Source organism: Tribolium castaneum, chromosome 10, assembly GCF_031307605.1.
Source record: "Tribolium castaneum strain GA2 chromosome 10, icTriCast1.1, whole genome shotgun sequence".
NCBI classification, from domain to species: domain Eukaryota; kingdom Metazoa; phylum Arthropoda; class Insecta; order Coleoptera; family Tenebrionidae; genus Tribolium; species Tribolium castaneum.
In genome coordinates, this window is record NC_087403.1 from 8,595,026 (window position 1) to 8,645,558 (window position 50,533).

Genomic DNA, 50,533 nt, shown 5'->3' on the forward strand with positions numbered 1-50,533 from the left:
TTATTACTATTCAATCTTGTCCCTCATAAATTATACTGAAATTTCCGATGAATAATATCAAAGTGGCTTTTAATGAAATTCTATTGATTTTTTTCAAAGTCAAATTTTTGCAGAATAATTTTATTTCGCATTTTCCATCCATTGGTGTAAAAAACAGCCAATGTGATTTTTTGGTCAAATGGTTTTTTTCTTTTTTATTGGATAAATAAATTAATAGAAAAAAGTTTTTTACCTAGCGAGATTGGATATTAGTGCAGTGGAAAATATTTATTTCATATTTTTTTCCTCTCTTCTAACAGAGGATCTGGTATTATCAAATATACCAGGTCGGTTAAAATAGGACAAAGTTGCGCATTTTTCTGCTGAATAATTATGTAAAAAAAATGGATGTGTCATTTTTCGTTTTTAAATTAATTGAGAAAAATAAAAAAATTTTAATTTTTGTTTTTATTTCTTTAAGCGAAAACCAAAAGAACCAAACGTTTTTAAGTAGGACATTCTTAAAGCACATTTTTACAAGAAATCTAAATTTGTCATTGCTGTTTCCAAAGCGTTCTTGATGTCAGAGTTACAACACTTAACTTTAGTTTTCCTTATGTAAGCCATATTTGTTTTATAAATTTTTAAAGTGTTTTTATTCTCGACTACGATATATCACATGATATGACCAAATCTTAAATGGTGACCAAAATGGAAAAAAGCTTTTTTGCGAAGAGTGCTTTGGAAAAAACGTCAAAAATTTTGTTTTTAAACAAACTAGATTTTAAAGGTTTAATCGATTTTGGATCTGAAAAATCAGAATAAAAATAAGAATAAGAATAACAAGAATAAGCTAGAATTTTATTCTTTGCAAAACAAAACAAGAAAAAGTTATAAAAATTCTGCTCGCATATTTAATACAACTGTCAAGATTTAGTTTGTTAAACAACATTTATGACGTTTCTAAAGCATTCTTTGCAAAAACGCTTTTTTCTTACTTTAAATCAGCATGTAAGATTTGATCATATAATGTAATACATCATTATAATCAGGAACAAAAAACTTTTTAAAAATACAACTATCAAATATAGTGTCCAGAAGAACAACCGAAGTTGAGTGTTGTAACATCAAAAGTGCCTTGGAAAAAGCAATGACAGATGTAGGTTTTTTCTAAAAAAGTGCCTGAAGAATGTCCTACTTAAAAACATCTAGTTCTTTTGGTTTTTACTTAAAAAAATAAAAACAAAAATTACGATTTTTTTTTAATGAAAACCCCAACTTTTTGTTAAATTTTTGAAATTGAGACTAAATTGTCGATATAACGCACCTATTTTTTTATGTTAATCTGTCATTATGTATGAAAAAAGAGCCGTGCATTAATTACCCCACAGAAAAATTTACAACTTCAGAACAATTCAAGATAATTTAACAAACTTTTTTCCAGTCGATTCCTTAAGCCTTTGCGTATCTTCTACAATAAAAGCGAACTCGGAGGGGATACGCCATCGCCTACTACGATTTTCTGAAAATGACGAACTACTTTTTCAAATGCAACACCCTATACATATTTTATGGCAAAATTGCATGGCATTTTTATGAGCTTTTCGTCGTAATAGGGTTTACTTTGTAAAATTTGTAAGGTTTTTGCAAAAAATATTGATGTTTTTTTCGGAAAATTTCAATAGTAGGGCGTTGTTGAAAAATTTAGCACTCCCATACCATTCTGAAAAGAATATCTTTTACAAATTGTGAATTGTAACAGAAATTGTAATACAAGTAATCCCAAAGGAAACAATTTTAGTAGTTTTTATAAAAACAAGAAAGTAAGACTGATAGGAAGCAATGTAAACCTTTTCAGAAAAGGCTATTATTTACAAAAAATAAATACTTAAATAGGTCACTATCATGTTTCCCACAAAGTAAACAGTACTTCTTCACACAGTGATCTGGGAAAACCTAATGAATAAATCGATGTTGACTTTAGAAAAAAAAAAAAAACAAAAAATTGTTGAAAATGTTTATTTTTATAAAAGATTACACAACAGTTTGGTGTTTAATAAAATATAATATGAATACAAGAAATATGGGGAATGCATTTAAGTTTAGCGTAATTGCACTAATAGGCGTGTATTGGCTTTGCCAACTTCATGTATTGCACTTTAGGCCTGGAAAAATATCCGCGCACTGCTGAAGCTATAATAAAGCAGCCGAAATTCCTGAAACAAAAACAGTTAGAGATATTCAAAAAAAAAAAAATGAGCTACCCGTTGGAAGGCATTAATTCGTTTCTCAGAAAGTTGCAAGGTCTGTTGCAATTTATCGTCTTGCTTGCTCGCAACGGCTTTCTGTTCCTCGATCTTCTTTTTATCAAGTTCAAACTTGGCTTGAACTGAGTTGAACCAGTGTAGCGAATTTAACTGGCTTTCTTGCCCCAAAAGTTCAATAATGTAAGCAAGCCCGATAACAAACCCATCGTCAGTAAATGCGGCGTCATTTTTATTTTTCTTATTTAATCGTTCTTTGCAAGTCAACGAATGCTCAACGAAATTTATTGTCAGTGGTGGCACGATTATGTAAAAATTTTTCAAATGTATGTTGCTCGGGTTTCTGAAGACCGGTATAAAAACCTTAACAAGAAGTTTAAAATACTCTGTTGCTTCTTCAAAATTTTCAACTAGTGCCTTTAGATCGCTCATCAAACAGTTTGCGGCTTGTTTCGTCAATTCGGACGCGGCCTCCTGGCTTATAAGCTCGTTTAATTGGTCGATTTCTTTTAAATTTGGGATAAAACAAGTGCTGTCGGCAAGAAAACGACGTCCACCTGAGCGGATTAACCGGACGTAACCCATGGCATTGCCAATTTGTGTGATCAGTTTCCGGAACAAGTCCAAGTAACTTAAACCGTTCTGGTTCAATCCTAAATTTCTGATCCCGATATTGAACTTATCTGCCCGCTCATACGGATACATCTGGCTCAGATCTAGCTTATGTTCCGAAAAAAACCTCATGTCTTTCAGCAAGCGGGACTTTATATGCTCATCAAACATAAATTGCGAAAAAATATAGAACTTTTTTTGCAAAAACTGGTAGGTAAAATTGACCGTCGTGTTCATTATACCTAAAGGAACATTATTGATGTTTGAAGTGTTTAGCCAATTCTTTACCTATTCCGTGAGTTCGGATGGAGTTGGCAACATGCGAAATGTTAATGGTGTTTAAATGTTTATTATTGCTTGATTCCTCAACGAATACTTGATTGTTTAAGTTGTACAAATATTTTCCGACAAAAACATTTATATTCCTCATTATTTCTAAAACATCTAAACCTTGTTCAAGTGTTTGCATTGGAAGATTGTCCTCGACTGTTTCCAACCCGTATTGAAGACGTGCTAGTCTAAAAATGTGTAATAAATTGAATTATTATGAAATTACTTTGAAAAACCAATTACAAAGAAAAAACTTAAAATACATCTCAGCACGAAACTTTATCATCTTGCTATACAACAAAGCGTTTACGGTCTTGTAGTGCAGAAAAATTATAAGTAACGGTTTAAGAACGTTATTTTACTCCGAAGTATTTTGGTACAAAATTTAAGTCACTTGAATGATAAAATGTAATTGTTGCAATAAATAAGTATATCATAACCAAGTCAATAAAAACATCACTTCATAGTTTTGACAGTGTTATCAATATCATTTCACTTTAGTTTCGATCAAAATTTAAATGTCTTTTGTTTGATCACTTCACTTTGTGTTTTGTGTATACAGGGTGCTGCATTTTGGATGTCCGGAAACGGAATCTCCGAAACTAAGAGCTTAACGGGTGTTATCAACGGTTTTTTAAATCATTTGTTAAGTTGTAATAACTACTAATAATATAAAGTTGTATTTTTTCAATAGGAATCATAGTTGGCTATGACATTTTTAAAAAGCTTATTTGTCTGAACTGAAAACAATGTAAATACATACACTCGGTTCACTTTCATAAAAACTATTGTGGTAGAAATTGGGTACTCTTGGCATTAACTTTTATATGAGTTGTCATGGTGACAGGTTAGTGAATTTCACCACAATGGTTTTTATGAAAGTGAACCGAATGTATAAGTGATATTTTTATATAATTTTGACAAAAATTTATATTTAAAATATTTAAAAATTTGAAAAAATTATTTCACAAAGAAGAAATTTTGTGAACGGTTATTAACGTAAAAAATTGTGAAATTATCAAAATAAGCTATGTTAAAGTTATTTTCATTTGAACAAATATGCGATCGTCGCAGATTTTAATTACATAAAAAATGTGCAAAAAATTGAAAACGAAGTGCCACAACCATTTGATGACACTTTTTTATGATTTAGTGAAGTGCAATGGAGGTGACGTTGATAATGTTATGTATTTTTTTACCACAAGATTGGATTTAATTTTTGGTGTTTGGAATGACATTTTTTTGTAAAATAAAATTTTATTGACAGGCGGTCACACAATTAATAAGACTTTTTTTCCGATATTCTATGTTTAATTAAATTTGATCAAATAATAATTTATTAATTGCTAGTTTTTAATTAATTAGAGTTTAAAAAATCATCACATCATAAATACTTGTTGGGTTAATACATTTTTCATAGTTTTAATTAAAAATCCAAAATGTTATGTTTTTTTAAATTTAAAACAATGTATCACACAAACAGATATATTAAATCAGAAAAAAATTACCTTTTTAAAAATATCACAGCCGCCTAGGATTTCTATTTAAAAAAATAAAACTTTATGTTATTACAGCTAAACGAATAGTTAAAAAAATCGCTGATAACATTATTAAATTACTCTGGAAAAAAAGCCTGTATAATGTCTTGTTTCAAATTTGTATCTTTTATAATAAGAAAGATATGAATTTTTTAAGATTTCGCTAAAAAGTCAACTTTTGTTTATAAGTCGAAAACAAAAGACGATAGCGGGATGCGATTTTGACCAAAATTTTTTTCTCAAAAAACAAACTCAAGAATGTATCTCTAAACCTCTTAGTTTCGGAGATCCCCTTTTCGGACTTCCAAAATGCAGCACCCTGTACAGGGTGCCGAAACTAAGAGCTTTAGAAAAAAACGAGTGACAACACATTCTCGAGTTTAATGAAATTATTTTGGTCAAAACTGCATCCCGCTATCGTCTTTTGTTTTCGACTTGCTAACAAAAGTTCACATTTTAGCGAAATAGTAAAACATTCATATCTCTCTTATTGTAAAAAGTACACATTTCCAACAAAGACGTTATAAGAGACTATTTACGCAGAATTTAATAATGTTGTCAATGTTTTAGACAATTTGTTTAGCTGCAAAACATAAAGTTGCATTTTTTAAATGAAAATCATAGGCGGCTGTGACATTTTGGAAAGCTTATTTTTTTTTATTTGACATTTATATTTGTGTAACACGTACATTATTTTTAGATATTTAAAAAAACATACTTTGCTTTTTCTTTCTAGTGGGCCCTAAAAACATTTAATGATGTTTTAAACATTAATTAATCCAAAAACAGCATAACTTAACTTTATGTGGTTAATAAATAATACTACAATTTAATTGCTATTCGTGCCATTTCGCAACCTCCTTTCAATATTAAATTAACTTTTATGCGATTAATAAAAATTATGTGTTTTTAGATTTAAAATGGCAAGTGTCGTCATAGTTTTTGACATTTGTTAATATTTTTGTTAAAATTTTCATTTGAAGGGATTTATTTAAAATATCAGAGCTCTTGAACCCTGTGCGATAAGTGAATATTTGTTTGCACTCGATAACCGAATGTTCAAAGAGCCTTCTCGAATTTTCAATAAAAATTTACATAAAAAATAGACATACTCATACGTCAAAAACTATGCCAGATAAGTACTAACAACGAGAGTACCATCGGTGCACATAAAAAACTGGTACATCCAAAATTTGCTCATTGTGTATCAAACTTTTGAATTGTCATTGAAGATAAAAACTGTCAGCAATCTAACGATAGTCTGTGGAGCTCTTTGAAGCTAAATAGCTGTTAGATCAACTGTATTAACTGTGTTTAATCTTTGTAAATGTAGAGAACAATTAAGAACTGAACTTTAACTTAATGTTAAATTTTTATAACCTTATTCTCAAAAAGCCAAATTTACCCGATATAAATTTGTGATTTTTTGATTTATACAATTGTCATGCTTGTACCAGTTTTTTATGTCCCCTTATTGTACATTTTAGTCAGTTTTCAAAAGGTGAATTCACAAATGCAATAAAAATGTTACTGTTTAGTTGTAAGTTGGCGCTATTTTCTCATAGTCACCAAAATTAACCATTTTGAAAATAGCTTAGTTAAACTCAGAATGGTCGACTTGGATCGTATATACAATTTTAAAGCTCTAGCTATATTAAAAGTTAAAAAATTTCTAATGTAGACCCTAAAAGAATCACCCTGTTTTTTTGTTTACTTTTTGTGTTTAGATTTTGTATTAAATGTTTTCATACTAATTACTTAAAACAAAACCATAAAAAAACAAATGACCTTTCTGCACTAAGGCAAGAACAAAAAGAAAAAGCCTCTTATGATTAATTTTTCTAATAAAACTTTCAATATTTTTTACTATTTTATTTTACCCTCTTCTTTTTTTGTTATTTTGTATATTTTTTTATACTAAGCAGAATGAAAAAAATACGCACTGTCTATAACACTAGTCAAAATTGTTAGTTGTCATTTAAAAAAATTAAAAATGACGTCACAACTCAAAATGTAACCTTTAAAAAAATAAAATCGCCCTGTTCAAAAATTTTTTGAAAATAAAATAAAAATTAATAATAATTCATAATAAAGATATAAATTTTGTGCGTTACGTTTGTTGTCTGTATATTTTTCAGATCAAAAAAATATGTCTTTCCAAAATGTCATAGCCAATGACATTTATACTTGTTATTTAAAAAATACAACCTTATGTTATTAGTTTATTACAGGTAAAGAAATAAACGAATTATGAATGAATGACAACATTATTAAATCCTCTGTAAAAAAGTATGTTTGTTATATAGATGTAAGTGTTTTTAAGATTCCTGTAAGATGTCAACTTTTGTTTGTAAGCTGAATAAAACATGATAACAAGATGTGCTTTTGATCAAAATAATTTTCTCAAAAAACGGACTAGTTTTTCCATAAACTTCTACGTGTCGGACATCCAAAGCACAAACATTAAAATATTTTTTTAAATAATAATCGAAGCAGCAGTTCTCCGACAAAAAACGTACAATTTTTATTTTGAATAGCGCATTATATCACACATAACCGTAAACGCCCTGTATAACTATTACCTTCTCATCTCGCCGTAGGTTTTCCAATCATGCAAGACCACCGTTGTTAAATTATAAAACATCGTACTCAAATAATGTTCAGTTTCTTTTTTAATACTTATGTAATACTTGTCCATCCTCGCTGGATTAAATTTGGCGAAGTTTAATGGTAGGGTGTTTTTGAATGGATCTGAGGGGGGCAGTTGTAAATGTAGATGCGTTTGAAGGCGTAAATTAGTTTCAACAATTTGATTTAAAGGTCCAAACAGGTTTTGTTTAAGACAAGTGTCAGTCGATCCGGATATTTTATCTCCGGCAATAAGAGCACAATCACTTAAAGCACTGAGTATTAACTGAAAAAATGGGTTAGTTGTGTTAAGAAAAGTGTTTCTACTTACATAATGTCTAGATAAGTCAGCTTTGGTTTCAATTAGTTTTGAAAAATACACAGGCAACATATAGATTTGGTGCCAATATAAAAACGAGCAATCACATAGTCGATTTAATATAGAATGTACACAACAAATTAACTCTAAACGGTTTATCACAGACCTTATCTCAGTTAAATGATCGCAGGATAATCCACTGGCTGACAAAGACAATTTTGCTATTAAAATTCGTTGGTTTGTGTTAGGTCCTAACAAAAAAAAATTAAAACCGACACACTACGGGCCCAACCATACCCTTTAGATTTTGCTCGCAAACATTTAAAGCGGATAGAACATCTAACTGTTGTTCCTTGTACGATTTTTCTTGAGTTAAACTCTTCTACAATAAAAAATCAACCAAACAATTTCGCAAAAAACCCACTTACACGTATATTGCGCAACAATGTCAAGGCTTTGTGCGACAAATGTTGCAAAATGAGCGAAATTATATAAACAAGCGGTTGCAATTTCTTATGGAAAATAAATTGGAAACACTTCAAAATTTCAACGAGGCGACAGAGCGACAAAAGCACGGATTTGGCCATCGGCCGGTCTTTGTCGGCATGTAAATTTGTAATCCATTTGACCACTTCGCTGATTTTTTTAATTAGCTTTATCCCGTCTATTAATAAATTGGACGTTTCGTGTAGATGTTTGACATCAAAACTGGTTAAATTTCTTTGGGTGATTCTATCTATCTCAATCATCCAATGGCAAGCCTGGAAATTGGGCTAAGTTCGCGCATGCGTCCGGCGTGACTTACCTGGAGCGACAGGAGATGCGTTTCCTTCGGTAAATTCTGACTTCGCAAGGCAATTTTTGCAAGTCTGATATTATCAAACGTTTTTTCATCAAGAAATTTGCTTAAAGACGGAACATGTTTTAACAAAAATTGTTCAGGGTACCACAAAACATTCCCACAGAGGGTGCAAGCAGAGGCCTTTTTATTGACTTCAATCAGTCTCTTAACTAGTTTTTTATCAGTCGAACCAAACAAGCAATGTTCCAGAACAACAAGACAATTCACTTGCAACCAAACTTGGGTAAAAAATATATTTTCTTCGTCCCGTTCTAGTTCGGTTAGTAACTGATTAATGTAGGCCGAAATCTCATTCGAAAGACTGCTGTTTTTCATAACGAGGATCACTTTTTCATCAAGACATTTTTCTAACGCAGTCTGAAATCGATTTGTTTTTAAATTATTATATTTCAATAAAATAAAAAAACCTTAAATATATTTCCCGTCAAAAGTGTATTATCAATGCTTGCCAAATTTTTATCAAGCGACCTAACTTGTTCTCGAGTGAGCTGAAACTTCCCTGGATTGTGTAAAATACCCTTAACAGACCTCCAGTATAACAACCAATGATCCTTTAGTAACGTTTGATTTGAAAATAAGCTGTCAAAAGTCAACAAACAAACCAACAACTCGGCCAAGCAATCTAACAACTCCTGTAACAATTATGTATATATGTGTTACAACTTTTTATTAGGAAAAATTACAGGAAAGCATGTTCCTGATCGAATCGTATTATATTCCTTTCCCAGAATGGCACATAGTTGTTGGAATAATAAAGCAATAACGTGGTAACAACGTTCAATAAAACAACTAACTTTTTGCAGAACTTCAACAACTGACGAAATTGATTTCAGGTCTTCCTTTGTACTATTTTTCCCTGTAAATTTGACCAGTTAGATTTTAAAACTCGCAACAAAACAGTATTTTTCCATACAAATCTTCGATACATGATATCCCAGCGAGTAAGTAAAGTCCATTGTTTACCTTTAAATGTTAGAAAAGTTATAATAATCTTTTTCCTTAAGCCATGGATATTAACCCCTGCCTCACCTAAAATTATTTTCAAATATACAATATAAACTTACATTTTTTAAATGGACCACTCTTTTCTTTTCATTTTTGGATGTAGCTTTTGATCGAAACTATTATATGGCGATTTTGCTTACTTTTTTATACAGGGTTATTCGTATTTATGAGCCAATAAATAAACCTCAAAAAGGACCTATAAAATGATGCCAATTGAGATTATAACTCGTGTCCTATCGAAACTTATAAGAATTTTACAGTCCTGGGAATTAGGAGTATGGAAAGACGTTTTTGCACCATAACTTTGGAACAATTTGACCAAATATTACAAAACATGGTAGATTTACTAAAGAGAACATGCCTTTTAATTTGGTAATAACAAAAAATTATTCGCAATTGATTACTTTATCGATTTAAGCAATAAAAAAGTAGTGTTAAGAGGGCAAAAAATTAAAAAACAAAAAACAAAAAATGTAACCCAGAAATGCTGCAAAACACCCTGTACTAATTTAAATCAATCAAGCTTAATTAATGAGTCTATTAGACCTTGCTCAACACGTACCTAGTAATAATGTCATCAAAAAAGCACTATTTCCATTTTTTAGTAATTTTTAAGATGTAAAACTGATTTTTTTTTGGTTTTTATTTTTTTAACAGTAATCCCTGAACTGATTTGAGAAGGACTTTATGGAGATGTAATAAGCTAAAAAGGTATCATAATAAACACAAAAAAATAATAGCATGCTATTAAAAAAATATTATAACGTCATACTTTTTTGAAACAATCTGTATAGTCAAAAATATTTTCCGAAAATGTGTCCTAGAGTATAAATATCATCTACAAAATATTAAAACATCACCTTATAAGTATAATAACCGAGCTACAGAAGATGGGAGCTGGCCTAAACTACCCCGTATTTTAATTTTTTTAATAAAATGTATGCATTGTTAAAAAAATAACATTTCAAAAAAAGTAGGACTTTCACCACTTTAAACAAGAATGTTCAATTTTTAAGGACATAATTTTTTTAGCTCACGAAATCAAGAAAACAAAAAAATTAAGAGGTTTGTTAAAAGATGAATAACTTAAATTTTTTAAATAAAACACCCTATTTTTTATTTTTACTCTATATGTGTACCTAAAAACAATAACAGTTAAGTGCCTCTTGCTGTTTACTCAAAAGATATTTAACTTGTAAGCATTAAAAAAATCATTAAAAATTATTAAAGTACCATTGTTTCAGTAGTCGAAAAGTGAAATTTTCAGCTAATAATAACTTTGATGCCATTATTCGTCATTCCTTGCAGTAAAAAAATAATTACAATTTTAATATTTATGATAGATTTTTAAATGCCTGCATAAAACTCTAACAAATGATCCGTGGTGGAGTTGCTATGGTTATGGTAACCATATGGTAAACCATGGTTATGCTTTACTATGGTAACGGCAATGCTCATGAATCTTTTCCATTATTAACTTAGGGTATTCGAAACTTTATGTTTTTAGATAGATTTCATAATCCTTGAGAAGCAAAAACAAAAAATAGGGTGTTCCCCTATTCACGTTATTTAAATATTAACAAACATCATAATTTTTCTACGTTTCTAATTGAAATGCGTTAATCAATTGGTACCGATTTAAGTTTGAACATTCTTCTTTAATGTAGTCAAAGTCCAACTGTTCTAAGAATCTTACGTTTTTGAGCAATACATTTTTAAAAAGTGCGTGTTTTTTTTAAATATTTCAAAAACTAAGCAAAATTGACCAATAAAAGTTAAGTCTACACTCTAAATCATTGGTTCTAAAATCTACATCCAAAAATGCAAAAAAATGTAGGATGTTCAATTGAAAAAACATAAGTTTGCACTGTAGCTAATTTCGGAATCATCCTGTATATTTGAAAATTCTTTCAGGTAAGGCAGGGGGTTAGTATTTATGGCTTAGGGAAAAATATTACTTTTCTAACATTGTTTAAAGGTGAATAATAGTATCTGTTTAACAAAATGGTTCCCCTCCACATTATACGAATGATTTCCTATTTATTGCCCTAAAGAAGCCCCAAAAACGTCAGTTATAAATTATATAACCAAAATAAGCTTGTCTGTCTTCAATAATTAATTACACCACAGCGAATAGTGGATTTTACCTACCCACTGGGACAACCTGTATATAGGGGATAAATTAAATGTAGTAGAACCTCTATAACCCGAACTAATTGTTGCCAAAAGTTCGCCCGAATAACGATTTTTTGCTGTTTTCTTCCTAAGAGTGTTTCTACCTTTCCTTAATAAATTAATATTAATTTAACTTTTTAATAATAAACAAGTGGTAAATTAACTATAACATGATGCGCAATGCATAAAACGTGGTCGTTTTAGAAATAAAAGGATTATTAAATAACAAAACACTGCGCAATAATTTTTAAGTCGTATCTCAATTACTTTGAGAAATACATATATTATTTAATTTTTCCCACCCTGTTCATATCTCGGATTGAATTTTTGTGACAAGATTTGATCAGTTTATATAATCGTACCTTCCCCATAGAAAACAAAAACGGGATAGTACGTCCTGGCTTCCTCCACTAGTAAATTAATTTCTTCACAAACAGCAGCTAAACTGGCCAAAATTCGACTCAAAAGCTTATTATCTGAGTGTACTAAATGCAACAGAGACACATTTTCAGTTCTAGAGCTCTAAAATCACAAATATTTAAAAAAGCCCCTCTTTTTGCACCGATTGAACCTGAAGTAAAATTGGCTCTAATCGCACGTTGAATCTATTTGGAAGCTTCTCTTTAAAATGATTTAAATCAGCACTGTACTTATCTAAAAAATTGCCGTACTGAAGCAGCTGTACTTCACCAATTAATCCTAAAATATGGTTTTATAAAATTTTGCAGAAAGTTAGGTTATGTTACTCACTATTGGTTTCAGCATTTAATTTCTTCTCAGCTACATCTCGGGGTTCAAGCATTTTATTGACGTTTTAAGCGTACACAGTTTCTATTACAGTAATTATAACATTGTTTTAAAACGTTTAAAAAGAAAACAATTTTAATAACACAACTACCAACTTAAAGCACATTTTGACAGGTTGACGACAACAGGAACAGAGGTTGGAACCACTTTTGAAACATCCCTAGGACGCCAAGCATGCGCACTAACACCAACCCACCAAAATAAAAATAATATTTAACAAACGGATCTTCTACTTTTTTGTTTCAGTTTTACTTTATTATAATTGTGTACCGTTTGCTAAATAAAACTTTATTTACTGCACGACAACCAGACAGCTTTGCCCGTTATTTCATTTAATAATACAATTATTACAATTTTACTTACCTGCTTAAGAATATGAAATTCTTTATTTTGAACATTTTGAAAATCAATGCGACCAGCAATATGGACTATTACGTTAGCTTTAATTATGTAATAAGAAGTAAAGGGGTCCGGAAAAGTACTACTTTACGTACTATTTTGGGCATAGTTTCAGTAACATTTAACAGAGAAGCGTTAGGTGTAATTGTAGTGCAACAGAATATGAAAAATGGAGTTAATAAATGAAAAGCAACTAATGGTAACGTTATATTGGTAAATTGTACAATTATTACGAGAATATAATATGTAAACAGTTAGTTATAGTATTAAGAATATATATAATATATTAATTTATAGTCGGGAAGGCCATTTTCTAAGCATCAGTTAATAATATTAAATTGACACGTCTTTATAAATTCAACAATAAAAAATACATTGTGCAACGACGCTTAAAATAAAAATTAACCACACAATCACATAAATGCACAAAAATTAAAGCATGCCTGGAGAATCCTCTTCTTTGTTTCTCGACTTTTCAAAGAACATAGCATCCTAAAAAGAGACAAAATAACATGTGACCAAATTTTCAATATTCTTAGATTTACAATTAAAAAGCAGGCTCCTAGCATAACAGCTTTCATTCTTACGTCCAAGTCCATTGGAAACGTTATCCCAAAATAATCAGTATCGGTAAACATTTCTCTGATAAGACCCGACCACTGTTTGGAAATTTTTCCCACTTGTGTGTTACCATCAGCAGACATTATCTTAAATTCAACGTCTCCACAAATACTGAACGTACAAAACGGTCCTTCTATTCGGAGAACCGTTTCGCCACTTGGATTTTTAATCGCGAAACTTGGGCAAAAGATGCTCCATTCCTGCTCCACACTTCCTACAACTGTGCCAGGAGGCGCTGAAACTTCTATGCTCTGGAATGAATGAATGAAATGCAAGAAATTCGCGCGGAAATCGACTGTACTTGGAGGCAGCACGGGAAACAACAAGAATCACACGCTAAAGGACGGTGCAAATGAATCACTTCGTTTTTGTAATTGTCTAAAATGTTCATGTCGAACGGCCGAATTGGACCGCAACAGTTTCGAGTTAAACAATCGGAGTCTTCGACGGCGTAATATACTTTTTGGCCTAAGCTGTTTTTCACAGTAAATTTATTTTTGGTTTCGAATCCAGTGAGAGCTGAAACGGGTTTGGGTAATGCATAGTCACTCAAAATGAAAATGACGCGTCCATGCACCAACAACCTGTCTTCAATTTTTTTTGTTGGTTAGAACAAACGACAAATAAAAAAGAAAGTAAAAAAATACAAATTTAACTAATCAATTATTTGCCACGTAACAAACAATTCTTATTTTATTTCTTTAGAATACCATTTCGAATTAATGAACAAAACTAAAGATTAATTAAATTATTCGACGATTTTTTGGCTTATTACTTATTAATAAAACGCAAAAATTCACAAATGAACAAAAAATGGGTTCAACAACTTAAAAAAGTAGAAATAACTTCTTTTTAGACTAAATTATTGACAAAATTTCGCTTAAAGACAAGCGAAATCGAGTGGAACCGGCACAGTAACATTAACTTTGTTTGATTTTTGTGATTGTGAGGCGTGTTTTGACAAGATCTTCAAAATAAATAAGTTTTAGGTTCAAAAACAAACACAACTGATTGATAATATAAATTTCTATTAGCTTGTTAATTTTTATCAATAATAAAAATTTGTTTCTTCTTGTTTAATTTCGTCTTATTTTAGTAGATTTTAGATGTTTTTAAGCCAAAAAATTAATTAAAAACAGACGAAAAAAGTTAACTTCAATTCAATAAAATATGAAATAAATTTGCAAACAAATTTAATTTTTGACTTAAAGAATCGAAATGTCGGCACGAACTTGTAAATTGTTTTGTCATTATTTCTAACCAATAATTCCCAACGAAAAACCTCAATAATTTCAAAGGATGTTTACGATCTTACGTCCAGGGATCGGCGCGTTTATGGGCGCGTCATTTTCATATATAGTGACTGTACCTTCCAATAATTCGACTTTTTGGTGGACTAGCAATTGGTCAATCATAGTAAGGTATTCCAATCCGGGAGGGCAGTTGACTTGTCCTTGCGGCATATTCATCCAGCCACCTGTTGACACACAAACATGTTTGTTTCAATATTCTGTATTTACCAAATATAAAAAATTCCTTCACTCGCCGCTACGTTGCTGGTAGCAAAATTTTTGCGCTTACCGTAATAATTATCCATTTTGTTAAAAAAATCGTAAGTAGAACGGTAAGATAGTGTTCACATAAGGGACTGATAAAGTAGGTGCTTATGTCAATGTACTTGCATAATTTTGTCAACAAACGAAAAATCCTAGATAAGGCGAGCGTAATTTTATAATTACGTGTAATTTTGCAAACAGTAAGGTAGGTGTACTTGCCTTTGTTCACTTTCTGAGAGAAATTTATGGTAACCCTTGCTTTTTGGGGACCGTTTAATCCGAAATAGTTTGCCAAATTTACGAACCAAAATTCGAGGAATTGACTTAAATTTGAATTGTGTTCTTAGTTCAGACATGGTTAGAACTGACCCATTATTTTCCCTATCAATTCTGAAGACAAACAAACACTTTTTATCAAGCACAGATCATTCACTTCATATTTATTTCCATGACTTATTAATAGTTAATAGGAACATAATCGTGATTATTCAGAAAAGAGTCACACACAACGTATTTCAGTGTAATAATTGTTTTCTTCTTTCAAATAGTTATCTTATCATTTTAATCGCTAAACAATACAGGCTGATTCTTTTAGGGCCTACGTTAGAAACTTTTAGCTTCGAATTTTTGTAAACAATTTAAATCAACCATTCTAAGTTCAACTAAATTACATTCAAATTTAATTATGAGTTATGACTTAAATAATTGATTAATTCATTTTAATTGTAAGAAATCGTAGAAAAAACCTTATCGCGCACCTAAAAAAATCGCGATTTGTAATTAAATAAAAATTCATCACATTTTACATGCTTGAATGGACATTCGAAAGGTATCTTCCCTAATCTTTTAGTAATTTTTCACTTACACAGACAAGAATTATAAGAACAGAAAAGAATACAAAAAAAATTAAAAGTTCCTAAATAATAGCGACTACGCAAATAGTAAAAAAAGACAAAATAAAAAAAATTATACTGAAAAAAAAATTGGCAAAACCTTAACAAAGCTTCCGACTGAAAATAAAGCCAAAGATAATTGTGAAGAAATTATAGGAAAAAAAGTTAAAGAGAAAATAGCTGAACTAGTAATTCTTTTTAAGCTGACGAATTAATTGAAAAAATTTCGAAGATAATTTCAATTCTAAAACTGAAATTACTTTAGTAAGGAAATTATTAATTACTGAAGATAAACCTAGAAGAAAATTAAGAGAAATAAGAGTGGAAGAAAACAAACATAAATCAAAATTAAAAAAAGAATGTAAAAAATAAGACAATATGGAGGGGATTGACGAAAAATGTTTTACTGCAAAAAAATATACCAAAGAACACAAAATAAGAAATGCGAATACTCACAAAAAAAAATGCAAAAATGTGAGTATAGAAAAAATCGCATAACTTGAAACAACAGAGGAAAGTCTAATAACTGAAGAATTTAAAAATCGAAAAGTCAAGTCTTACAGAAAAAATATACTCAGCAGACTCACCTTGCATACTAAAAACCAAACGGCGTACTTCGTAAAAATTTCAAAAAATTAGCAGTCAACTTTTTTGACCCATGATCGCACGAAATGACTTAAATAAAATAAAACAGTTTTTATCAAACTTCGCAAAACATGAAATATTTGTAAATTATGTATTCTGTGCGATTATTTGAATTGATTTGATCATTTGAATTTATAAAATTAGGCGGTTTTTATTCTTTGTAATTGATAAAACTAGTGCATACTGGAGGAAAAATGTATTCTAATTAAATATTACATTCGAAACTTTAATACTTAACTCTTCAACAAAATAAATTATCACACCCAGCGTTTTCATCCAAGTTAAAAACCTAATAAAACCTGCTACAATTATTATTATAAATTCAAATAATCATATGGTATTTAGTTGAAGTAGATCCTATTTGTTACAAAAAATTGTACTACAACTTGCTTTAAAAGATCTAAAGACGGTCTAAAGACAAGCCCTAAAAATTTTTGAACTATATATTGTAGATTTATAACAAGAAGATAAGAAAATAAAGTAACACAATTCTAATTAATGTAAGAAGAATATTTGATTAAACTTTTCTTCAGGACAGCAAAGTAATCGAATACAAATCGATCAACATAGAAAAATATTGTCAAAATACATTTATTTAGTGAAATTTACTTTCTTAAACAATTGGACTTCGCTCTTCGACGGCGACAAAAAAATTCTTTTGACATGTTTTTTTACCAAATAAATGATTACATAATTATATATACACACTTTTATCTCAAAAAATGTACAATAAAAATGCACATACTATCGCAAAGTGGTTATTGCAATAATGATGGGACTTGGACCACTTGTAAAAAAATTTAGTAGATAACAGATGAGAGATATGTTGAGATAATTACATAGATAATAAATTTATTTGGAAAAAATATATAGCGAACTGACTTCAAAAACATATAAATTTTACAAAAATGTAATAAAAAAAATTGAATATACCTGGTGCACCTCCAGGACCTGGCCCCATCGGTTGATTGATCACTGGTGGAGGCCCATAGTGTCCTGGGGGCGGGTATTGCCCTGGGGGTGGGTACTGCCCTGGGGGGTACCCCTGAGGCGGCGGTCCGTACCCCGGAGGGGGGCCATAGCCGGGCGGCGGCGGCGTTCCATAGCCCTGACCCGGGGGCATCGGTGGATACTGACCTAAAGTGTTTGTAGTATCACCACTTAACCCCCAAAAACTTACCATTGTAGGGTGTAGGGTAAGGCCCAGGGTGCTGTCCACCAGGTGGAGGGTACGACATCTCTAAAAACTATCAAAAAAATGTTATCTATTTTTATCTTTCGACTTTTCAAATTATACAGAGTGTTACGTCATTGAATTATTTCGGAAAATTAGCACACTGGATTATACGTACTTTTTTGTTTACTGAAAAGCTGTCAAAATTATGAGTCACTCTGTTAGCCTCGGGGTCATGCTGAGTTATTTGTTTTTGGGGCTAATTAAGACAGTCGGATAGTTAAACACACTAATTGGTACGTAATACTTAAAATTGTTTACTGATGGGTGCAAATAGGACGCAAGAATTTCTGAAATTTGTGGTCGGAAATTGCCCCCAGATGGCGCTGTAAACCCGGGAAGTATGAGTATTTTGGGATGTTTTATTTTTATTGCGTTAATTGAGACGACAATAATTGCAAACTTGTAGTCTTTTTGATTGATAATTTGGTTTTATGGCGTTGTAAAGTTTTATGTTGTTTGTAGTAAAATGTGAGCTGGGGCTTTGGTTGACTTTATGACGGTATTTACACCAAACAGTCTAATGCGAGGTTGTCTGGTAACGCCTAACCAATAGGCCCATAGCGCGCGCACTACGTCACCCAGAATGCTTGTTTAAATCGGAATATTAAGTGCAATAAGTATATTGTTTTTATTTAAACGCTTTATTTTTATGATCGAAATTGCCACCAGACAAACGTTTAGTTATTATTTTATTTTAAATTTTAGAACTACATAATTTGTTCTATGTGTATTTTTTTGCATTTTGTTGACCCGTTTGCTGTCGACAAACAGCATTTAAATAAATTATGTTTTACTGTGCCACATCACACAAAAATCCACGTTTGAATTTACCACTAGATCTAAGGCTTTAATATTTTTTTAACTCGAAAAACACTACAAATATCATAACTGATCAAGTTGAACAGTCAAATAGTAAAATTTCAAAGGGTAATATGTAATTACAAAACAAATTTCTCTCAGTTTGCACTAGTTTATCAATCGCAGACAAAAAAAACTTATTCTAATTATAAATTTAATTATTACATGGTACTCGATGTATGTAACTTTAAAAAAAAATGTCTTACAATAAATGTTAATTAATTAAAAATATTGGAATATTAGTTGATCAAAATTTTCTGATTTCTAGTGTTTTCTTCCAAAACAAACAATATTTAAATGCTTAAATTTTGGAACTAGTGACTTTTTTACGATTTTTTGTGTAAAATATAAAAATTAAGGAGAGAAGAAATATTTTTTGTAGCATTTTTACAATTTATCTTGTAACTAATTAATTACAGTATAAGCTCAATTATATAAACTAAATAAAACCATAAGGTAAGGTGTAGGCGCAATTAATACAAAAAACAGTAAGTAGTAAATAATGAATTACACAATAAAGAATTAGTATTAATTAGTAGATTTTTAGTTTTTAGTTTAACTTTTTTTAAGAAATTACGAAGGGTAGATCTATGATTGTTCTCAGAATTAAAAGGAGGTGATTAAGACTGGAATTGTTTTATTTTTTTTACTCCAAATTAATATTTTGTCGTACGCTAAAATAGTTTCAGTTTCAGTGTCTTGGTTTTATCATTTGAATTAATGTAATTTTCCTCATATGTACTTTCTCTTTCGTTTCTTTTATTTTTGTGTTTATTTAATATTTCAGACTTCACGGTTATCATTTTTTCACATAAGCTTACTAATTTTGTTGCATAATGTTATTCGCAATCCTTATATTTCTTCTTTAAAACACTCAGCGGAAGATCACTTTACAAAATTTTTTTCTTAAACTCGAGAAAACTGTAATAACAGGATTGACACTAATCACAAAATTTGTTCTCTACAGTCAACACAAATAATGTAATCGCATTCAAAACTTCTGAAGCGAATAAGTCGTCAAAAAAATTACAAGAACGCAAATCAACACATTGAGCATAAATAAGTTTAACGAGAAGTTGTTCACTATAAAATAATGTGTGTATTTTTTTGGGTAGTTCACAATTCACATAGTGTGATATTTACTTAATTGAGCTTCTACTGTAATTTATAATTAGTAATTACTAATTACTCATACAGAGAGTTGGGCAAAAACATGGAATCAAGCGTTTTTTGTCTAAATTCTATACCTCATAAAAAACTAATTAGTACATCGTCAACTACTTTAAAAATAGTATCATTATTCAAGATTTTTTTTCAAAATTTCTCAAATGATACCCTACTAAGGCGATTCTAATTGAGTTTTAATAAATTAACATTGTTTTTGGATCAGTTTTTTAAAATAAATTATTAAAATTGCGTTCCAAGCTCATAACGAAATTTTTTCTAACTTGGACGAAGTGGTTGTATCAATGGATGTTTTTATTTGTAACAAATTTGACAAATCAAATCACTTAAATAAAAACATTCATGGATACAACCACTTCGGCCAAGTTGGAAATATATTTCTAGCGCGCTCGGAACGCAACTTATTTAATAATTGATAATAATTTATTAAAAAAAAACACTAGTCTAAAAACAATATTATTGTATTAGAAGTCAATTTTAGAGCATAATCTTTTACCAAAGAAATTGCTGTATTAGAGTCGTGCCATTTTTTTTGAATAACTCGACAACTAGAAGGAATTTCAAAAAAATGTATTCTTCAAAAATGTTCACATTTTTAAAGTACTTGATAATGTACTAATTAGTTTTTTTTAATAATGTACATAGTTTAAGCACAAAACGCTTAGTTCCATACTTCTGCCTAATACACGACACTGTATAAGAAACTGTAGATTTTTTTAAAATTCGCATGCAAAGCACAGGCAGCTGCCCAACCCTGTATGTAACAAAACCCAATAAAAAAGAGAAATTTGGTGTTTTATCATTACTTTTATTTAAAATAACTATTTTATACGCAAGTTAAAATCTGACTGTTGTCCAGCATTCTAGGTGACGTCACGCTGGCAGCGCTCTGTATTACCGATATTGTCGGCAACTAACCTACCACGTATAGGGTGTAGTGGGTAAAGTATTCACACAGTGTCCTGTTTGTGGTGTTTTAGGTGGTGGCAGATGACGCCAGTTGTCGGAAATGTGGGGTAGAAGTGGTGGACATGCGCGCGTGATGTCTCTGAGGTTGTGTTCAGTGTCGCCCCTCTCTGTGGAGTCCTACCTCCGAGTCATTCCTCGTGGCTTTACGTCTATTAGAGAAACGCAGCGAGATGAACAGTTCGCTAAGATGGCGTAGTGTGTTTGCCTGCATTTTGAAATGGATTGCTCTAATCTGATAAAGGTGATACTCGTAACTTTAACCAACCCCCTTGTGATTGTGTGGTGTGGGCGAAAAGTGTGTTAAATCCGAAATCGTGACACAATGCGTGAGTTCAAAGTTGTGGTTCTCGGATCGGGTGGGGTTGGGAAAAGTGCATTGACGGTTCAGTTTGTTTCCGGATGTTTCATGGAAAAATACGATCCGACGATTGAGGATTTCTACCGGAAGGAAATCGAAGTCGACAACTCCCCTTGTGTTTTGGAAATACTGGATACAGCAGGGACGGAGCAATTCGCCAGCATGCGCGACCTTTACATCAAAAACGGGCAAGGGTTTGTGGTGGTGTACAGTCTGACCAACCACCAGACGTTCCAGGACATCAGGTCCATGAAAGAACTGATAACGAGGGTGAAGGGCACCGAGAGGGTGCCCATTCTCCTCGTGGCCAACAAAGTCGATCTGGACCACCAGCGCGAGGTGCAAACCAGCGAGGGCAACAGTTTAGCCCAACAGTGGGGCTGTCCTTTTATCGAGGCGAGCGCCAAGAACAAGACCAACGTTAACGAAGTGTTCGCTGAAATAGTTCGCGAAATGAACTTTAGCCCCGAAAAGGAAAAGAAAAGTTACTGTTGTTGTACAGTGCTCTAATAGCGGCCTCATTTCTCTAAATTTATGGGAACAATGTGTGAACTCTAATAATTACATATAGCACTGTGGACAATTATCTACATTTATAAATAATGCTCATCTCTAGTATACTTAACGTCATGGATGAATATTGGCTTAGAAAATGCACAATATATTTTTATACATTGAACAAAATCAACGTAAACGATGCATAACTATTTTATTTACAAGTTTTTTAAACCGAATCATATCTACCATAAGATCTACATTTGATAGTGCCTGAAACTAGAAACACATGCGAATGTCTTAATGGTTGATGTTATTGATCGGCCTAATCAAATGATTGCTGGGCCTTTATCATGCATACTTATCTCATCTTTGATGGTACTGTAATAATCATGAGCTCATATTGTACATAATTTAATCTAATATTGTTTTATCAAAAGATCTGTGTTTGTAACATAAACTTTTTCAATCAAAAGTGATGCGTGCTTGCAGATGGATGCCTGTAGACTAAGTAATAATGTTGCGATAATGAGTGCGATCTGAGAGCCAAATACGATTTGTGATATATACGTATAATAAAAAAAAGATTTAAGTGGACACCTTGTTTTATTTCAAACACCATCCAACTGTGTCGGCACGTGCTCGTGGACTATTCAGTGCAACATTTACTCAAGAAACTGTGTAGGCAGTGTTTGGCATGCCAGTTTAATAACTTGCTAACCCAAAACCAAAACACCTGTTTGCTATATTTACCCGAACTTCAACACCCTAATCAATGGTAAAATAAGCAATCAAACCGTTTTATTCATTCACTTTCAAACTGTTCAATAGTTTGGTCCCTTTCAGCTTAATTAAAAACCGCCATGGACGAAAATAGGCAGTGTGTTTGATCTGGGTAAGTATGAATCACGAAAACTAGGCTTAAATTTTATTACATTATTTCGGCTGCTTCGGGAAATTGGTAGTTGGGACCTGAAGTAATCCACAATTACTGAATTACTCAATGAATTTTACACACATTCATGCGTGACCAGTTTACCATATTTAACTATAAATTAAAATTATCTAACGTATGTCTCATTGATAATTCCCAATACTTTCGTTCTCTCAATTAATTTTACAAATATAGTATTCTAGGAAATAACATTTTTATGTAACACTGTAAAGTTTCTAGTTCCGTTCATTGGTTTTATCACTGTAACAAAATACTTTGATGTTGATAACAGTGACATTGTGGGTACTTATAATTTATATAACACACTTGTTTTATTATGAAACATTAATATCATTATCGAGACAACAAAGCAATAAGAGCCATGCGATCTCACAACAAACAGAAAATATTCTTACGTTTCATTTTAAGATTTTCATTAATTTTGCATCTTGTTTGTACAACACTTTAGAGAGTTAAGTGTTTGATTAAATATTCAGAATCATCCGCAATGACTCAATCTTTCGAGTGAATGAATTCACAAGAAATTCGCGAAATTTCTCTTCTCATAAAAACTGAGGATTCTGATAAACTTCAATATGAAGAAAGAAAAGCCCTGTGCTAATTCTGGAAATGAGTTTCCGGTATCGTGTAAATGCCAGTAATAAACGTCCACAATTTTAGATTCCATCTAGACCAGCTCAATTTTTTCCATTGAAAAGTTGGAAATCAAACCGTAGCAGATGTCGTGCCACATGCGAATTTGCATCTTCAGATACTTTCTCATTATTTTTTACCGACAGTTTCTAATTTATGAATCAAAGTAGATCAAATAAGAGGAATTGTTTATGCGTTAGATTTAAATGATCTATTTTTATGCTACTGACACGGAAGTTGTGTGGTTTTGTGGTCCTCGGAATCAGTATCTGTTTAAGATTTTTTTCCTTTATTGTGGGACCGGAACTATTACCGTCAAGAAGCAGCAAACGCTCGCTTTATCGAACATTCCATAAAATTCATTCAAACTGCGTGTGGATATTTGTTTCAAAACTCACTCACACAAAACTACAAAATAATAATGACCTGACTTGACTGTTAATTTTGTTTACCCCTGTAGTCTGAAAGAATTGACTCGTGGGTTCAATTCATTACGCCCCTACATTACTGTCATGTTTTACTCAACGTAGAGTTATTTATTTGAAGAGAAACAATATCGATATTGTAACAATGAAGAAAAACAACTTTGTTTTTTACCCAAAACTATAGCATGGTGTGGTTTTACTTAAATTTTGAACGAACAAAAGTCGTTAATTATTTTGTAAAACCGAGAATCAGGAAAAAATCGCTTGGGTTTGAACTGGCGACCCTGAGACATTTATCCCGTTGAGAATTTGCACAACTATGGGCAATGATTCTCCAATGACATCATAATGAAATTAATTAGAAAGTGTGTGGGGTTGACTTGTTCTTAATTGACATACAGGTGTCCCGTTTTACGACTTTCGCTTAGAAATTCACAAATTGGAGAAGCATTAGTACGGTTATGGCTCCATCAGGTAGCATTTTCATTTGCAGTAAGTTTTTGTGAATCGAGTTGTAAAAATGCTTTATTTCACACACTTGGGAAGTATCATCGTGAAAGTTGATCGAGTAGAATCCATTTGTTAATTTAAATGTGAGATTTAAGAACTGTACAAGGCCATCAATTTCGCCTTTAAATGATATTGTACACGTCGTTCAAATGGCTGTATTGATCCAGTGTTTGAAATCGTTTGATTTATTGTTGTACCGAAATCTTACACGAAATAACTAAAAGTGAAAGCTTATATGAATCCAGTGATTCGTTTTTCAGCAGAAACAATAACTGGATGATGTAAACAAGTAAAAAGAATTTCTAAATGAATTACCTATTATTTGATTTTTCTTTGATCTACGCAAAACAGATTAAAAAGACGAAGCGCTAACGTTGTTGACTGCTAAAACTCGTTCGATATTGATAATTCAGTTATTTTCCAAGATAATTACATTACTTGACTTAGTAATACAATTACGGCTGTATTGGGAGGAGTGCTGCGAAACCATTATTATAATGCTTCTGAGCAATATTACAGATTGATTTACAATTTTTATGGTGGCTGGAATGATAAATTACAGACCATTGTCTGTCATACAGACTGATTCACGAAATTCTTCGAAAAACGCCAATTTATTTCATGGTTATAAATTATTGCCTTAAGCCCGTTGAAAACTTTCTATAAAATGCATTTGTCCGACAAAATCCTGTATTCTTCGGATAACATTAGTGTGAGTCACGTGTTTTATTTCTTGTTTTATCCTCCAGAAGAGCGTAATAAATAATTTTTACTGTCCACGCAATAAATTCTCTCTTGAAACCGTCAAACATTTTCGTTATTATAAGAATTAAAATTTTCAAAAACTAGAATTGTACTCGCCACTCGACACTATTGCTGCATGTGTTTTGTGTTACTTAACTTCGTTAATAACGGGAAAATTGTTTTATAAATGGGTCAATGATCAATGCGCGTCTTCAGTTCTTTCTATTTAAAATGATCTAATATTAGACCATTGTAAAGACATATTGGCAAAAGTGCAGACGATTTTTATAGCAATGACGAATCGGAATATGGGCTGTGTTTATTTTCTGGTATGACATAAAATACACCGACAAATTATGTTTCGATTTCAGACTTTTTTATCTCGAATCTGTGATAAGAAACAATAAATTATTTATGTTTTACAATATCATTAAAAAATCGAGCTTTACAATGGAGCATTATTTGGCGGCAAGTCTCGAGTCGATATTAATTTCGTTTTATCAAAACTGGAACATTTTTAATTAATTATTAATGACGCTAATCTTTTTCATTGCCCGGAAGCAGGAACCATAAATTTGTGGGTAATTGAGGGGAATATGTATAAATAACTCCAATCAATACACTCGTTTCATTTAGAAAATATTTCGTTTTTGTTGGAATATGAATCACAATAATTAAGGAATAATGTTGAGCTTTTGAAGCAGAAAGGAAAATGGGTGTTTGCACAGCGACTACACTCAATTAATTTTAGTCGCCTTATATATATCCATAATGAACCGATTTTTCCCCTAATGATATTATAATGTGAGCATTTTCCATTTGTTTTTACATAGTGTGCAATTTAAATGAAAATGCGCTTGGCGTTACGGAGAGTTGAACACGCATAACTGTTTTTAGATTCGTGAATGTTGTTTAGTAGGGTAAGGTCGGCTAACTTCCGTTTGCTATTGAGCAAATTCAACACCTTTTATCCCCATAATTAGCCAAATCAAACCGAAGTTTCGGGAGACATCTTATTAGAGAAGGTTCAAGCAAATGCAGTAATTGTGATACAGCTACATATTTAAATTATAAACTACCGTTTTGTTTTAGAGTGCTTTCAAATCTCACAATAGATTTGCGAAAACCGCTACTCTTCATTTTCTAGCAATTTGTTATGGCCTTTGGGCAATAATTACCGTAGGTAAATTCGAAGACATAATATTACGTGATTCAGCGATTATTTTATTGTCTTCTATTTATATCACTATATCACATTTAACCTAGAAGTTGGAAACGGTTAAAAATAAATCATTTTTTTCGCAAGCCAAATATTTACTTTTCAGTGCTAGAAACTTGATAATTGCAGACACAAATTACATGGAACAACAGTTTGTCACTCATTGTCTTTATAATTTTGCCAAGGAAACGATGGAGTAACATTGCGTTAAAGCAACTATTTGATTTTCACCAAACTTTTTCAATGCATAGCTCAACTGAAATATTATTTTTCAGTTGTAATAATAATAATATTTGACAAAACTTAGCAAACACAAGCATGCTTTCTCTACTAAATGTTGAAAATTATTAATATGGGCGATGATTCATTTATTGAGTTGGTTTGGCTCATAGATGGAGATACTTGAACTGGTATCAAATGAAACAAAATTGTATTTAAGCGCAGGTGCTTGTAACGTATTCGATTATTATTAATGGGACTTAATAATTCGCTTTCTCCTTTTGTCTGAACGACTGGAAACGAGTAACAAATGATGCTATAAATTAAACGTAACGTCATCAAATAAATGATTATATGGTAATATGACAGATGTGTCCCACATTTTTCGTACGTAAAAGAATGCCACTGTTGTGGGTAAAATTCGAGTTTACAACCTTGTGAAGGTTGCTGGTAGTGGGACAACCCACTGATTTGCATTGGTAATTTCGAATTTACCTATTACCGAGCTATTACCCCATCGAGACACTTTTTGGAAACGCCTAGGTGATGACAAAAATGTTTGCGGAATGAGTCATGCAAATGCAAATGATGGGTTTGATATTTGATAATGATAACTGATTCGGTATTTTCATAACAGTATTTAAAAAGTAATTCGCTTGAAATTCTTATACAAAATACATGGTGATTGTTTTAGGGCCGAAATTAGAATTTTTTTAACTTTTAATGTAGCTACTGCTTTGAAATTTTGTGCACAACCCAAATCGACTATTCTGAGCCCAACTCAATTATTGCCAAAACGACTGAACTTCCGGGTATGCGAGAAATTGGCGCCACACATTTTTATTGCATTGATGAATTCGCCTTCTCAAACTGAGTAAAATTTGGTGCTTATCTGTCACAATTTTTGAGATATTAATTTTTTTTGACAAAATTTTTATTTCCAAACACTACATTTTCCAGCCAGAAACCTATTACTTTGCAAAATCAGGTCGAAATTTTTGAGAGAATAACACATTTTTTTAAGTTAAAACAAAACTTTTTCGGTTACTTTCATTAACACTGAAAAATCACAAAATTTTATTTCGAGCGATTTAGTGCAAGAGCATGCGTGATTTATTTTACTCGATTTTTTTGAGCAAAATTTCTTCAAAAAACTTTAACGCTTGGTCTAAAAAGGTGTTATTTTGATATTGTTCTCAGTTTTTTTGGGAGAATCAGTGAAAACTCACTAAATTTAGAGGAATAAAACTTTTTTTTTTCCAAATGATTTCATGCGGTTTACAACTAGTAATGAAATTATCTCAAAAGATTTAGTAAAAAATAAAAGTAATTTCACGAAGTTAGACCGCTAATTTTAAAAATTCTGCGTTTTTTGAACACGTTTTTGAAATTAAAACTAAAATTTTTTAATGTTGCTCAAAGAACGCGAAAACTAGATATTATAACCAGCGGTTCATTTATTGTACAGGAACAGGCTACAAGAATATATTTTATTCAAAAGTAATGTAATTTCTGCCTTTCTTGAGCATTTAAGCACGCTTTAGAGCTAAAAATCATATTAAAGAAATTTTACCTAAAATTCGATAAAAAATCACCGAATTGGGTTGCTGTTATCTTATTTTTTTAGGTCACGACTGATTTATTTTGCAAGAACTCGTTAAAAGACACCTAAAAATCACAAAATAATTGGAAACTGATGTCAGCTTTTTTCGATTTAGCTGAAATTTTTAAAACGGAATCCGTCAAAATGGGGTTATGAAATTCAGACCAAAAATAACAATTTACGCAAAAAAGCGTTTGATTGGTCTCAAATGATGCCTGAAAATCCAAGATCAAAAGGTGAGAAAGAATGGAAAATAAAAAACAAAAAAAGGAAAAAACATATTTAGAAATGCAGATGTGTCAAAGGTCACACTGCTAATATCTGCAGTTCCACAAAAAATGTAGTTTCATGTTGGCAGACTGGATGCTAAAACAACTAAATCGAATTTGGAAGACTATTTCTCATTTACATTTGGTGAAAAATCATTTGAAATTGAAGCTTTACCGAAGAAAATCGAAAGTTAAGAGTAAAAAATTTTACAATTGTCCTTCGTTATCGAGTTATTGATAAAAATATCAAAAATATTGTGAGTTTAATTACGGCACTACCATTAAAAACGCCAAAATTAAAACAAATGATAACTTTATAAAAACCTCTAAAACACTTCTGGTGCCGTGTGGACTGTAATAAATTCAAAACGTCGTCGGAAAATAAACTGTGATATGAGTGACTGTGCTGCAAATGATTTTAATGTATATTTTACTAATGTTGCTAAAAATGTGATAGATAATGTTCCAAAATCTGACTGTGATCCCATTGTATTTATGGGTTATAATAATTCTGTTAAAGTCCCGTATTTTGGTTTTAGTGAGGTTTCGTGTATTCAAGTGAGAAATGCCATTAATGATCTAAAAAATAGTACGAGTAAAGATTGGTATGGTTTCGATAGTGATATTGTGATCAGTAAAGGGTGTTATTTTGTCTCCTCTTAATAAATTAATTAATTACTGTATAAGAACATCCACTTTTCCTAAATGTCTTAAAAATTCTTTAACATGATATTATAAATGATATTAACAATTTTCGACCCATTTCGTTAACACCAATACTTTCAAAAATACCAGAAAAAGTCTTAGTCCACCAATTGACACGGCACTTTGAAGAGAATTTATTGTGTCCACATGAGTGTGGTTTTCAGAATACAGAGAAGCGCAACTGATGCAATAACGGACTTTACGAACGAGATTAACCATTGTTTTCAAAATTTAAAGTTTGCAAAACCCACATTTCTTGATTTAAGTAAGGCATTTGACTGTGATTCTCATACCATATTAGTTCGCAAGATGTTCGTCTATTATAATATTCTTCCAAATAGTTGCAAATTATTATCTTCATATTTAAGTAATCGACAACAAAGTGTCAACTTCAAAAATACTGTGTCTGAGAATCTCTCTGTTGAGTGTGGTCTCCCTGAAGGATCTGTTTTTGGTCCTTTACTTTTCTTAATATACGTTAAGGGCTTTCCATGTTGTTTAAAGGATATCAAAGTGACATTATTTGCCGATGAGACGTCACTACACAACCACAGCTACAGAAAACAGTGATCAATCTTCAAATCAACATTCTTCTTACCGGCATCGATTGTTCTCATTACAGAGACGAATAATTAGAATTATAAATGGTTTAGATGTTTAGAATATCGAGCAGACTGTAGATCTATTTTTCCTACTCAAAAAATCTTGACTTCACCATCATTATATACCTATAGACCACTGTCTGATTTATGTGAAAAACTTTTCGATGCCATTCTGAAAACCATGCTAATAGTTGACAATGGAACAAAACTGGACCAAGACACTATTGCACTAAATTTTATAATATGTTGCCAACTAGTTTTTGTAATTTACTTTTATGTATTTTTAAAAGAAAGTTGAAAGAGTTTTTAATTGTGAATTGTATCTATGACTTTGATGAACATTTTCGCTGTAATTTTAGTGACTTGTAAGTTTTTAGTTTGTACGTTTCTTATTTTATTGACTTTTGTTATGACGCACTGTTTTTGGACACCAATAAAACTATTTCTATTTCTATTTGGAAATTTTGTCAAAATAAGCTGAAAAACCACAACATTTGATTGAAAATTATGTTTTTGGGCTAATATTTTCTAGTTTCGAAATCCCGCTTAAACGAATGGAAAAATCGCTAAGTTAAGTCAAAAATAACACGTTTTTTGCCTATGTTGAGTGTTTAGCACGTTTATCACCCAGAAACGGAAATATTTCCTCAAAATCACAAAAATAAAATAAAGCTGATGTCACTTAGCCGGTTTGTTTTTAAGCAAAAAAAAATGAGAAAAAAGTTTTTATTCAAAAGATGCACTAAAATGCCAAAAATAATGTTTTTCTACTAGAGGAGAATATTTTTGCTTACAAATTATGATTTTAAAATTTATAAAAGCTTTGGGAACAGTGCTCAGTTTAAGAAAGTAATTCTGTTATGCCGTATTGTTATGACTTGTGTTATGACCGTTCCCAAAGCTTTTATAAATTTTAAAATACTAATTTGTAAATAAAAATATTCTCCTCTGATAAAAAAAACATTACTTTTTAGTGCATCTTTTGAATAAAAGATTTTTTTAAATTTTTTTATTTAGTGCTTTTTAGTCTTTGCTTATTCTAAACGTCTTTTTCTTTGAGATTTAGTTTCGCCGTATTATTGTAACACAATTATTTTGCTGATATGTGTAAGAACATCCTAACCTCTGTTCTGTGTCTATACTCTATTGTCCAAGATAAATGAATTTAAAAAAATAGCGACATTTGTTTGTAACAAAACGTAATGAAAATGGAAAATGATTAGGTATTAATTTATTTCCCAATGACCAACATATATATCGTTACTGTTGGTACAAGTTACGGTATGTACACATCGAAAACCCATTTTGTAAACATAACCTAAAACTTCAAAACCTTATTTAAACACTTTAAGGGATATTTAACTACATTGTATTGCATTGTCACGCAGATTAAGTAAGTATACAAAATTTTAAATCATTGGGACAACTGGAACCCTTTTAAATTTGGCTCCGAAAATATGAAAACAGACATACAACAGAGTGAGTTAAATAAAAGCTTTTAAAAATGACTAAACTTTGTCGAAAAATAAGTTATTGCTAATTTTTTCAAGCTGGTAAACCGTTTCTAAGTTTCTATCTAAATAAACCGAGTTGAAAAATCACATAATTGGGTCAAAACTCGAAAATAACAATTATCAGTGTTTGCGTTTTATTAGGATTTTTAACCAAACCCAAAAAAAAAACAAAAATTCGTCGAATAATTTAGTTAATACTCAACTTGGCTTATTTTGCAATAACTTGTTAAAAGACCCCCAAAAAGCATGAAATATGTGGAAACTGATGTTAGCTTTTCTCGATTTAGCTAACGAGCAAAATTTTGTCAAAATAAGCCGAGAAACCACAACATTTGGTTGAAAATCGCGTTGTTAAGCTACTACTTTAAGTTTGGAAATGTCACTAAAACGAACCGAAAAATCAATAAATTACGTCGGAAACTGCATAATTTCAGCCAAAAATGGAAATATTTTTTATTTTTGAGAGAAAATTTCGCTAACAGTAAGCTGCAAAATGACAAAAATTTGGTCGAAAAAAGTTATTTCTTCTTTTTCAAACTGTTAAATACGATTCTGAGTTTCTTTATTTATTACCTAGCATTTACAATATTTTACTTAGAAAATCTCTATTATTTACCTAGCCGGTTTTTGGTGTCCTAGAAGAATCACCCTGTCTGTACTTTTTTAATGACTTAAGTAAAGGGCTAATTGACACTAAACAAATTCGGAGGGAAATTAGCTCCCCTAAACACTCGATATTTGAGAGGATGTGTAAAGTAAACATTTTTTAAATCAGACAGAGTGAGTGACTCATTGGACAAATAGGACACCGTTTGGGTTTGGAGGTTTATCGTTAAAAATTGATAGAGGTGTATAGAATCAGATTTGAGGGTCTCCGTTATAACGTCTCACACTCGTTTCCGTCTTATGAAAGTTTAATTAGTCGTGACGTCACCAGTCTATGTTTAATTATTAACGGCACACTTGGAAATTTATAAAATAATTACAATGTTACCGGTAATCTTTGTCGAAGCTACAAAAACGCTATTGATTCAAACTGAACTTCCAAATTGTGTTTCATTCATTTTTTAAACTAAAGTGTAATATCGAATGATGAAACCGCTGTGGTTGCAAATAATTATGTTGCAAAACTCACCCCAACTGTAAGTTATTGTTTAAGTCATGCAAGCATAACAACGGACTAGTATCAGTTTGAAAATTTCGAAATAGCCCAACATGAAACTTATTGCTCCGTTATTAATTTATAAGCAAAAATTATGATTGTTTAGTAGATGGTGAGTAATATGATATTGTTTCCGGTTGATAGTAAAAATCACGAAATTAGTGAACTGATTGCTTACTCACTCCCTGGTGTTACAAATATCACCGGTTTTTCTCCCATTCCAAAATTGAATATCGATATCACATTACAAACATGATTTCTAACATGAACAAATACCGGTCGTGTTAAATAATTCAGTTATGAATTCATTGGACACAACTGCTGTGTCTTATTGGTATTTTAGGCATCAAAAAATAAAACTAGACATATTAAAAAATTAATCATGTCAAGCTTTAAGTAATAAAATAGAAATTAGCAGGCTCAACGTGTAGTCAGTCTAACTCAAGGTCATTAACTCAGAAAGAAAATTTTATTATCACATGATCAATAGCGTCAAATGATTTGTTGAAACGTCTAATGAGCGGAAATTGTATGATAATTAGAAAAATAACCGAAAATTTGAACAGTGAAAAATGGTAATGACAGTAATGCATAAAATGTACCGAATCGATTCACATTCAAAACATTCCGAAGTTAAATGTCCGAAATAAAAACTCACAAACGCAGAACTGTCGAGGTGAAATAAATCACAGTGTCATAAATTAACTAAGCATCCGTTAAAATATGCCTGTGTAATTTTTATGTCTTTGTTTTGTGTTAACTGGATTCACATCGATAGTGTTGTGTTTTATTAAGGTCACTTCGTGTTACAAAATTTTCATTTGAAGAATTTTCCTCGTGACTAATTAATCGCTGCGGTGAGGAAATTAGCAAATGGACGTTTCCACGTCTTTCAAATCGCAACAAAGTCTCGGAATAACGCCATTTCCTCTCCACTAAAACTAAAACAAATTGTATGCCTTCTGCTTTTATCGCCTGGCAATATAACGAATACTGTAGCGCTGTTTGCAGACGTAGGAAGTCAATTTGTGAAGACTTTTAACAGAATAATGTTATAATTTACAGATGAGATGAAGGTTTGTATCAACTTCCATGTCTTCGCTTTGAAAGGCATCTCTTTTATAAAAAGTGTCATTCCGAAGTTAAAATTTAAACCAAACAGAGTTTCTTAATCAAACACAACGTAAAAGAGCGTATAAAGAAAATACGTTGCTTCTTATCCACTGTTTTACTCAACCCTTAATCCTTAATGAGTTCCGAGAAGTGTATTTTGAGCAGGCCGTCAAAGGCACAACTGTAATATAATCGAGACAATTACACAGATACAGCACAAAGATAATTTACAAATTTTTGTGTTGCTGTTTGCTACAATAATTGATAGTGCACTTGTAGCCTCATTCAATTATGCATTTGATGGTACAGACGAAGCAGTAGGAAAAATTCGCCTTTCAACTCCAGCACACACAATCACTCCCTTATCAGAAACTCCTTGACACGATGGTTTATGCAAATCACCTGATACATACACAAGCAGCGAGTAAACAAAATTGTGGTAATTTTTATAATTAGCTGCACGGCTTTTCGTTAAGAAATCTGATATAATTGTCTTGGGTAACAGCATTTAAAAATGTTGTAATAATTTAAAGACAAAAACGCAATTTTAAAAAGGAAATTGCAATATGACTGGTGAGAATCTTGATAAATCTTAATTTATTCGCAATGCTGAAAAAATTCTTCCTATTATATTTTCTTATTAAAGAGGGCATTAGCGCCCCACCACGTTTTCTAGAAGACATTAATTAAACAAGCCGAGATTAATTAATATTTACTTTGCATTTCGAGGATAATGTGGAAAAATATAACAACCTTCTGGTCGTGCTTTAAGAACAATTTTTCTTATCTAAATATTGTGTGTAATTCCATACATTTAGATAAAACGATTTGATGAAATTACGGCAGTAAATCGAAAATCCTATTTTGCAAGCAGATGGTCGATTCGAACGTGCTAATAATAAATGACAATATTTTCTCAAATCCTGTATCAGACGAGTTAATTGAAATTTGGACATCTCATTCTAAATCAGTTATGAGTTATAATCGCCCCAATAAAATATTTTATATCTCGTGTTTCACAAGATGCATATTTATCCCCTGCTGAGACGAGTATACAAAACATGGATCTAAAAATAACAATAAAGAAACTTCATCTATCAAGTGGAAGTTCTACGAGTATCGATTAGGACTCCAGGTAAATCTCTGTCTTGTATAATTATTAATGCAATATCACAAAGTTCGTAAAAATAGTTCATAACTTCTGATTAATTTATTTGTTAGTTGTACCTAGTGACAGGATCAGTATTTGTCTACTAGTATTTGTCAAATAATGACGATATGAGGAAAGTAACCGAGCAAAGGTGAAGAAAGTGTTAGTGAATTTATTAGCCTTTTGTTTGAGCGTAACATTGTGTGGACTTAATTTCCTGGAGCAAACCAATCTGAAGAAATATTTAGGTTGTTACCTAAATCTCCCGATCGGAAATAGGACGTTCTCATTTGCATATTTGCGAAACCTTGTAATATTTTCAAGTGATAGGTTATCGAATGATTTGTTAGTTGTAATTTATAAAAATTGTTTGTGGCCGTGTAATTATAAACATCAATCATAGCAACATCATTGATTAAAAAATAATTAACTTAGGCTTTTATTATGTTCCCAGTTTATTGAAAATTTGTTTATAAACTGAGCTGAAGATTTCAACAACCCTTTATCACAAATGTCGTAATCAAATGGATGTGTCATACGTATTTATAACATTTGAGAACCTCCCAATTTGTGATAAGTAGAATAAATTGTCGGAGACATCGATGTGGGTGTCAACGCGTGTCTATTTTGTAATGCACTTTAAAACAATTTACGAAATTTAAGCCCACATGAATTTAATAAATTATTTTACACAACACGAGCTGGTTTCACCTGAATCGAAATTGAGCAAAGGTGCGGTGACGGTATAAACACGTCGAAGTTCGGTTTATGAAGGGTTCTGTCCTGGACTTGATGACGGACACCTGATGAAAGTAATCAAAATATTTGCTTTGCTTCACTTTCATGATAAGGCCACAATCCCTGTCTTTGTCTTCATCTGAGCCTCTAATCCGTTCTATTCCACCTTTCCTCGCTCGCGAAATCCTTATTTTTCCCCTCTTTATTAGAGATGGGATAAACCAATTGCAAGTTCCAGTGTGTAATTTCAGACGATTCTTTTGTATCTTTGAGATGTCAATTAGAAAAACAGTTTGTAAGAAATTCCATCAATAGTTTGAATCGGTTCAACACTCAAGTTTCTATATATGTCGTGTCATCCAAGGAAGAGCAAATGCCAACTTCAATGACAAAGATAAATCAGTCGCTATTACTCCCAGCCATATAACTTTGGTAATTCATGTAGTGGGAACTGTTAGTAGCGCATGATTAGCTTTCTTATCATAAGTGTAAGTGACTGCACATTTTGTAAAATATTGAGGGAAATCGCCTCATTTACTTCGTAATAATGACAGTCTAATAATATGTGCTTTAATATTTACAAACAGACGGAAATGATAAAAATATCGAATGTGCTCCCAAAATAGAATTATCACGCTTGATAAAATAATTACCTTGCAAATAGTATTATGCATCATCCATGTTTTAAATTTGAATATTTCTCACACGAGCATCTGCATTTTTATTCGTATCCACGTCCCTGTAAAATTTCCTTCTCCCGTATCCCAATGCAATTTAAAAATGTGCAGATTTTAACGAGAACTTCTCCGTGAATTCTTTATCATGTTATCAAAATAAGTAAAAAGCTGCGTTTCCGGATAATCTGCGTTTTAAAAATTCCTTTGTTTTGTTTCAAATAAAAAACCGATAAAATAAGTCAAGATCAGCGAAAATAAAACTGGCGAACTGATGACATTTTAATTTCCGAAATGTTTGTTCGAATGCCGACGTGATATAATTATTAATATTAAGTCTAGTCTAATCTAAGATCTGCAATTCAATATACCTTAAGCGGAATCAAGACCATTGTGTAGGTAGAAAAGTTGGGTAACAGCAATTTAACCTTTTCAATAATTATAAACGAAAGAAAATATTTCCTTTTTATAAAAAGTCGATTTTAATCTGTTTGGATTTAATGTTCCGCATTTTTTCGTTTCTTCGCACTCTCGAGTATCGAACCATTATTATTAAAATAAAAGTTATAAAAAAGAATCATAAAGTACGGTGTAAACGGTCAATGACGTCCTACCATTGCATGAAACCAGTAGCGTACCACGGAATACACTTTTGCATGTTAAAGAATAGCAACATAGTAGCAATAACAATAAACACGATTTTGAAACCATGTTTGCATTATGTTTTATTTTATTTTATATTTTAATAAATTCAATGCACAGTTTCTGTTCAACAGTAACTTTTTATTTTAAGTAATAATTATTTACCTAACGTGTTTGGAAAATACAATTTCCCACATGAGCACTTTGTTTGCGACACGAGCGCAGCGAGGGTTGCATGAAGTGCGAATGTGAGGAATTGCTTTCCAAACAAGTTACGTACAAAATTTTTTATTACGAATGTCTCAAAAAAATTAATTTTTGTTTTTTGGTAATTTAGTTCTTTTTGCTGATGGGTTGGTACAGGTCAAACAATTATCAAATTGACATAAACGTAAAAAAATATCGAAATAGCTATCTAAAAGCCATAAGTATTATTATATGAGTTGAACAAGACAATCTATTGTCGAACGAGAGGAGGGTTTGGAGCACGACTAACGAAGCGAGAAGTGCTCCAAAGGAACGAGATCGACAAGATGTCTTGTATAACGTGCGTAATTTGCTATTTTTTCTATTTCGCTTTTATTTATTTAATTTCTTTGTTTAAATCATTTAAATAATGACCTAGTTACTTTTGCGACTTTAGGTTGATAATCATGACGTATGACATGAAATGACAGTTTATTGAAAATAAATTAATAGTTAATTAATAATTAATAGTTACGTTTAGAAGTTAAAAAAATGTGTCTATTTATTTTTGAAATTAAAATATCAGTACCTATTAGCTGTTTCAAAATTATAAAAACGCCAACGTTGCATTTTCTCTCAAAATTAGCTATTATAAGTTATTCATGCACTTCAAAAAAAATAGGTGATGTAATTTATACTTTCAATGAAAGATCTAATCAATCATTAATAACTATTTTAAATTTTATCAGTCTTATTTAAACATTGGCGTTTTTATAGTTTTGTAACAGCTAATACTCTTCTATTTTAAGCCCATTTAATTTAAATAAAAAACACGTCGGTTTGAGTTACTGTGCAAATTGAAATTAGATACTGTGAATATACGATTTTTTTACTGGGCACTTTGTACTGAACAAATTTAAATAAAATACTGTGCGTGCTTTACTTATCATTATTGTTGAAACTTTTTACTGCTCAAAATATTATATGTATTATACCGCACACAAAAATTAATTAAATGAGACATCTATGGGCTGAATGTGTGGCAAAGCGTCGTAAGTCGAGCTTTTTATCTAGCTATTGGATGATCTGGATGGGAAAGAGCCACAACTAAAGCTCAAGACCGTTTTATGGCCCTGCTTGCAAGAACAAACCACACATTCACGGCTTTAATAAGAATTAGCAGGTCTTTTCAGACAAGCGTCTGGAACAGTAATTTCTAGCCAGACTGTTGAGGGCTAGAAGCCCAATAAACAATTTTCGTCATCTCTTAAGTGAATGCTAGTTTTTTATAACAGTTGTATTAAATTAACCGATTAATATTATGAGTTTATAAGATTACTAACGATAACACAAGAATCTTTAGCAGGCTGAAAAAAGTTAGATTTTATAAAGTGGTAACGGAAATGTTTCCATCACCCACTAATAATATCTCTATACTATAACAGTAACGGTTAGTGTAGGTTAATATAACGAGGTTTTATAGCAGTTAGGGTTACCAATTTATAAAACAATGTTGTCGCGTTCTCATATGGGTGTTAAGGTACTAATAAATATGAAACTTATATACAGGCCTGTTCGCAAAATTGAGACGTCCCTTTTAACAGGTGATAGCATGCATTGTTCTTAAGAGTTTTAGCGGAAAACGCCTTAGTAAAATATTGATGCTAACGAAGATGCAACACTTCATTTTTTGAAATTTTGATGGCTTTCCCTGTTCAAATAAAAAAATCAAAAGACTATTGCCGTTATTAGTCAATAAAAACTGTCACGATTGTCATATAACTAGTAAGAGTGGCTCACTGTGAGATTAAAAACGAGCTTACAAATTTGGCAATAAGAAAAAAAATAAAAAATTAAATAGAAAATGAAAAAAATCATAAAATAAAAAACTAATGACAATTAAACATAATGGGCTTTATCTCTTTGTTCTTGACTTATTTCATAAGCAGCAATTGTTTTTTATAATTTTTTTATATAATTCACATGAAAACACATAAACAAAAAACAATCACTTCGTATAAAATAAAGAACGAAAAAAGCTCTTTGGTGTAATATTCTCAATATCTTTTATTACTTTTTAATTTTTTCTTTTTATGAAAATGTTTATATCTGCTAGAAAGACAGAAAAGTGTATACTATCTAAACACATCAAAAATGTCAGTCATTTAAAAAATGACGTCATTACTCAAAAACGAATAATATGTTAGAATAGAAGTGTCATTATGGTGTCAAAATAACAAAGAATTTTGTGCGATTTTTTTTATACATATAACTTTATAAACGTAAGATATGCTTAATAAAATGTTCTGTGTTAGTAAATATTTTTTCCTGTGTATAGGTATGTTACGGCTAATGTGCAAACTTGGCTAGTTTATAAACTAGCTGGTTTGAAACCGGGGCTTTTTGACCTAAATTGTTATTCCTTGATTTCGAATTTGGCGAAATGAGATGCAAAATGAGTTCAAAACTAATTCAATTGTGAGCTTAATTTAGTAGTTTTTGTACAAAAATGCTTGAAAATAGCACAAGTTTGTGACAATAGTTTGGATATTTTTTATTATTCATGACTAAAAAATATAAAAAATAATACAAATCTGAAGATTTTTTTGGGAGATTTATCATGAAATTCGGCAAGAAGTTCCATTTTCGGAGTCAAAAATGTGTAGAATGTCATAAAAAGGGTAAAAACAATGTCATTTTAAAATATTTTTTTAATCCAGAATTTCTTCAAATATGATATTTTCGAATAGAAAAATCAACTTCTACGCTTGGAAAATTCCAAAACATTGTCTTTTGTACCTTAATTTGGTGTTTTTGCAAACTAAGTTGTAAACGTAAGACTACAGCTTATAATAAAAGTATACCTAAATACCGTTCAGTCAACATGACGTAAACGTAAGAGAATAACATAACTTAAAACATAAACGTGAACCGTAAGATAACTTGCTTCTTGAATTAAAAAATGCTTGGAGCCAAATGACTTGACCATTTCATTCCGAAACAACTTTTATTTTTAGAGAATAGCAATACAAGATATTAAATTTTGTCTTTTTACAATATTTTTTTAAATAAAAAAAATCTCCTAACATGTGTAATATACCACAAGTTTATGTTTATATTGATATTTAAACAATATAGGAAGTATAAAAATATTTTATCTCGAAACATCTATATCTCGATTTTTTGGCAATAAATAATTCGACTTATAGAGGTTCCACTGTGTTTCTTTTGTTTTTGTGTTATTGTAAAGTACTTACCCAACAATTTAACAATTTAGGTCATATTTTATACGTTATCAGAATGGCGTAATTTAAAAAATAATTGGACATCCATATTTTGTTAAGCAGTGTATTTTGAAAAATTCAGACGCACATTTCTGAGGAGGTACCAATCAATCAAACCCAAAATCAGGTGTGACTTAGCGTTTACATTAACTTAATCCTGGTAATCAATATCAATTAGCCTCCTTGCACCCCTTGTGATTAATTATTAGGTTATAAATGAATAATGAGGCAAGCATGTGCGACCAAATCCATAAAAGTTTGATGCGTCAAAATATAAAAAGCGAATTCGGTGTTTAACCGTTAACTACGCCCCCTCACGTTGATGACGTGACTGGCCAGGTAACCTGCTCCCGTACGTGACCTGCTGTAGCCCAATTTGCAATCTTCTCTAATAAATTCCCCAGCAGAGGAAGGAGATAATGGAAGCGGAAATGGGTATATTCACCGTGTTATTTTTAAAAGTAATAACAGCAATAACTAGTCCAGCTTCTACGCGACTGTTAAAAAACAGTCAATGACTGTTCGTTTGTTTATGGACGTGTCCTGTATTCATGTGATAATAATAATAATATTGTTAATACGTTTATTAGATGGGATATGTGAAATAATGCTGTCTCTTGTAAAAAACTCAAAGCAGACGCCAGTTGTAATGATTCATGTATCAGCACTATAAGTGCACTTCCTGTCCTGTCCAGGCAATAAATTTTTCACATAAAATTACCACCTTTTGATTAATTGCAGATCAAAACCACCAGACTTTCGCTCGAAAATGAAAGTTATCTAAGCATTGATGTTATTGTATTTTCTGTATTTTGCATTCAAACCTGGTCGCCAGATGCGCTAGCTTTTCATTATTACAACAAGACATTTGGGTCCAGATGTCAGTCAATCAGGTAAAAATAAAATCAAAGTTTTTAATTGCTTTTTTGCAGTATCTCGCAGTATAATTAGGGAAATCATCACTTGTACTTGAACTTGAATCGCCAAATCAAATTAACTCACTCTGTTTGAAGTCCCAGCACTTTTATTATTGAGTTAATAACAAATGCATACACGCTAACACTAATATTGGCCTTTGCAGACGGAATTGATAGAATTTTCAATAGCAGAATCAGTTCTATACATACTGCATGATCTTATCATTTAATATTTGAACAGAAAATTCAGTTGAGTTCTGCAACTTAAATGGAAGGAAGGGAAACGCGCCCAATTGCATCATTTGCATTGTTTTCTTTTAAAATCAATGATTTATTAAACAAGGTTCAATCATTTTTTCTGTCACATAAGGGGTGGAAATGCGACAAAGTAATAAAGTGGACACTCCCTATACAGGGTGGTCCAGCCCAGCTCACGTATTAGTAAAGTTGGACTTTGCAGACGTTATTTATACTCCAGAATGCATTCTAGGAAAATATTTTTGATTATAAGAAGGTCACAAAAAACGTATGACGTCATAACAATTTTTAATGACATGCTATTATTGTTTTGTACTCGATAAGCTGCCCTTTTAGGTTCTTACGTGTCCCTTAATACCTTTATATTTTTAAAAATTAATACAAAATGCCAACAGTGCTCTTTAACATTCAGAGAACTTGAAATTGATGGTATTTTAATAGCAGTTTCATTCGATTTCATTTATTTTTAAGCAGCGACAAAGATGAAAGCAAAAAAATCAGAAAACTTTGCACAACATACGTTTTTCAAGCTTTTAAGTTGGTTTCTGAATTAAAATTTCATAGTTCCTGCAAGATTTAGTTTTGCATTTTCAAACCTTTTGCATATTTTTCAGCTAAAAAACTCAGCTATTTCGCAAAAATATGCCAAAACATGAGAAAATTCATTTATAAAAAGTTTATGTTCTTATTAAACCAGGCTAAAATTTTGGTCAATAATACCAACATTTTTACTCTTTTCGTGAGTTTCAGTACCTTTGTAAGCACTGACATTTTTTTTTTTCAAAAAGTCTTGATAAAAACTATCAAAAAAGTACACAGTTATGCTAAAAATGATGGCAGTGAATTTGCATTTTCCGATGGTTTAAGCACGTTTTATCAAAAAAATTCTATAAAACCGGCTACAAAATTATCAACTTATACCGAAACACGTGTGATTTTTGACTGTTTCACGTAACTCAGTTCATTTTAAGGAGAAATTAAAAGCAAGCCTTAAAATCACAAAAATTATTGATGTTGGTCGCCCTTGAGCAAACCAAAAAATTCCGTCAAGATGATTTTATTTTTACTTATTGCAAGCTGCTAAGATCATTTCTAAACTATTTGTTTTTACGAGATTCCGCTAAAACGAACCGAAAACCACCAAATCAAAATAACATTTTTGCATTTTGCGTAACTTTTAAGTAAGAAACTCAACTGTTACATAAAAATGTCCTCAAAAGATGAGCCGGAATATCAGCAAACTAGTTATAAAATGGAGTATTTGGTATTTTCGAAATTGCTTTAAACCGGGCTGGAAGTAGATCGAAAATGACATTAGTTTTGCTTCTTTCGCGCATTGTGAACACACAATTTTTGCAAAATTTCGTTAAAAACAAGCCGAAAATTACGAAATTAAGCTAAAATATGTATATCTTTTGACTGCTAAAACTGAACGCAGTGAAAAATAGCCTAATGATACGAAGTTCATGATATTTTAAATTATATAACTTGATTTAGTGCATTTTGTAACAAAACATCTCAAAACACGCCTAAAAATCACCAAAAAGTAGATAAAAGTTTACGATGTGTTGGTGTTTCACTCGATTTAGTCCCTTTCTGAGGATCAAAATTTTGGTAAAAATTTTTCTAGAACTCTAATATGCAGTGATTTATTAGAAATCAAACAATAACTGTTATTACAACAGAAATGTTAGCAAATTGCGCTAAAAATTGTGGTATTTTTTTAATGTTACGCACGTTTTAGCATCTTTGTCAATTAGAAAACCAAAATTTTCGCAAAATTTTGCATATTTTTTTGGAAAAAAATCTGCTGAAACTGTTTAAGAACACATTAAATTCTATCGAAAATGATGATGTTTAAGACTGTCGCATTCGACTTCAGTTTTTAAATTTTGCAGCTTTTCATTTTGGTTATTTTAAACGGGAACCCCTGTTTATTTTTACATCGTTCGATGCGGAATTAGAAAACGATCATATTTTCTCTTACAGTCCTAACGTAACTCTCAATATATTCGGGGTTATTTGTCAAAAAACTTGTTTTGTCAACTACTTTTTAAAGACAAATTTAATGAATAAACGGCGAAAATGGTTTTTACCCTGTTTATTTTTACATCATTCGATGCAAAACTGAAAAACAAACATTTTTTATTATCATAATCTTAACGTAAATCCTAACACATTTGGCGTTATTTGCCGAAAACGACACACGACTAATGATTAAAGTCGAACATGATTAAGGTTTTTGGCAAATAACTCCGAATGTATTAGGATTTGCAATAGAGGTCTGATAATAAAAAACATTCCTGTTTTAATCACGCATCGAATGATATAAGAATAAACATGGTTGGAGCTACTTTTGAATTTTCGTCATTAAATTTGTCATATGAATAATTGAAAAAACAAGTTTTTGGTGAATAAATCCGGATGTGTTAGAATTTACGCTGGGGTTGTATAAGGAAAAATGTTCGCTTTGTTATTCTGCATCGAATAGTGTAAAAATAAACAAGGGTTCCCATTTGAAATAAGCAAAATAAAAAGCTCTAAAGTTAAAAAAGTTTCGAAGTAAGTTGTGAACAACCTGTAGTAATTCAGATCAATCAAATTTAATGAATAAGTCTGTTAGACCTTGTTTAACACATATCTAGTAATAATGTTATCAAGAAAGCACTGTTGGAATTTTTCATTAATTTTTCAAACAGAGTTGTAAAACGAATTTTTAGGTTTTTATTTTTTTAGCAGTAATCCCTGACCCGTTTGAATTTTTTTAGGAATATGGAAGGAGCTAAAAGGGTATCCCAATGAGAACAAAAAAATAACAGCTTGCCATTGAAAAAACTCTGTAGGTACACTGTGTATAATCAAAAATAATGCGACTTAGGGTATACCTAAATAACATCTACAATATATCAAAAGTCCAAATTTAATAATAACTAAGCTACAGAAAAGGGGAACTGGGTTAGACCATCCCTGTATAGTGATCTCTGAATTACCTTTAATTAAAAACTTCAAAAGATTTTATTATTAGATTCCGGATTTTTCAGGCATTGTGGCGCAATCAGCCGTGTGGTTTTGTCAGTAAATGCACAATGCATCATATAAAGCACAGATGGATGATTTATGAAAAGAGTAAATTCAATTTGAGAACTCATTGACAATATTATCATAAAACGGGCTTTGTCAACTCTATAACCGAAAAGAGTGAGTGGCCAAGCGGACGTAATACAAACACAACGGGAAAAATAATTCTTGGTATTAATTTATTTTTATCTTATAAATGACATACAATTAATTGCTTATTAATTAAATGTGAGATATTTTTATCGCAAAAATTGTACCGCGAAACAAACAAATAGTTTTCTCTCCGAATACGATTTTATATTTTTGAAATTTGATATTCAACCGACGCATCTTATTTCTACAACGTTATATAAATATTTAATATGAATGTCTTATTGTGAAAACAACAATAATGCATATTTTTGATTCAAATTGAAGAGCTTTTCGTTGGATTTTGTATTGTTATCGGGATTTAAATTGCGTCGTGCACTGCTATTTTTCTCCCATTTTCAGTCAACAAAGATATGAGAAATTCTTAGAGTGGGTAATTGCTTCATCAGTTTATTTTTCTGAAATATTCTAGAACAAATTTTTGATTAATTCCAACTGTACCGTTAAAACTTTATTTTTACACTATTTGGTAGAAAGAGAATTTGTTAGTTGTTTTTGTGGGGATCGAAAGGTCAAACCTCAAGTCCTTTGTTTAAAATTTATTTCGCCCTACCCTGACCGTAATCAACCCCATATGCCATCGACTTTTGAAAATTGGCACAATATCTATTATTCAGTGTTTCGTGAGTGCGGAAAGAAATAATTTTGTTACGCTTCCAAGAGATTATTTTAAAATGTCGTGTGGGTGGCGTCGTTGATAACATCGTTTTAAAACAATGCGACAATTAGTTTTTCTAATTGAGGATCTGTCTTCAAAATAAATAATGGATTATTTAAAGCCAAGTCGTTTATTTTTGCCGTGAAATGAAATATACATATGGAACGCACCCTTAACTGCATTTTTTGTATAGAATTACAGGGTTTGAATATGAGTGATGGTTATCTTTGTATTTTTAATGTGGGTAGAGTTGTGCGTGTCTCGAAATGTAAACAGTTAAGACACCTCGACATTGCCATAGTTTGAAACCAGTCTTTGTATACGAAATTAATGAGCTGCATTGCAAAAACTATTACAGTTAAACAATAGAATTGATTGACTTAAAATTTTTACACACAGGAATTCCAATGGATTATTATTACTTAATCGTTAATTATAAATTCAGAAAAAACACACGTGACTGATACATTACACCAGAATTCAAAGTTAGGCAAACTATAAATCTCGTATAAACATTGTTTCATTACTGTAAACAAGTTCTTTAAATCGTCTTCGTTTCTGCAGAGTTTATAAAACCTAATGAAACAATATCCGGATTTTTTTGTTGTTTGTCTGCTTTACCCGGAACACTATTAATTAGCGACAAGTCCGACAAATATTTTCCCCAAAGAATTCTTTATACCCACTCTCATCAAACGTAATGTCAACTAATTGATTACGGGCGGTCGAAAAATCAAACTTTTAGCAGGTTTATAAAAACCAAACTACAGTGGAACACTATAACAATTTTAAAATTAAATTAAATTGGCTACCAGTCATCGAATTTGTTGTTGCAAGGTTAAATCAATCAAAATTTAGAACGGTATAGTTTACTTTACGTTTGTGGTTTTTGGACGTTTTTCGACACAATTTAGCGAAATAAATTAACAACAATTTACTAAATTTTGGACAAAATTTTGCAAAACATTTGTGTTTCAGGTTGAAAAAGTTCTGAAACGCTTTGAAAAAGCAAGAAACGTTTGTTATTTGACCCATTTTGTTATTTTTTGATTACGGATTTCGCGCAATGAGTATCTGATTGAAAAATGTACTGAAACCTTAAAAAAGTTTAAGAATAATGCAATAGTGAAAAACGCCGCAAATTTGACCATAGTTTGGGTGTTTTTTTATTGTTTTTGAATAAAAAAATGTATAAAATACACAAATTGGTGTTTTTTGGGAGATTTTGTGTGGAGTCAAAAACGTGGAAAGGAAAAACAATGTTATTTTGAAATAGAATTTTTTTTATTAAGAATTTCTAGAAATATGATATTTTTGAATTGAAAAATTGACTTACATGCTTGGAAAATTTAAAAACAATGTTTTTTCTTTTGGTGCTTTTTGATGAAATTTGGTGAAAAAATAGAGTATCATATTAAAAAAGTGGTAAAACGCTAGAAGAAAAAAGTTTTTAAACTTAATTTGATGTTTTTTGTTTTGTGTTTTTCGACTTAATTTGGCAAAATGATTTGTGCAAATAAATATTTGCATTTTAGGTTAATTCAAGAAAAGATCGGAAACACTAATGAACGTAAACGTAAGAATGTAAAACAACTTTTTTCTCGAACTAAAAAATTATTTGAAGCCAAATGATTTCATTCCGTTCAAGAACTGAAGAAAGAAAACTTAAATTTTTTAGCAATACAAAATATTTCAATCAAATTTCAATCTTTTTACCATATTTCGGAACAAAATTTTGTCTGATTTGTCTAATAAGGTCTAAAATTTTCAAAAAAAATTCGAACTCTTACATCTAATAATAATAAGGCCACCATATATTGAACTTAACTTGCATGGTTAAATCAATCACACATTTTTGGCTTCAGTCTACATTAAATTTGAGGTTTTTAAACGTTTTTTGACGAAATTTAAGGAACTAAATAAATTCCTAGTTTAAAAATGACCGATTCTCTAAATTTTAAACGAAATTTTGCAAAACATTTGTGTTTCAAGCTAAAAAATTGCCGAAGCGGTTCGAAATTGGAAAAAGATTATCTTTTCGAATATCGCGATATAGGTGCGATATAGGCAAAAAAAAATAAAATTAAGCTTTTTGGTTATTTATGTATTTGTGAATTTATTAGATTTAGATTATAACTGTATAAAACAGAAGTATAAAAAGGGTCTATATCTATATTTTTTGTGGCCACATGCACTTCGCCTTATAGAGGTTCCACTGTACTTTAGATTTTAGAAGATTTTAAAATTCCAGTTTAAATTGCTTCGGTGTCACCCCCTCAGTTGTAGTGTGATAAATGGATGCGATTATTTGTCGTTATGGATAGGAAAATCGTCGCTGTTTGATTGCTTCAATTAATTAATTGATTCGTGATTGGTACTTTACAACTAAACATAGACGACACCATGTGATTGGTTTTGCACTTGTTTTAAACATGCTTTGTGTTTTTTCCCTTTCACAATATCGGAACTCGTGACAGTTTATTGGTATTATCAGTAAAAATTAATTTCGTTTATGTCATAAACATAAAAGTCGGCGTGACCTTTTATCACACAAATTTACTGTCACATATTGGAATCTGTAAAAAATCAAAGAAATTTATTGAAATTTGAAAAAATCAAGTCAGATATCGACTGAAGAACTGGCGTAATTCGACGTGACTTTTATTGAAGTACTTACAGGAAGCAATATCTCAGCGAAGTTTTCTCAAGTTTGGGTATAATAAAATGATAAAAACACTCCGAATAGTTGGGCGAATTCGGTTGTAAAGCTCGGCAAAACGAGAACGATGAAAGAGGTAAATAAGTAAACAGTTTATTTAATTTGTCCTCTAGATATGTGAAAATAGTTGTTCTCGATTCGGCACAGTAAATTAACATCAACAGTCATTAAGTCGAAATTAAAAACAATCCCATTGTGTTTCATTTGAAGTGGAACAAGAGTGACGCTAAAAAAATAAATAAAAACAATGTTATAGTCAAGTTAAAACCCTATCGATGAAACGTTAAATGCCTATGTATAGAGTACAGTCACTCAAAATGAAAATGATGCGTCCATAACGAAAAACAATAAATAACATCAATTTTAGCTTAATTGGGTGGCTTATCGCTCTGTATTTAACAAAATTTTGCGAAATAGTTTTTCAATAAGGCCAAAAATAAGGCAATTTTGGATTTAAATTTGTGAACTTCTGGTCTCTTCTAGCAAAATCTTAGGAGGAACATTAAGATTTTAGCTCTAAAGCGTGCTTAAATGCTCAAAAAGGCAAAATACAGTTTGAACCAAAAGTAACACACACAATTCATATCTTTATTGTTATTAGTCATTTTTCAATTTTTCAGTCGCTTTTATTTTTTAATTGCTACATTTTGCCATTATTGAGACATTTATGTCATTCGTTTTTGAGTTGTGACATCACTCTTAATTTTATTATTGACAACCGATAGACACTTTTGTTCCCTGTTTTAGATAGTACACATCTATCTTTTTCGGTAATAAAAAAATGAAATTAAAAATCAAAAAAAGAAATTTAATAAAATTAAAAAAATATTGACAATGAAATATAATTTGTTTTATACCTTTTTGATTTTGACTTGTTTTATACGCGGCAATTGTTTATATTTTTGTATAATTAACATGAAAACACTTAATGTGACCTCTAAATACAAATAAATAACAAAAAACAATCACCCCTTATAAAATAAAGCAAGAACAAAAAGATAAAATTCCGTGTAATACCCTGAATAACTTTTTTATTTTGTTTTATTTTTCTGATTTTTTTTGCTTTATTTTTTAAATTTTTTATGCTTACTAGAAAGATAAAAAGGTGTACTTTCTAACAAACTAATCAAAAAGGTCAGTTACTCAAGAACGAATTACGTCAGAAATGTCATTATTATATCAAAACATAGCATTTAAAAAATAAAGTTGACCTATTCGAAAATTATTTGGAAAAAGACTCAGAACAAAAATGTGAATTTTTGCATAATTTTATTTGGTTCACTCTGTATATTTTTATAGACTGTTCTAGTACAATACATGAATCGCTGAATGAAATAAGCTGGTTGGTAAAATTTCGTATTTTTGTTTACAAAATCTTTTACTGGATAATTTTTTACTAGCTGTAAGGATAAATCGTATTAAATCATTTGGAAAAGAAAAATGAATATTTTACCTAATGAGTGGAACAGGCTAAAATACCTAACATCAACTTCACTTTAATTTAGTGAATTAATTTGCCAACAAACTAACAATTTGTTTTTTGATTTCTTAAAGCATGGAAATGTCACAACTGGATGCGTCATTTTCATTTTGGGTGACTGTACAAGATATGAGCGTAAGTTTATTAACCGTCTCTTGAAGTCTACAATCAATGCAAGATGCATCGAATGGAACTGATTAGATTGAAAAATTGCACGGATTTAAAATTCAGTCCAGGTCTAGTCTTCCAAATACGCTATGTAAAATTTCTAGCCTGAACTATCTGACACAGAACTATCGAAAAAAAGCCCGACAAGGTGGTGAATTGGTAATTCGGTATTGATCTTCACAGCGTTTAACATTTTGAACGGTTGAGGAATTTAATTAAATTACAAAATGAAAATTTGTTACATAAACTAGTCTGCATTGCACACATTAAAGCTGCATACAGAGTTGTTTACAGTTTAATGTGGCTTTAATTAATTAAAACGAAACTGGCGATATGAATTTGGAGAATTGTGAGGCACAAAGAAAAGCGATTTCTTAACCGTGCGGTAAATTAGCCTCTTTTGAATAATTCATCAAAGCCCGAGCTACATCCGATTATTTGTTTCGAAAAAATGTCGTGTCGATAAATATGCAAATGTGTGGAAAATCCAATGTTGCATCGCGACAAGTCAAGACAAGGAAATATTTTCGGACTGTTTCGATGATAATTTAATTAAAATGTGCGGCAGCGTATGTCTCCACAAAGTTGAAGGCCAGGATATCTGTTTCCTGTGGGATGTAGTGGGGTGCTTTGTTGACACTCACAAGTGTGGTACACGTTAAAATAGTTTCCGAAATTTCAATTAAACTGGGAACTTGGTCTCGCTCCTGACGCGTTCCGATTTTTTCTCATGGTTTATTGTTTACAATGGAACCCGTTGCTGAGCATTTCCTAGCCAAAGAGGATATTTCCGGTGAACCAGATAATTTGGCAACGATGCCGCAGCGTAATTTTCACTTGACCTCCGGCAATTCGCAATGCCCCTAGTTAAAACTAACAAGTTTCCCTACACGGAGTGCTATCATCTGTAATTATTTCTTTGCTTACGAATGCAAAACTCGGATATTTATAACTAATTTAACAAACTCAACACCTACGTGCCCGGCTAAATAAAATCCCGTGATCCATCAACAAATATTTCAC

General features: G+C 31.2%; 3 protein-coding genes across 7 annotated transcripts; 1 reads left to right on the top strand and 2 right to left on the bottom strand.

The window, feature by feature from the left end:
* Positions 1–1,983: 1,983 nt before the first annotated feature.
* On the bottom strand, positions 1,984–12,963 carry SWIP (Strumpellin and WASH-interacting protein). Of its 2 annotated transcripts, XM_064359563.1 has the most exons (13): positions 12,463–12,963; positions 12,284–12,411; positions 12,075–12,234; positions 9,216–9,388; positions 8,940–9,164; positions 8,476–8,889; positions 8,099–8,431; positions 7,968–8,052; positions 7,683–7,921; positions 7,306–7,637; positions 3,144–3,373; positions 2,244–3,097; positions 1,984–2,195 (listed from the first exon to the last, which is right to left on the bottom strand). In XM_064359563.1, exons 1-13 carry the CDS (start codon positions 12,512–12,514, stop codon positions 2,139–2,141), a joined length of 3,282 nt encoding a protein of 1,093 aa, XP_064215633.1. In that variant the 5' UTR covers positions 12,515–12,963; the 3' UTR covers positions 1,984–2,138. The 2 variants fall into 2 exon arrangements, with proteins under 2 accessions (XP_064215633.1, XP_064215634.1); XM_064359564.1 differs by lacking the exons at positions 12,075–12,234; positions 12,284–12,411; positions 12,463–12,963 and adding an exon at positions 9,446–10,233.
* Positions 12,964–13,112: 149 nt separating this feature from the next.
* Positions 13,113–18,211, bottom strand: scramb1 (scramblase 1). 4 transcript variants are annotated; one of them, XM_008200811.3, is made up of 7 exons: positions 17,986–18,211; positions 17,814–17,880; positions 17,567–17,770; positions 14,909–15,016; positions 13,841–14,058; positions 13,464–13,790; positions 13,113–13,410 (listed from the first exon to the last, which is right to left on the bottom strand). In XM_008200811.3, the coding sequence occupies exons 2-7, from the start codon at positions 17,869–17,871 to the stop codon at positions 13,351–13,353; spliced, it is 975 nt and encodes a 324-aa protein (XP_008199033.1). In that variant the 5' UTR covers positions 17,872–17,880; positions 17,986–18,211; the 3' UTR covers positions 13,113–13,350. The 4 variants fall into 4 exon arrangements, with proteins under 4 accessions (XP_008199033.1, XP_015834555.1, XP_008199034.1 ...); XM_015979069.2 differs by having other exon boundaries at positions 17,931–18,211; XM_008200812.3 differs by lacking the exons at positions 17,567–17,770; positions 17,814–17,880; positions 17,986–18,211 and adding an exon at positions 15,315–15,611.
* Positions 18,212–20,935: 2,724 nt separating this feature from the next.
* Positions 20,936–22,332, top strand: Rap2l (Ras-associated protein 2-like). Its single transcript, XM_963381.5, has one exon. The coding sequence runs from the start codon at positions 21,205–21,207 to the stop codon at positions 21,748–21,750; it is 546 nt and encodes a 181-aa protein (XP_968474.1). The 5' UTR covers positions 20,936–21,204; the 3' UTR covers positions 21,751–22,332.
* Positions 22,333–50,533: the final 28,201 nt, after the last annotated feature.

Excerpts from the sequence above, each read along its gene's own strand:
- SWIP (XM_064359563.1), bottom strand. The coding sequence starts at position 12,514 with ATGCTTGAACCCCGAGATGTAGCTGAGAAGAAATTAAATGCTGAAACC. Across the intron at positions 9,389-12,074 it reads TTTTGTTTTCTATGGGGAAG|GGAAAAATAGTACAAAGGAA; the intron begins GTACGATTATAT and ends TCAAATTTACAG. Across the intron at positions 2,196-2,243 it reads GAATTAATGCCTTCCAACGG|GAATTTCGGCTGCTTTATTA; the intron begins GTAGCTCATTTT and ends TTTTTGTTTCAG.
- scramb1 (XM_008200811.3), bottom strand. The coding sequence starts at position 17,871 with ATGTCGTACCCTCCACCTGGTGGACAGCACCCTGGGCCTTACCCTACA. Across the intron at positions 15,017-17,566 it reads AGGTCCTGGAGGTGCACCAG|GTGGCTGGATGAATATGCCG; the intron begins GTATATTCAATT and ends GTGTGTCAACAG. Across the intron at positions 14,059-14,908 it reads AAAAGTCGAATTATTGGAAG|CTCTCACTGGATTCGAAACC; the intron begins GTACAGTCACTA and ends AACCCGTTTCAG.
- Rap2l (XM_963381.5), top strand. The coding sequence starts at position 21,205 with ATGCGTGAGTTCAAAGTTGTGGTTCTCGGATCGGGTGGGGTTGGGAAA.